At 44.6% G+C, this 64,607-nt stretch overlaps 1 protein-coding gene across 1 annotated transcript; it reads right to left on the bottom strand.

The window, feature by feature from the left end:
• Positions 1–20,814: 20,814 nt before the first annotated feature.
• On the bottom strand, positions 20,815–62,108 carry ISM1 (isthmin 1; the record flags this gene model as incomplete). Its single annotated transcript, XM_082480572.1, has 6 exons — positions 20,815–21,472; positions 23,154–23,243; positions 26,249–26,392; positions 29,448–29,715; positions 39,131–39,367; positions 61,977–62,108. The coding sequence occupies 6 exons, from the start codon at positions 62,106–62,108 to the stop codon at positions 20,955–20,957; spliced, it is 1,389 nt and encodes a 462-aa protein (XP_082336698.1). The 3' UTR covers positions 20,815–20,954.
• Positions 62,109–64,607: the final 2,499 nt, after the last annotated feature.

Genomic DNA, 64,607 nt, shown 5'->3' with positions numbered 1-64,607 from the left:
GAAAGCAATATTTCTTTTGATGGATATATTTAATGCAATAGTGCTTTTACATTTTAAAAAATAAGAAGAAATAGCTTTAATATTATCTCTTCAGTCCATTGTAAGCATAAAAAAAAAAGTCAAAGCATATTTATGGTCTTACTCTTTCTCAGCAGAACTGTCTTAGCCAAGGAGAGGAAACAGGGCTTGTGATCTGGCTTCAGAGCAAATGGAAAATTTTGGATTTGGGGTGAAGGTGGAGTAAGGAGACGGGGAAGATTGTGTGAACGTGAAAATGAAATCTTCAGCAGAATCACTACTACCATAAATATAGCTGTAAGACGGCCCAGAAACCAGTGAGGGACTTACCCTGGCTGAGCTGTCCTATTACCCACACAGAAACCAAGATGGGTGTTTGCCAAGTCTGTGTATGTTGTTGTGTATTTTCCTCAGTTTCTTTTTTTTTTTTTTTTTCTCCTTTATGCATGAGTAAAGCTTTAATTTTAGAATAAATTCTGGTAGGCTTTTGTGGGCAGTTTGGAGGAGGGTAGAAGAAGGATGGTATTTTTGTTTCTGCATACAAATGCAGCAAAGTTTGTCTGAGCTCAGCTGGCAAGGTCACAACAAGACAGGTGCCACAAGCCTGGTTTGCATTTAACTTCCCAGGGCTTTATTGAGAAGAGAATATTTGAAGTCACCGTGCATGGGCAGCCACAGAACTCATACCATTCATACAGGTTTGTCTGTATGTAAATTGTACACACTGGTACAATTCACACAGTTTTGTCTGACCATGTCTCCTCCACACCACACTGGACCTAACCACATGCCTGTTGCTCCAGTGCTTTCAGAAAGCAGCTTTGCAGCCCCAGATCCTTTCCCTTGCCCATGGTTGGACAGAAGGGCTCCCAGATCCAGCTCCTATTGCGATATGGCTCTGTGCAAGCAAAACGTGTTAAAAGTATGCAACTCTGCTTATATATTTTGCAGCTCTGGATGGGCCGACATCCGCCAGGATTGTAGAGGCATCTCACTGACCAGAGTAATTAATCCAGAGGCCAAATTTCCTTCATGGTGTGCTTCTTCAATACTACTGCAAAGGACTCGTCTAAGAGCAGGAGGATCTTTTGATGGGTGGAACCACAGTGAAACAGGTAACTGAACTGATCTCACTAGTCCAGATAGGGACCCAAGGCACCAGTACCAGTGTCTGGTGCAAAAGCAGAGAGAAAATAGCACAGGGTTTCTTTTGACTCCTACTCCACTAGCCAACGCTGGAGTCCAAAAGACACCCCTACCCACTCTGTTTGTTTGTTTGTTCAACACTTGTACACTCCTATTTACTTACTGACACAAGGGACATGGGTTCATTTGGCAGCCTCTAATGACAGCTTAGGACTCACCACCCTGTACTAATTCTGTGGTGTTAAAAATATAAGTTTTTCCAAAGGAGGAGAGGCAGTAAGTGAATACAGGGAATGGCTCTTCTCTAATTCACAGCGTGTTTGCTTTGTCCCACACCTTTGTTTTGGGAGTTGCTGTTTTCGTAGAAAATGAGTACAAAGCTGGGTAAATCTAACTCAGCTCTTTCTAAGTATGTTTTCTGGGGATTATCATGTTGGTTGAAAAACAAGCCTCTTCTCACAGCCAAAGATTTGAACTGAAAATGAGGTCAAGAACCATTGATTACAAGATGAACAGAGGCCTTTCAATTAGAAAGAGAAACTGGCTGCTCATGACCTGGACAGGTATACTCTTCGCTGGGTAAAAAACTGGCTGGATGGCCGTGCCCAGAGAGTGGTGGTAAATGGAGTTAAATCCAGTTGGTGTCCAGTCACGAGTGGTGTCCCCCAGGGATCGGTGCTGGGGCCCGTTCTCTTTAATATCTTTATCAATGATCTGGATGAGGGGATCGAATGCACCCTCAGTAAGTTCACAGACGACACTAAACTGGGGGGGTGTGTTGATCTGCTTGAGGGTAGATTGGCTCTGCAGAGGGATCTGGACAGGCTGGACAGATGGGCTGAGGCCAATGGTATGAGGTTCAACAAGGCCAAGTGTCGGGTCCTGCACTTGGGTCACAACAACCCCATGCAGCGCTACAGACTGGGGGCGGAATGGCTCGAAAGCTGCCCGGCAGAAAAGGACCTGGGGGTGTTGGTGGACAGCTGGCTGAGCATGAGCCAGCAGTGTGCCCAGGCAGCCAAGAAGGCCAACACCATCCTGGCCTGCATCAGGAATAGTGTGGTGAGCCGGACTAGGGAAGTAATCATCCCCCTGTACTCGGCACTGGTGAGGCCTCACCTCGAGTACTGTGTTCAGTTTTGGGCCCCTCACTACAAGAAGGACATTGAGGTGTTGGAGCGTGTCCAGAGAAGGGCTACAAAGCTGGTGAAGGGTCTGGAGGACAAACCTTATGAGGAACGACTGAGGGATCTGGGGTTGTTTAGCCTGGAGAAGAGGAGGCTGAGGGGAGACCTTATCACCCTCTACAACTACCTGAAAGGAGGTTTTAGAGAGATGGGAGCTGACCTCTTCTCCCTGGCGACAAGTGATAGGACAAGAGGAAACGGGTTCAAGTTATGTCAGGGGAGGTTTAGATTGGATATTAGGAAGCATTTTTTCACTGAAGGGGTTATTAAACATTGGAATAAGCTGCCCAGAGAGGTGGTGGATTCACCATCCCTGGAGGTGTTTAAGAAGAGGGTAGATGAGGTGCTTAGGGACATGGTTTAGAAGTGGTGGTGTTTTTATCAGGGTAGGTTAATGGTTGGACTTGATGATCTTAAAGGTCCCTTCCAACCTCACTAATTCTATGATTCTATGATTCTATGAATTAAGGTTGGCCACACTGCTGTAGGATGTTTAGGTCAGACACTTCCTGAAATGCTCAACTCCCATAGAGTGTTGTCAGGAGCTAGAATTACCGACATTTCTGTGAGGTTTTAAAATTAATTCTTATTCTGTTCCATGAACCACTGTAACAGTGGTGGTCAGTATTTTTCCCTACATTGGTACAAGGGGAGATAACCAGAAGAATAGTAAATGAACTATTTATTAGATGTACTGCAGTGCACACTCATCTGCTTCTAAGAGGTTCTGGCCATCAGCAAAACTCTGAGGGATTACAGGAGAAAAAGGCTTTGTGTTTAATTTTGTACTTCAACTGTTAATCTGCAGCATTTGACCTAACACTGTTACGTTGTTTGAGCCTCAGATGCATTTGTGCAGGTTAGACTTTCCTTGGTTACTCTCGCCTGATTGCTGAGGTCAGATGAATGGATGGAGAGGTCCTGTGTAACACATTAAATAATAGATGTACGTGGTGGGCATTCAACTCTTCCACTCACAGGCTTTTTGGTTTAACAGAGGATTTTGTGTGCTACTCCCTTTAACCCCCCTGTAAGTAAATAGTACGCAATATGCATTTGCCGTGGACCTGAGGGCTGCAGAAGGATTAATCACACCCTCATATTTTCAGTTGATGTCTACTCTATTGGTATTGTGGTCTGGTAACACTTCTGAAATACTTGGGAATATTTGGTGACGTTTGTTTTTTTTTTTTTTAATGGATGTAAATACTGACTTTTAGTGGGAATAGACAGCCCTTTGTGTCATCTGAAATTGAAAGTCCTTTGCTATGTTAAACTAATGGTGTATTTGAACTCCTCTCTGTGGTTTATCTAAGACAGTCATTTAGTGTTGCATCACTGTTGGGTAGCCAGATTTATATCCATCCTTAAAAGTAACTTGCTTATCCATTCAGGTATGAATTGGTTAAACCAGGTAGACATTGCTGTTGTGCTGATAAAGAAGCAGTGTCAGGTCCTGGCCATGGCTGGGACCTCTCTAGCTGGGGATTCGGCTAGCGAGGGGCTTGCTGTGCTCTTGTGTTTATTCACACTCAGATTTATCGAAGAACAAATAAAAGTGCCATTTGGCCTCCAGCATATTCTGGTGATTAGTATGTGGTTGCGTTTGAGTTTGTGATGAATAACCACCTAGAGCAACTTGGTCCCTCTCAGTGAAGAATTTTGTCTCCAACCCTAGGTGTATGTCTGCCAAAGTTAACCTGAAATATGCTTACAGTGGCTTTGTGGGCCTCCAGGTTGTAGTATCTTCTCATGATGAGATGGAGAGGTATGGATGGTCACTGAGGTTTGCTATGGGACCTGGCTGTATGCCGTAGAAAGTGTAGTCTTGTGTCTATCGGTCCATAATCAGGGCTGCCTATTAATGCTGCTTTTGGGGAACACAGGATCAACCAAAGCAGTTGTGACCAAAGACCAAAACTGGGTACCTCTGTCTCAATCACTCTTCCTCAGCTTGGACACAGGGCTTTTCATGTCCTAGTGTAGTGAGAGCAGAAACTAATTACTATTCTGTGAGGCAAATAAGCATGTATGCACGCATGTAAATTATGTGGTGAACCAGATGCCCTTCTCCAGACAGCTTTCTGAAAAATTACTTCATATAGGAAAGTTGTATTTTTCACGTCTGGCTTTTGAACATTGTTTTTCAGTTACATGGTACTTTCTGTAATTAGCAACGAAAATTCAGGCACAAGAATATAGTGTGTGTTTGTTCCATGAAGAGCTGGGACCATTTTGATATTTTGCAAAAAAAAATGAAAAGCTCATTTAATACTGGTCCAGCTATTTATACCTCTTGCACAAACTTAAACATAACAAAAAATGCAACATAACTCATGAAGCAAAGGAGTGTCTTTGCCAAGTGTAATATTTGTATTTGGAAACATGGTCTATATTGTATGAAGCAGTAGCCTTCTAACTGCCTCCAAGGTTTCTTTTGGCTGATGTTTATCCAAACAGTCTTGCTCTTCATTCATTTTAATGGCTGAAAGGGAGCTGAGTGTTTTTACACTGTGAGACTGGCACAGCTCAGTCTCTGCTTTTTCGGCTGGCACCAAATGCCCTCCTCCGCTCACCCAGGCAAGCGTGGTGCAGTGAGTCCCACAGCGTACTGATGTGCGCAGCCCCCCCTGCACAAATGCCTGCCTGTTCTGCCACTCCTCAATCACATCCCAAAATTTTGCACATGGATGTCTCTTATTCTGCCTTTGATTTTGCCCTATGTGTCCTGCGGATCCGGCACGATGGCCAGAAAAGAGTCACAGCACCCTTGTTTAAAGGAGTCAATGCCCTTTGCTGTCATAGCCATGGGTGGTTTGAGCAAAAACACTGGATGTGGGAGAAGCACTTGCACCGGTGTCACCATGGAGGGGAAGACTTCAGGAAGTCTGGAAAGCTTGCAGCTAGGAAGTGTCCATGGGCTGCTGCTCTGAAGATGATAGTGGTCAGGTAGAGAGTGGGAAATGTGTTGTCCTTGCTTTTTAACTACCTCATGTGGTAAAATGTGGGTACTTGCTTACCTCATATCTGAGGCTGGTGTCTTTGTTGCTCTTTTCACTTCTAGAAGAGGATAGTAAATACTCCCAGCTCATTTTTTCCCCTCTTTGAGTTCTCTTTTTAAAATGATAGTAATTAATAATAATAATCAAATACAATTGACATATTGTTGTCTGGACTACCAGACTGCATCTAAGCTTTACCGCTTTGGTAAGTTTAATTAATTTAGGGACCTACATATGAAGTTAAGCATATCCCTAAATAACTGCATCACAAGCTTTCCAAATCCTTGCCCTGAAGAGCCCAAGATGTCAGGATTTATTTTAAGGAGTCTCTTAAACACAAAATAACTAAACTTTTGGGAATGGTACAATTAGGAATAAGGTACAATTGCTACACAAAGCAGTGGGAGCAAGGAGCGGGGAAGACATGAGTCACTCAAATGTGAGTCAAAGAGGGATATTAATAATGGAAACTTTGGAAGAAACAAAGACCAAGCCACATTTCTCTCTCTTTTTTCCCATCTGTCAGATATATAGCACGTTACCATACGCCTCATTGGTCCTGACGCTATCGCAGCAGCCATTTCTTCATGTGGATGAGTTGTTCCTGAAAAATGCAGTTGGCACAGACCACTCTTATTTTTCACACAAGGAATGCAGGTCTTCCTGTTCCACATATTTTTCTTCAATGAGTGTAGTTATTGTTGTCACTGGGAGGAAAATCCTCCGTCTGTCTGCTAAAATACTTGAGAGGGGGAGATAAGCACGAAATCTTTTTGTTGTGGCTGAGGATTTCCTCTGCAAGCCTCCACTTCAGTGATTCACTGCTCTTTTCCAAAAGAAACGCAAAGCTGGGATGGGTATTAATTACGATTTGCAGTCCCAAGCTAAATCCTCAGCTGGTGTAACTCAAATGTTCGCCAGCACCTATGTAGGAGATCTAGGCTGGCCTTGGTGGTCAAAGCTCAAGTATGTGCCACCTCCTCATTCTGCTCTGGACTCGGGGATGTGCTCTCATGCCGCCTTGGGTATGTTGCTCGGGGCCGTTGGTGCTGAGGGGCTTTGCCAGGTTTGTGCCATCCCCTTTGGTGTTTGCATGGCAAAGCTGAAGACATTACCTGGCCTTACCTGGGAGAGAAGCTGTGGTTTGTTTCAGTGGCCAGTCCAGCCCAAACCACGACAACCTGCCAGTCCATATCACAGCATGCAGTCTAGTTTTGTATTTTTTTTTTTTCTTTTAGTGCAACAAAACTATGCAGCTGATGGAGTCATAATAAATTTTGGCAGGGTTGAAGCAAAAAAATAGAGGCAAGTGTTCTGATTTTTCTCTAAAGTTAGATCTATTGTTCATCTGGGCAACTTTTTGTGTATGAAATGAAGGCAGAGGTCTGTGTTTTGGGGGAGAGCCACACTGTGGATAAGTGCAAAGGAATTCTGCCACGGCTTTGCCATGAATTATATGTTGTCTGAAGGATTTAACAATATCACAAAGTTCATCAAGAACAGGAACACTCATTTTCCTATCTTTTTCTGCCAGCAAAATGAACAAGCGATTTAGCTTCCTTAAAGAAATTCCATCCGGTAGCTGTGCCAGCTCTGTCTTCCTCATGTTCGTGTACGTTTGCTTTGTTCCTGAGTCCCAGATGGATTTCTGAAAATGGCACAGGGTTGCCAAAATGCATCTGAAGACACATATCATCAATATGCACAAATTGTAAAGAATGCAGCCCCTGGAGCGATGTGTGATTTCATCAAAAGTGACTTTTCAGCTACACTGAAACCTTTCATGTCTCTTGTGCAATCTGCAATGCTAAAGCAAACAATCCGAGTGCCAGATTGTCATAAGTATCTGAATACTTCAACTTATTAAAGGGCCACAATCTTATCAAATCAGAGAAAATATGAATCTCAAAGACGATTAAGCTGCTATAAATACACCTAGGTAGATATAATCAATTTCTCTCCCCTACAAAAAAAAACCCAAACCACCCAAACACTTTTAAACCTACCAAGGATTTTTAATTAAAGCAGCAAGATATACTTGCCAAACCTTTGGGTTTCTGGAGCCCTTGGGCCACATTTTTTTGTGCTATGCTGTGCTTCTGGTGGTGTCAGTGGAGTTTTCTCGGTGTCTCACCTGGGAAATAGCAAGGAGATTTTGGATTTTTGATGGAGTTATATAGTGTTATTGCCGATTTTTTTTTTTTTTATATGGCAGTGTATATAATCTTAGGTTATGAAAACAACAAAAAACAACAGAGGAAAAAGTGGATCCTGGATGAGTTATGGAAAGTTTTCAAATGGGTGGGTTGGCAGTAGGGAGGTGTACTCTGTAGTATACACTGAAACTGAAACAAGCGCAGGAACAAGTTTGGTGGAGCTGGGGCGCACAGGGACAAAACCATGTACACAAAAGCGTACCCTTGCAGAGGAACCCCCATGAGTTTGGGCACCACATTTTGTGCAAAACGAGAAGAAATGAAGTGAGAAGACAGCAAGAGTGAACGTGCAAGGCTAGGAGAGAGAAGAGTAAGGGCTTGGTGCAATAACCACCTCTGGCTGCGTAGAGGATGGCTGCAAGGATAAAGGGAAGGTGTTGCTCTCCATGTCTGTTAGCCATAGAAAAGAGTGCATGGCTTTTGAAGCAGAAAGGAAGGAGGCTTATGCAAAAAGTTGCTGGTGAGGAAGATAGCTTGCTCAGGTATGGAGCAAAACTGCCATCAGCAGAAAATTCTCAAAATACATGGAACAAATCTCTGCTAGAAACACTGTGTTTGACCTGCTTTAAAGCAGGACAATGGACTGTTCTTCCTTGTGAGGGCCGCTGGAGCCCAATTTTCCTCTCATTAGTAGCATTGCTGCAGCCACTGACTACTGTCATGGTGCCTTTTTGTAGTGTCTAAAAGAGGATGACATCTCAACACAGGGATTTGGAAATGGTGCCTGCATTCCACCCCCACCCCCCACCCCCACCCCCTTCTTCATTTCCAGGCTTTGGGAACAAATCTTAAATGCTTGTCAAGTTTCAAGACAACAACTTAAGTAGGTCACGTCATAACTTTGCCAGCTGATTTATTTTAAAAGAGTAAACCAGTGATGAGTTCCATACAGCCTGATGTCTCTTTCAGTAAAGGCACCATCTCCTCTTCATCGCAGTTTATGGTGTTAGGAGGTTGGTATTTTTGTGGGACTTCATCTTAAAAGGAGGTTTTTATGAAGACACTTCAGTCTCTTTCTTTCATTCTTCTATGTTTTTTTTTAAACATATTAGGAAGGTTTTTGTGTTCAAAGGCAGTGCTTATATTCTGGTTGGAAACTTCATTTTTTTCTTGCTGAGCATTTCAGCTGGATCAGCTTCCTGAATTGAATTGCTGAATTAACACCAGGGTGAACGCAAGGGCTGGCAGGAGAGAGGCAGTGAGCACATCTGGCTGGAGGCAGGGGGTAAGGAAAGGAGACAGTCTGGGTGAGGAGAACAAAGAGGATCCGACCCCTGGTCTCTTTTCCGAGGGTCTACCTACACCACCATTTTGTTTTCCTTCTAGACTCTGTGGGGATACAGGCAGGTCCCTCTCTGAGGTCGAGAAATCTCTGCTACAGCAGCAGCACCCGCAGGTGTTTGCTCCCTCTTTCCTCTCCCCTGGTGCTGCTCCACAGGCAGCCTTGTTTTCCCAAGCACAAGCCTGTTCATCAGGCCCAATGCAGAAGAGAGGAATCCAGTCCTGGCGAAAGGCTGCCCGCCCCGCTGCGGCTCCTGTGGTCAGGCAGGTGTTTGGTCCTGGCGAAGTCTTTGCAATCTGCTGGGGGGGGGGGGGGGGGGGGGGGCGGAGATCAGAAAAATGCTGCCCAGCTTGAGGCAAGACGTGCTGCAGCCCTTGCGTCTGTATGTTTTGCATCCCGCAGTCGGTGCTGTTTGCAATCTGCTTGCTGGCAAAGATGTCCTGTGCCGGCAGCTTTTGTTAGTGGAGATTTAGGGGTGCTCATCCCTCTTCCCCTTCCTTCCTCTTTCCCTAATTTATCTTTTAAAGGGGGCTGGGGCACAGGGGCAGCGAGAAGGTGGGTTGGGAGCTTATGTGGCCAGCAAGGCAGAGAGAGACAGTGCCAATTTGGAGGAAGGTAGGCGGGACTTGCAGCTCCCCTCTTTTTGGCCAAATCCCGACTAGCAATAGAGAGAGCTTTATTGCCAGTATTGCGGGGGAGGTTGCGTGCCAGTGTGTCCCCATCACTGTATCCATACCCGTTGTTTGCTTTGTTGCTCTGTAACTGGTTTGTGGCCAATACCTGCCCAGGCCACCTGCCTGAGCCCTCGCTGCCATCAGGTGGGGGGTGATGGTTGGGGGCGCTATGCCCCAGCCGCCTGCCCATGCCCATCAGAAGGGCTTTGCCGGACCCAAGCAATCCTCCATCAAGAAAATGCATGTCGTCTGTGCTTTCATCATATGCACACTTACACAACTGACTTTGTGACTCATCCTTTTGGCTTCTGCAATAGCATTTAATAAACTGAAGGCTGAGGTTTCACCCCACAGAGAACAAAGCCCTCCTGGATGCAGGACAGCATATCATCAAGCTGCCCTGCAAGCGGCACATTCCTGAGAGCCACTGAGAGCAAATGTCTGCACCGCCTGTGTGCACCCTGTTTCGTACTCCTCAAGGCGCAGGGGATTTGTACTTGTGCTGCTTTGTGGTGTGGAGAGTGTTTAATAGGGGCACAGGCTTCTGCATTGCACGACCTCAGTTTCTGTCTAAGCTGATGGTGGAAATAAGACATAATCACTGAGATCTTAGGAAATATCAGCATTAAAACCACTTATGTTCCAGTGGTCTTCCGTAGTAGTGCTTACGCCTTAAGAAGTAAGATGGAGATCTAAGGGAAAAGTGATTTACAGTCAGGTCCCAGTTTTGCCACAGCCCTTCCTCTCTCACTTTGGCCAGGTTAATTCTCTTGACACCATGAGTTTCCCTAAAAATCATAAGGATAATAATTTTCATGCTTTAACGCTGTAGGGAAAGTTAGCTCATTAGTATTGTAGTAGCTGAGACTCCTGAGAGGGACTTAAAGAGGTTTTGTGTTGTGGCATAGAAATGTACTGAGTATGGAGAGCATTGCAAACCATAGCAGGTATGGTTGTGGTCCCGCTGCCTAACCCACCTGAAGGTGTGCAGGGACTGACTATTGCTCAGAAGAAGCATCAGCAGATACTTGGATTTTGTTTTTAACTCAAAGCTGTATTAGTGGAAAGGCCCCAGCTCCGTCCGTCCCCATTTTGTCTGGAAATTCTGCCCGTGGTGGAGGAATGCTCTCAGGAAGGGGTTTTATGAGCTTTGCTATATGGGTATAGTTAAGCTAACAGCTCGTAGTCCCCTGAAGCCCTTTAGTTATGTGCCAATAATCTAATGAAGTTTGCATTACCATTGCTTATGGTTATAGGCAAGTTCCTTTGCATGGAATTACTAAAAAGCCTCACCCATGTGTGTTTGTGTGGGATCACCAAGAAGCAGCACAGCCTTTATGTTTGTTCAGGCTTTGAGCTCTTTGTCTAACAGTGCCAGTTACAACTGGCTTTTGCAGTGGGGCTGCTTGTTGATGAGAATTGAACTGGGACTGTCAAATGGTCCCGGTTAGCTATGGTCCAGTTAGCAATGGTGCCAAGATAGCTGACGCTGTTTCCTTCCTGGGGAGAATCTGAAGTAGTGCAAAATGTGCAATGTCTCATTGGCCGTTTCCTACTTTTTCCTCTCTCGATGAAACCATCTCACCTTTCTTTCCGAATTTCTTTCATTGCCGGGGCACAGTGCAGCATGGGTGTGCAGGTGAGGAGCTCCAGCACCAGGTGAAGGGAACCACCAATGGGCTGTCAGCAGACGTCTGCCCAAGAAAGGAAGGAGCCCATGGGACTGACGTGGGACCAGGGAGGCCAGATATTGGGATGCTGCTTTGGTTTTGTTATAGGCTGCTTTGTGACCACCAACAGCTCTGAAAACTGCCCTCTATTTCCCGTTCTTTGCTTCCTAAACCATTTGCTTTGCAAAACTATTGCAGAGTTTGATTCACAAAAGTGCTCTGAGGCCTTGGGTGTGAAATATTATGACAAAAGAAGGCATTCCAGCTCTTTATTACATCGCACATTTTAAATCATGGAAAATTGGTCTAAAATACAATAAAATTAGCATAAAAAGGAATGCTTTCCAATTGCCTGTCAGGATCCCTTCAGTCTCACAACTGTTTTCGTGTGAAGCAATGAGTGTAATGCTTGTTGATAGTTGTTTGTTCCCTTGTTGTCTCGAAGTCGCTGGAAGCAATTTACAAGTTACTCTTGCTCAATGTCTAGGAAGAGAAGAGAATGGAAAATGTTTACTTGTTTCTTTTTGGTAAAGAGTTCATTCCCAAAACAGCAGACTGGGCTAAAGATGATTTGAGCCCCACCATTGACTTTGGAGAGTGAAGGATCTGGCCTTTTGTATCCCCACTGCCCGCCCTAAGTGACACTGAGCAGAAATGTGGGTGTCAGGCCCGTATGCCCATTGCTGTGCCTGTTTGTTTCAATGTCCATTTGTGCCATTCCTGTTAAGGAGAAGGTCGTTATGGAAAGAGTCATTAGAGGAAGGACAAGATCATTTATTGTTTGATGTTATGTGTTGGCACAGAGTATCTTCCCCTCCAGTGTGCAATACAGTCCCATTTGGCTGACCTGCTCCAGTGTTGGCTGTGCCACTGGCCCTTTACTGCCAAGACCAGCATTTTGCTCACCTGTGCAAACTTGAAGACAGTACTCAGATGCTTTCTGATCAGTTAGGGTTTGTTTTCCCATGTGATCTTCTTGTATGCATGTTTCTTCATTGAATGAGGGATGGCATTTGGAGCTGCAGTGCAATGAGTTTCCGAGGGTGTGTTAAACTGCATGTTCCCTTCACAACCTGCCCAGGGACACCGACCCAGTGCTTTGGAGGAGAGACGTGATTGTCTCCTGGGGATTGCACATCTCCCACAGCACTGAAAGCATCACAGTTTGTTCTTTTTGACTTCCTGCAGACGGTCTAATTATATGAAAGAGCATCACTCTCCATTTGGTCAGAAGATGTATTCTTAGCTAAGTTTACCTAATGCTTTCCTGATTTGTCTGTTTTTTTGCTTCCTCCCCCCCCTTGAGCTGGACAACAATGTAATCTTAGTCCAGCAATCAAACATGAAAGAGAGCCCATATGTATAAAGTACCCTCCTCATGCTGGAACTTGTCCAGATGAGACAAATTGTCTTCATGCAGGAGGTCTGGTTTTGCCTCTTCCCATTAAAAAAAGAAAAATCTGGCATAAAAAGTGTCTTGGGATAAGTCAGGGCAATGCAGTGGCCATTGCGAGTGGTGCTGAGCTGTGCTGTCAGACCTGAGAGCTCAGAGATGCAGTGATGCCTCTGCCATGTGCAACTGCCTTCATGCAAAGGCAGCACAGGGCAAGTTAGCGGTAGGAGGGATGCTGTCACTTGTACCCTACACTGGGTTAAGCAGCAAATGTATTGGCATGGTGTCTTTCAGAGGAGGTTTTCAAATGGTCCTCGCTAGTTGCAATAGCATTGCAATAGCTATTGCAATAGCAATAAAGTCCACATCTGGCTTTACCTGAAAAACGCAGCTGGTGGGTAGAAAAGCTGGGAGTGCTGGTACAAAGAATGGTCTGGCAGCTCTTGGTATTTTTGGGGGTGCAACGATGTGGTGGATGTCATTTAGCTGTGTGTGGGCTGATAGTGCTGCTGTTCCCCTTTGTTTTGCTGCCAGAAAATGAATCTCTCTGGAGGGCTCTGGCTTTGAAGAGGTTGGAGAGCTGCTATATGCCTGCTGAAAGTGGTGGGAAATTTTGCAGAAGGCAATCTGTAGGAGAAACAGGTGGATATTCTCTGGAGGAAAAATCTCAGTTTCTATCAAATTTACTGGTTCTTATTCAAGCTCTGGTTAAAGAGAATTTTGCGCCTCAGTATAATTACCAGCCTGGAGGTGTCAGATCAACCAGATAGTACTGTAGGACTCCCTGGTCCTTGCAAATCTCCTCTTCTACAGCCAGAGTTATTTAGTCTCATCTCCTTTCTAATGCAGGTCAAACACTCCCTGACAGTGACTTAGACATCAAAGCTCGTCTCTCCTTCTGTGTGTCCCTTTGGTGTGGGGGAAGCTGAGCTCCTGCTGTGGCTGCCTGGGTGCTGGTTCCATCCCAGGATTGAGGTTCAGCTTGTCAGTGTTGCATCTTGTATGTAGTTGGATCTTGAAGTACGTAGCTATCAGGGCTTCACACGTTCCTGCTTCACATCAGTGCTGGTGATGGTCAAACAGGGAGCGCGCTGCTGCTTTCCTTTTGGTTCACGGTCTGAAGCCGCGGGGCAGTCCTGCCAGCTGCAAAAACAACGCTGTATTTCTAACCAGGCCACCCAACCTTGCAATGATAGATGCGGTTGTGTTTGAGGTTGAGGTTGGGTCAGCTTCCTCTCCCACCTCCAGCCTGTGCATCTCCAGTGGCTTCGTGCCTCCTGTCTGTGTGCTAGGAAAATGAGGCCGGGTCTTTCTTTCCTTGTGGGGAAAGAGGCTGGTTGCAAAGTGACCCAAGCCAATGCCCCCGCTCTGCTGTGCTGGGTCACTTTGCAACCAGTGGTGCTGGGAGGGGAGCAAACCCACTGTCCTGGGTGGTTGATATGGGAGCAAGAGAAAGGGGGTTGACCCTTCAAGCAAAAGCCGCATTAAATTACAGGAATACTGACGGCTGTGCCACTATGGGCAAGGGCAAAACATAGTTATTTGTCAAGGTTAACCACTGCCATCGACCTCTCACACACAGCTAAAAGCTGTGGTGGAGCTACCACTGTGCCGCAGCCTCTGTAAGCATGAGACCGCGTGGGCTGTTATTCAAGAAAAAAGACTCGGTAACTTTTCCTCCCCTTACACCTGCCAGCTGTACCTTTTAATTTGGCTTTTCTGGTATTGTGTACCTAGTGATGATTAAACATGTAGTGAGATAGTGGGGGAATGGGTCTGTGAGCATATGGCCCAGCAAGGGAAGCCCTCAGCCTGCTGGGGCTGTAAGCACTGCTTCAGCATTTCTTTTGCTAGGCTCCTTTGCAAGAATTGCTTAGTTCTGTCTGACTTCCCCCTCTCTGAGGCTGTCCTCCTTCAGGGTATCATTATCCACACGCTGATTTAAATTTTGGTGACGCTTAACGAGGCCACTTTGTAACTCAGTGCACTGTTGTTTCCTCTCCGCGCTGGCCATAAGTAATTTCTATTCCTGTTACTGCGTCCTCTTTCTCTGGACTCCTCCTGTTCCTACACTCTATTTCTGCGTGTTTCCCAGGCAGGTTGTAAGATGAGGGTGTGTAACAGAACTGGTGCATTGAACTGAGGCCACTGTTGCTTTCAGACCTGGTTACTGCTGCAGAGGCGTGGTGGACCTTGCTGTGTCTCTAAGCCATCGCTCACTGGCATGCCTGGGTGTGATGGAATAGCCAGGGTATTTGCACATGAAATGAAGTGATGCTTTTGCCTCCTGGTGGGGGCTGGCTTTGGACAGAGGGGTCATGCCAGGCTGGAGCCCCTATCCATTTGGGGGGGGGGGTGATGGGGACTGTGGCATTGCTGGTAAGCTGCTTGAGATTTGCCCTTACACTTCTTTGGCAGGCGGGAGGTGTATGAAGCCAGGCAGTGCTGTGGTTTGAAGGTGCTCTCCATTGACAGCCTGATGGTAAACACTGCTGAGGACAGCGGGACATGTGAATCCCTGTGTATGCATGGTCAAGTACATTTGCGCCTTTCCCGTGGTCTTACCTGACTCAGAGAGCCCTACACAGCCAGACAGGATTTTTCCCATGGCTAGCTGTGCCCCGGCTCTGCTTTTCGTGGCTGAGCAATGTCCCCTTAGGACCTGCCCTTGGAAAGTGGGGAAGGGGGATGGCTGCAGCTTGGCTTTGGGGACAAACGACTAGGTTAGGCACAGTAGGTTAGGCACATCTGTGCAGAGGCAGGAGCCAGCCCTGAAGATGGTGCTTGGAGTGGGAGCTGGTTCCCAAGCCTTCTCTGCTCCCCAAACTTTCTGACTCACATCCTATATCTACCACCATGGTGTGCAGATGCTGCCCCTTGCTTCAGGCATGTTTGGGAGTCATACCAGAGCCCTCCTGAAATCCATAGAGCGAAGCACTGCTCTACTGTAAGTGAAGCACTGGTCTACTGTAAGTGAAGCATTGGTCAGGCCTGTACTAAACAGCAAACTCTGACATTTAACAAATGTAATGTTGTTTGCTCAGTTTTGAAAAGGAAATATTATCTAAACACTCCTCTGAAAACTGGAGCCACCCACACTTAGTTTTGTTAGGTTTGGCTGGTTTGACCTGTGTAACATTGCTATCACATTCAGGATATAACATTCTAAATCCCATATAAATGGTGTGTTTTACTGAATGCAAAGCTTCTCTGTGTGTTTAAAAATCCCCCCAGATCCTTCTTGTGATAGAGAACAAATCAGAGAAAAAATTACAACTCCCTAAACTGATAGAAAATCAGCACAGTCATAAAAAGCGTATGGGGCTTTAGCAATGCAGCTGAAAAGCAAAAATGAATAAACCTGCCACTCGGAAAGTAAAAGGCAGAGCCGAAGAATGACTGCTGCCATTTCAGCTTCCCAGCCCTTCTCTCCCCCTGTGCAAGTGCAAAAATAGCCTCATCCCCTGTGCAGGCCCAAAGGAAGTGCTCTTCTGCTGTAGGTCCTTTTCTGCAGACACGACACTGGGCAACGTACTGCTATAAAGTGCATGACTAGAGGATATCCTAAATTAATTTATATAGATATATAAATATATGCATGTGTGTGTATTTTGTATGAAATATGAAACCAGTGATTTCTTAGCCAACCCCTTAATTTGTCTGAAACAGTGCAGGCATAATGGAAACTGCCCACACATTTTTCCATTAAAAGTTACAAAGGGAAGGGAGAGGGGGAACTGGTGATAGAAAAACACATGCTCTCTCAGCTGTCACATAAATGCCATGCAGCCAGGCATGCACTCACACCACTTTGTTGGAAAAATTGTCATCTTTATTCTGGTGCTTACTGCTGGCCGCCTTCCTGCTCATGCCCTCCCTCCTAAGCGCTCTGGGCTCTGTGTGTATGGCAGGGAGGGACATGGCTGTGCTTGTGCCTGTGCAGGTGCATGCAGTGAGCATAAAGAGACCCGAGCTTGTCCATTTCTGTTTTGCAGGCTTCCTCTTCTGCACTAAAAAGAGATGATTTTTGCGGGTGACTGTATGGAGCCTGTGGAATAACTTTAACAGGCTCCCTGCCCTGCCACCTTCTTGACCTTGCTAGGAATGGCACTCGCCAGGTTTCTGTGCAGTCTGTCTAGCCTGAACATGAGTAATTTTCTCCAAGGGCAGATGAATGCTTGCTGAATCCGTAAGCCAAGGCCGTGCCACCCAGCAGGCACCCTGTGCAGCGAGTCACCTGGCTGCTGGGTGGCTCCAGGGGCGCTTTGATGGAGAAAGCAGGAAGGGGAGCAAGGGGAGGCCTGGGGGAGCACCAGTGGTTCCTCAGCCTTGGGCAGCTCCCTGGGCCATCACCACGAGGTGCAGGCACTGCCTTCCTGGTGCCAAGAAGGGAAACCACCACAGGTAAGAGACTGCAGTGTTAGGGTTCTTTGTGGTCTGGCGGTTTGACCTGTGTAACATTGCTATCACATCCCCTTGCTAAAAGTTGTTCGCATATACACTGCAATCCCCTGTCATGAAACAACAGATTCTTCAACTGGGAAAGGTTACTTTTCCCTCTCTCCCACCTTCCACTCGCCTGACCACACTCAATTGAAAGTGTCAGGTGCACCAGTTATTCATTGCAACCAACCCTACAATCTCAATGAAAATGCTATATATGGAAAAGGTAGTCCTATGAACTCACTAGCATTTTTTGACAGAACGCATTGTGTTGACAGTGCTAACCATTTTGCACAGTGGGGGGGGGGGAATGCAGCTGGTAACTAATGCAGGACTGTGGGGATTTGTGAATGTGTGTATGTATGTTTTTGTTTTTCACTATATTGTCCTATAACCCATATGCATCACTGTGGGTTATGTTAGTGGAATTTTGCTGCTCAGCAGCTGTCCAGGCAATGTGAGGCCAGGCCCACTCATCCTTTTAACCATCAAAGGTATGCATTCAATCCATTTATGGCTGCCTTGGGGCACTGCTCCACACATCTTTCTCAGCAGCAGTGCCAGCTTAAGGCGTTCCCACCAACTCAACTCTAAAGCCGTGCAGTAATCTGTATCTGTTGATTGATTGGGGTTAAAAATAACTTGGATGACTTGACTGGTTCCTTTAGCTGCACAAACAGCTGTGCTTGCCCAAGAGAAAGGTAGTGCAGAGGAACGAGAGACCGGGAGGTGAAAACACCCTACAGAACCCTACTTTGGCTTTGCTGATGAGAAATAGATAAACAGAACTGCTCAGATACAGAGAGGTTGCTGTAAAGTATGTATTTTAAGTTTCCTTTTGGCTACCAGTGGGGGACTCTCAGAGGATTTCTCAGTGTTGAGACCATGACCCCTGTTTAGTTCTGCCTGTTTCAATCCGCCTCACATCTTTGGTTGGGTCTTCCAGTATGCCCATTCTGTGCTATCTTAGAACAGCAGCTTCTTCTAAATACTGACCTGTGTCTAGGAACATAAGACCATAAACCCTTCCTTGGGTCTTAGTCTAATATGAAGAGCTCAAATTGTATTTAAGAGACAGAGCCATATTTGGCCATGGTAAACTCCAGCATCTTGCTAATGGGCTACTACACAAAGTCATTCCAGGTACAATTTTAGTCACTGGAAATGAGCTGAAGAAAAATAGAAAAGACAAAAAGCAGCTCAGTCCTGAATGGATCATAATTTATTATAAAGTAGGACTGATTTTGTTTTCAATAAAGACCACTGCTTAAGAATGCAGATGTGCAAATACTCTCTTGATCTGTGCTCCAGGGCTCATCCTACGAAAAACCTGGTAGGTCCTTATCAGGGGTTATTAGGCTCCCTCAGAGTTTCTAGCCTTGGCAAATTGAGTGGTAATGCTTGAAACGTTGTGCGTCATTTCTTTTATTAGAATAATTTTTCCACTTGTTATATTCAGTATTAATGGTGTAGTAGAATTTCTCAATAGCGTGATAATTTACTAATCCATAAACTGCAGGGATGTGTTTTATATTTCAAGAATTGTGACCACCCTCCCAGAGAAACCTGAGACTGTTGTTTCCCCCCACTGCTAAGGGAACTAAAAAGCAGGGCTTTCTCCCCCGTGTTGCAGAAAATACCTGTCTTCCCTGTGAAGTGACTGATCCTGGAGTTGGTTATGCCTTTCATCCATCTGCTGTCAATTTAACCGGCTCCGCTAGCTAGTGGCTCCTTCTTATGACCTTGCAAGAATTTACAAAACCTGGTTTCTATAAAAATTAAGGGGCGATCCCCATGTTTACCCTCTTGCTCAACTAACCGTGTTTTGTTACTACCTAGTGCTAGAATATATCTACATCTCCCTCCGCCTCCGACTGAAGCCTGCATCTGGGACAATCCGATGATCTGGCCAAGATTTCCAGCTGCTGAAGTTACCTCAGTAGATCAGTTGCTGTTGCATTTGTGCAGTAGCTCAGCCTGGATGACTGTGTTCCTGGAAACGTGGAATGTAAGTACAGGCTCTGCAGCCTGTCAGACCAGCTCTGGCAGATCCAGGGAGAGCCTTCGCACCATATGCACTACGCGTTTGGTCAGAGTGGGTGTCCAAGGCCCAGGCTGCTTTTTTAATCTCCCGATTTGCACCACCTGGGCAGACCAACACAAGCCTGACACCTCCCAGACTCAGCGGACTTATGCATCTGTTAGTGCTGGGGGGACTGTGCACACGTCTGTGCGAGAAGTCACCATCAACCAGCCCCTGAAAGGCCAACAGAGCCAGAGAAAAGATTTACAGTATTTATATGTGTACATATATAGCAGAAGGAATTGTCTTTTCATGGTCGTCTTGAATCTTTCAGCTAAGACTGACTGCGATGTGAGATCAGCTTTACTGCTGTGTGAGTTTCCACATGCAGAGCACATATGTGCATCAGACCACATAACCCGAAAATAGGCATTTCTCTAGTGACATTTAGCCTTAGTTTTCCAAATGAAGACATTGACTTGCAGTGAGACAGCCTTTTACAGGATGGAACTGTAAGTATTTATTTACCCATGGTGTCATTTTTATCTTTCATAAGAATGCGGGTATCAGCTGCTTAATTACAGGATTATGTATGTAAACTTGCACTTCATAAAAATTTGGAAGTAAACACTTTGCCTAACAACAGTCTTATTCTTGGCAATCAAGTTCCATCTACAGAAGCCTTTCATGTTAGACACATATCCCACATGTGAGTTATTGTTACAATTCAATAAATACTTTACAAAAATAATGCTAGCTTTTTAAAAAAATTAAGACATTTTAACTCACCAATAGCTCCTCCCAGACAGCTTCCCTAAAGAATAGTTTCTTCTGTAGGACACTCTGCACTCAGCATATGCTAAATGGGGGAAAGGGGCTGGTTCCGTGCTTTACTTTGGGGAACTCAGATGTGTATTCCACTTTTCCTGTTCTTTAAAAAAATAAACTTCTTTCTTTTCTTAAAAGAAAGAAACAAGCAGATCTAAGCACTCTTCGTATTAAAAATTTGAAAGTAAGTGTGAGGTCTTTTTTTTTGCTTTTACATGGTCTCCTTCTCTGGCCGTACTCCCCTAAAAACTTATGGCACGCTTAGTTTACAGGTAGCTGCCCTGAAGAACTGCTCCCCAGCATAAGACACAGGCCCTGACAGCTGTAGCTCTGTACCTGACATGTCTCCAGGAGTGGACTGTTTGTAACTCTTGCAGAACCACTGCATCGGACTTCCTCTGCTCTGCAGGAAAACCACAGGTACGTTTCCCTGCCAGCCTATGCCAGATGGACTGCAAAGACCTGAGCTAGAAGGTAACAAGAAGAATTCCAAGAAAAAAATTGCTAATAACTGTCTATATTCACTTTTGAGTACTACCCTTACGAAAAAAAAAAATTCTTCCTTTCTTAGATATGACTAGTCATGAAATCAATTATAGAGAAAATTGATGCTTTAGGTGCATTAATCTTGTAAACCATTCCCATATGGAAGACTACATTCTTCAATCCTGTTGTTTATAACAACTTTTAAATATGTGCCCTCCTCAGCTGGGGCCTTCGGGCCTCATGGTGATGGCAGCTGCCCCCCTCCCCTGCCCCCCTCACACTTATGTTACAGTTGGGGAATAAAATGAAATGCACATTATTAAATGAACGTTATTGCAGTACAAAATCCTACCAGGACAAGTTTTATGTATGTCTGTATGTAAAAATAGGTGTGTGTGAGACAGAGATATGTGTTTATAAATTACACACACTATGAAAAATACTTATGTATTATATTACAACTATATACATTCATTAGAAAGAAACTGATCAACCCCTGTGAAGGAGACAATGCAGCAGCCGTTATCAGTTCTTTGGCATCCAGGAAACGAATGCTATTTTGTGTCTGAAGAGGAGGTAAATCTTCTCAGTATTCCCTCGCTTCTTGAAATTGCTTGTAGTAGTCTTCATCTGAAGGGTTTTCTGTACACTTCTGCCCATTGTTTGGAGGCCGTGCTTCATTGTATCGGCTCCAGTCACCTTTGCATATAATCCAAGGCAGAATGTCCACTTTGTAATGGAGTTCTGCTGAGAATTCAATGCTGATCAGGTTTGGTGTACCCGCCCCTTTCCCTCTGGTAATCAGCTGCATGTTATCATCATAGCAGCAGTGCTGTGCGGCAAGTGTTGTGCTTTCCAAAGAGAGCATGGAGCGGATGCAGTATCGTGCAGTGGGCTTATAGATCTCCAGTTTTTCCTTTGGACCACTTGCATCTTTCCACCGAAAGTTTTTCCTCTTAATTCGATCATAGATTTCAGCAGTGCTGTATGCAACTTCTCTGGGGTAGGAGCATGGGCAGCTGGGAAGATCGTTGACCACTTTGTGCATATACTTCTTCAAGAACTCACTTTTGCAGCTCATCCATCTTTCGCAGCTATCAGTATCTGTTTAAGGACAGGAAATGGAAACTTAAGATAGGTTATGCAGCATCCCAGTTTGTATGATCAGTGATAACAAATGAGTGAAGTGTAACTGTTCAGCACCAGTGCTTTGCTTAAGAAAGAAAGGGCAGGCACAGCTTTCCTCCCTGCCTGCAACGTGTTAATGATGTGCTGTCTTGTCAGATAAGAACTCACATATGTGACTGACTTTAGGGCCTCAAGCAGTGCTAATCTGAATTATAGTGCAGCACCATGGCAGTAGCAATATCTCTGACATTTCTTCTACCTGGCAAATTCTAATTAACCTAATTAATATCCCCATGAAGCACCAGAGACACACTCATGGGTTTACAAGCAACAGAACTGAAATAGGAAAATCACAAGTGATTTGATGCCATTCTCCAGTTTAAACCCCTAGTCCACACGCTCACCTTGTAGGACAGCAGATTCAGACGTTGAAGGATTACATTGCTCTTGACACTAGCAATACCAAGATGGCAAGCAAGGTCTGGATTACTTTTTCCAAAATTCATTATTAAAGCCCTAATTCAGTCTTTCTTTCAACTAACAAACACTGTTTTCTATTTGGTCTCCATCTTCCCAAAGGGGTATTTCAAGCAGCTGTAGTTCAAACACGGAGACTGACATCTTCACTGCAAATGCAGCCAAAAGTGATTCAAATTCTAAAAGGGCATATGTGACATGATATCAGAGTGTCTGTACATAATAAAGATTTAATGGCAGCAGAGCCATGACTTATACCTGGGATTAAAGAGATTTATAGACTAGTAGCATATTTAATACTGGCACTTTATTATTTTGCAAGTCTTGGGAGAATCCAGTTAAACATTCCCTACCTATAACATTATTTAAGGTGTCTGTATCATGTTATGGGCTTTCAAAAAAACCCTGTGCATCTTGCTTGACACTCACTTAACAGGATTCTGGAGTAAGGCAAAGACCGGGACCTAAAACTCTTACAGCAAACAGTCTTGCAAAATATTTACTTGGTGATCCGCATCCTGTTTTTCTGTCTCCTTAAAAGAGTCCTATACCAGCTGTCATTAACTATTGTGCTCTACCACCATAGGAGGGAGGTGCTGGATCCCTTTATTTATCCAATTAGTCCAGCATACAGTGTCTTAAGAGTGGCCACACTATGGTTTCACTGGAGGGATGAAATCAGAACATTGTCGAGGTTGGGCTGAGTTTTAGATAGATCAGTATCGAGCCATGCCCTATAAAACTGCTTTGGCTAGCCTCACTGCAGCACACACAGTTATAAAAGCTACACACGCTCATAAAAGTCATTGTCATTTCTTTTAATGTGACAGCTGTACCTAAATTGCTTTGACAGTATCTTCCATTTGAGGCTATTTCAGCAAAATGCTAAACAGTGTTTGATTTTTTTCTGTCCATTAGTGTGGAGCTTTACAGCTCTTTTCTGAACTAGGACAGAGATTCACCATTTGATAATGAAAGAAGCACAGAAATTTGCTAAGAATTAAGAGGAGAAAGATTCTATGACAGAAGCAAGCTAAGGTTCAGATCGTAAACTTAAGCAAGATAATAAATGGCCGTTTTTAATGGTAAACTCAAAATCTTGGTCCCGCAGCAAGAGTCAAAACAGGAGAATCTAAGGAAGTCTCTTATCTATTACTGAAAGATTGACTAGGCTGCTTACCAACTTCAAACAGTTTGGTAGCATTGAAGTCTTCACTTCCTGCAAGTAAGCTCACTTCTGTGGCAGCTGTTCGGAAGGTATCTTCGATCCCTAAGACAAACACATGTTAGTGGTGTTTTCCTATCAAAACACAATGCAATCAACTGCTTCCTTGCCATCCCCTCCTTCCCCAGTGCTTTTGTTTGGCAGGGAAGTAATCTGAAGTTGCTGCTGGAGGGAGTGTTCATTTAAAAGCACAATGACCAAGGAATCTGTGGTGTTAGGAAGATAAAGCATTAGCTTAGCCCAAAGGTCAAAAGTTTTCAAGTTTTAGAGCTTAGATTACATCTAAGCAACAAACTGGTCAGTTATGAACCCAATGCAGGGGCAGCAACGAGGGAACCAATTTTGTTCCTCCTCTTCCTGGTGCAAGGCTTGCCAGCATCTCTCAGTAATTCAGGTGGTAGGAGCTTTGCACACACTTCACCAACAGCCACCTGGTCGGCTTTGTTGCCAGCATCTTCTCCAGAGCATGCATCACAAGTGACTGACAAGACAAAAACAAGTGTCCTAATGGAAGCTCTAAAGCCCTGAGTAAAATGTTGTGTCTAAAGGCGACAGCCTTTGTGCCACTTTCTAAAACAGAGCAACATAGAACCACAGAATCCTCATGGCTGGAAAAGACCTTTAAGATCATCAAGTCCAACCATTATCTAACTCTACCAGGCCCCCTTCTAAACTGTGTCCCTGAGCACCATATCTAGATGGCTTTTAAATGCATCCAAGGATGGCGCTTCAACCGCTTCCCTGTGCAGCCTGTTCCAGTCTTTGATAACCCTTTCAGTATAGAAGTTTTTCCTAATACCTAACTTAAGCCTGAAGACATATCCATATGTGGGCAACCATTTTTCAGGAAGTAGAAGGAAGAATCCTAGAATGGTTTGGGTTGGAAGGGGCCTTTAAATGTCATCTAGTCCAACCCCCATGCAATGACAAAGATAAGAAGATGCTATTACACAAAGACTGGTGCTTGTTGGTCTCTCCCAGTGCTAGGGAACTGAAAGGCGTGAGTAGGCGAGAGATAAATAATGTCGCCAATCAATCCCATCCCCCACCACCTATAAAGTATCAGCATCTTCAAATATCAGGATTTTTCAACAACTCCAGTCAGTGTTTGCTATCAGTAGAGCGAAACACAGATTGCCAGAAAGTGTGTTAATTGATCTTGCCAAAGTAAACATCCTTTCATTGCTGCTTTAGTTTGGCCTACCTACCAGCCTCATGTTTCTGTGCCATGTAGCCTTAAAACAAATGTCTCTTCAAAGAAGCATTTGAACAGGTTTGGGGTTTTTTCCCTCTCCATTGAATTAAAGACCTCCAAAGAGAGCAGAAACCTCTTTAATATGTGATAACTATATGATTAATAATGAAGTCTGTTCACCATCCATCTTCTTGCCAATGAACTTTCTCCTGATCTCCTGAACTGGGGCATAATAGTGGCTTGCAAAGTTTCAAAACAGCCTCAGGCTGCTTTTCAATAAAATTATCATAGGGTTTTGCCTTAACTACAGCAGTAGATGCAGAATAATAGATACCCAAGAACCCATTACAAGGCAGTAATTCACTGCTGAAATTATAAACAGCAGAAGCTGAGCTTTGCCCTTGTAATTTTAAAAATGTCAGCACAGCCTCAAAGAGTGAATATATTTTGCTTGCTGATCGTTGGGGGTCTGTTATATGACATAATATATTCTTTCAAGTTTGCCACTGTTTGATGCTAGCTGGTAATAAATACTGGAGAATATAACTGGGGGCTACATGCTTTCTTCTGGAATTAACCCCTTATTATTGAGGTTTTAGGATGTATGACAGCATCCAGAAACATTTTTCCCCTGAAATGCCTAGCAGCCCTTACCTTGCAATGGATGCACACATCTATCTGTGAGTGAGAAAACTTCTCTCCAGCTCTCTCACTGAGGCTCCTAAAGTCTTCTCTCCAGCACTGCTGACATTTCACTTCCCATCAAAAAAACCTGACCTCCAGTTTAAGAATTTCTGTCTTTCTGAGTCATTAAGTAAACTCAGTGAAATGCATACCGCCACGGCATGTGTTAGTACTTCTCTCCGATCTTGGGAAGTAATGAAATTGCACATATCCCATTCATTGTGGCAACTGCTGCATCACTACGTTACAAACTTGCCTATATCCAAATACACAGCAGCATTTAAAGAACACCATGGGAAACTTTTCTGTAGCAGCTTTAAATTTTTATGATGTAGGCTTGAGCGCTTGGCCCTGCTTTCACCAAAGCAACAACTGCATGATGGTAAGGACACCTCCATCACTGGCATTTAATGTCTGTAGATGGGTACGAGCTGTGGTAAGGCTCCTTGGCCGTATCCTCTGAATACATTCAACCCAAAACTATATGTTCCTTCATCCCATTATGCACAGCTGTTGCAGGACCAAACTTGCTGTTTTATAATTCTCCAATTATGAAGCAACATGTAATGAAACAGAGATGACATTTCCAGCTTAACACTGACTTTCTAGGACAGGAAATTTTGTAGCTTAATGCCCAATGAACCCAAAATCTCTGGAGTGAAACGCAAAGCAGGTATTTAAAGTAATACACATGGAGTCTTAAAGCAACTCTGTATACATTAAGCATAAAACTTAAAAGCCATATAACTGGCGGGGAGCTATTCGTTCACAACGCAGTCATGCAGCAAAATATGAGCTCGCTGAGGTAACGGTCAGCACAGCTGTTTTGAAATTCTAAAATTAATACAAATTTGTTTCAAGAGAGTAGATTACACCCTTTGGAATACAAAATGTACTGTGCACAAAAACGACCGCCGTAACCTAAAAAAAGCCTGTATTTGTCTTTTAAGTCCCAGGGGATAGCAGACTGCATCTAGCAGCATATTATTACTAGCAAAGAACCTGCTATTTCATAAATGGCCTTCCGAACCAGCATGACTCTTCCCACCAAAACTCCTACCTAGCCAGGGGACAAACGGGCCCTGGGCTTTGTGCCCAGGAGGGCTCTCCTCCCCGCTCCGACCGCCTCTCCCTGCTCCCCTCTGATGCGTTCACGTGAACGTGGTCACACCTGGGCAGTTGGGCCTGTCGCAGGTCCGTGACTCCGTGGCAGTGCAGGCGTACCCACAGGACCTCGTCCGCTTCTGATTGCCACTCCCACAGGTGACGCTACAAAGGGACCACGGGCTCCAGTCTCCCTCACCATCAATATAATCTGTGTAAGAACAAAGATGAGGAAGGAAATGAAGAAACAAAACTCCTACTACCCAAAACTACTGTGTAGTGTTTTTTATTAAGAAGGCAAAACAAGAATGGAATCCAGATGTCTCTACCTGAAGCTTGGGCTAAATGCCAGGCGTAAGCCTGCTGTTTAAATGGTTTTCACACTTGATGCTCCTCAGGGAAATGCACACAACATTATTTGAAAAAATATTTCCTTTCTCTTTTGACCTTTTGGCAGCTGAGAATCCTCAGCTGCAAAGCCGGGTCATGAACTAACAGTACACATCTATTCACATCATTTCCCTGTATATAGGAATATGTTTTCTGACCACAGACTAATCAGGCACAGGATAAATGAAGTTTTCTTTTTCTTCTTTGCAAAACACACTGCAAGAGCACAACAATACTCAATTTTTAGGACACAACAAATGTTGGACTATGGGAGGCTGAGGGTCATGCGTGAAAATTGCAATTTTGTTTTTCAGTCCCTTGGACAGGAAACAGATATTACAGGAATACTGCCACAACTATATGGAACTGCATATGCATCTTGCACCCAGAACAACATACAGTTTGTAGTGTTTCCTGTGAATTATTAAATAACATCAAATCTGTCTGTTTACTAGCAGGAACTTTCTGAAAACGAAACACAACTTTATTCTCTTCTGGTAGCCAGCCAAGGGCAAACGATACCAAGTCTGCACCACTGTGCCTCAGTGCCACTGTAAGTATCTAAACCCCTTAGAACCAGTCTCCTTTGTTTGCTGAGTTAACTGTTGGACATCCCACCTTGTGAAGGCCACTAAATGGAGTCCACGAACCAATCCCAGTTCTCTTGCCTTCCCACTTGCCTCCCCAGCTGACTACTGTCTCTTGCTAGGGAACATCTGGCTTAATGGATTTCTCTGCAACCTACAGGAGATGTTTAACGGACCCTGTGATGATAACTTGCAGCCTTTGCTCGTTTGGGTTTAACCAGCAGTGGTAGCAAAGCAAAATCGGGTGTAGTGACTCTGAGCCAGCCCTGCTCTACAGCTATAGGCTGAACGTGTATGTACAGGCAAGACACAGGGCCAGATCCCTGCCTGCACTGGCCCCTGTGCTACACGCGATTCCCGCTGCCCCCCCACTGCCATGCTGTCTGTGCGCTTCCTGAGCTGGTTAGTAGAACACGTAACTTGATTTGTACCATATGTAATGACTGATGACAACTCTGTGGGGTGCTATTAAACATTTATTGCCAGGAGTATGGGAAGGTTATATATCTCACTCGTAGCAAGCTGCCTAGATGCGAGCTCCTCGTGGCAGGGACCTTAAGTGCTTTTCCTCCTTTTCTTACACTGCTGCGTTCAGGAAGCCACCACACTTCAATCAGGTGTCCATGGTGTGATGTGGGTGGGCACATGGCGACTGTTTGTGTGCAAAGACCCACGATTCTGGGGCTTGCCAACAGGTGGGCACTACAGCAGCCTAAAGAGGCGTCTTAGGACAATGTGATCTGCCCTCTCTCCCTGGCCCTGCTCTCCTTTCCAGCTCCTTTCCAACTGTGAACATTTTTCTCCATGTGGCTGGTGAGGAAGAGGGAGGGTGTGCGGGTGGAACGCTTGTCAAAGAGCCCAGCCTGGGAGGCCCAGGAAAGGCGGGCAGAGCCGTGCGGTGCTTTTTGGCAGGGGCAGGATGAGGGAGATAGAGCTGTGAAATGCGGGAACAGGGCAATGGCTGGAACTAGCATAAAAGCCCCATATGGGCATGATCTGCTGCTACATCCTCTGGCCGAGGCCAATGGCACACGACATTTTAGGTTAGTTAGAAGGCCAGGAATCTCTTCCAATTAGTAAGATGCTCCGGTGTACAGCAGAGAGCTCTAGGATAATTTTTAGGCCCACCTACCTAGTGTTTATCCTGCATTATGAAGCACACAGTATCTACTATTAAATATATGATGTTAGATTTTCAGCTGGGGCTCAACCTGTTCTTCCTATTTTTATATTTGCAATTCTTATTATTTTTTTCCAACCACAATTATTTGTGAAAGCAATTTTATTTTACCTAAATGAACAACTAACTAATGTATGAATTCTTGGCAATGAAGTGTGCCCACAAACGTACAGGTGCAAAGAAGGGGTAGACTTTAATCTTCTGGCCACAAAATTTAATACATATGTATGTGTTCAAATACACCGTTCCACAAAAAGTCTCTCACATTGTTAAGGCTCTAGGACTTAAAGTTAACCAAAACAGGGGAAAAATAAGACAGAATCAGTGCATGACAGTCCCTCTGCAGAATCTCGGGAACGCAACAAAAGCGCCAGGGTAAAATTACTGTGGCTTTGAAACCCTGCTCTAACTAAACATCTTCTGTATTTACATACAACTAAAATCTGGGAGGCTCTGAGCTACCTGTGAGCTCACCTCCCCTGAGTCATTCCCGCACGAATAGTTACGGCCCCTTGGGACAGTGAATAACTGTAGCTCCTCTCTGTTTCTAGTTTCTGCAACTGTTTCATTCAACAAGCTGAAAACAATTGTTTTCGCCATGACACATCTGGAAGAGAATTACACACGCAAATACACAATGTTCCTGCTGCATATGCCACTCCCCACACATGCACCAACATAATTCATCTTATTTGTGTATCCACCAAATACTACCACGTTTTAGATCTTGCTTATTTATCCAATAATTATATTTGAGTTCCCAAACCACTGCATGATTCTAAATTCGTACGTATCCTTACTCTAAAAATAAATATGAAACCTTGTTTCCTTCACTTTAAAAAAAGTACACTTAGGACTAAAAAAAGGTCCTCTTATGGGATAACTGGTATGATTTTCAAGATTATAGAGTTACTAGTGGAATGCAGCTACCACAGTACAGCTTGTGCATCTGCACAGATTTGTATTTAAAAGCTGATGAACAAAAGCCACATGTTGAAAAACTCTGTTTTGCTTGGCCTACTCTCAGCGATGCCTCACCATTCTCATTTCCCCCAAACTCGTTTTTACAATCCCAAGATGCCCATAAGAGGCCTGGAACGCAAACTTACCATATTCTGGCTGCTCCTTGGACTCAAATGTCCGGTGACTGGGTGCATGACTATCCCACCCACCGAGAGGGTTTAGGAAGTTGCTGTCCTCAGTAGCGCTGTCATACTTGTAGTCCTGGTCACCGCTGCTCATGCGAGTCAAGGTGGAGGACCTCTGCCACCAGTTTCTCCAGTCAGGTGACGGGACTGGCCAACTAGGCTTGCTGCTCTCTTTCTGCAGATCCTTGTCTGTCTCGGTGTCAGGGCCATCCACCACTTCAATGGTAACCTATGGGATTCAAAATAGACCAGGCTCTCTGTCAGCATCTCCTCCTAGTCAGTGGGACACTTTCTATACCACAAAGACAAACGACTGGTGTTGCCTTGCAAAGGGGCTGTGCACTACTGTAAGGTTTGCATGTTGTAAACCACATGTGGATTACTGAGCCCAGAGATATGCAGCGGCTGAGTGATTCCTTCTGCTACCTCTGCTGAATCAGACCTTGGAACAAAGGCTAGGAAAAATCCCCCACAAAATAATAACCCATGCTGTGCCTAAAACCTTTGCAGCAGAATTTTCTGCCTTATGGGGAAAAGATGCTTAAACCCAAACATACATGACCAGGAAAAAGAAAACCAAATCTGTTATGCTAATTACACTGAGGCTGAATTTGAAGCAAGCATGAAGCACACCAGCGTGCCGAGCCTGTTCCAAGGACCTAGACTGAGTCAAGACAAGGCTAAGTCCACGAGTGCGAAGGTGGAAGAAGATGCAGCGCCCAGGGTCTCCAGCGGGTCTGCATCTGCCTTGCCCTCTAGCGGCAGCTCAGCTCGTCCCCTTGCACGGCCTCCCTGCAGCACCAGCGCTTCCATCGCACCACGGCGCGGGCTGTCACTGCCATGTGAAACTGCACCCAGCAGTGATGAGAGCCAGCAGCTCTTTCAGCCATCGCTGAGTAAGTCACTTGCTGCTAAGCTCTCTGAAGTAGGTCCTCCTTCTGTGCTGGAGAGTATAACCCGTTTACGGTTTCTACAGAAGCCCAGAGCCGAGATTCTAAGAATGTTACCCAGTTCCCGCAGACATCATGAATGTAAATATGCTTCTGCATAGGGACAACCCTTGATTACTCCTTTTCTGTGCTGAACAATGTGTAATTACCAAACGCTTGCACAAATACTGTGCGTGCATCTAGGTGGCTATTTAGGTAGAAATAGGAACTAGCCATCAGAAACCTTGGCTCTGTGAGTCATGCAAGCATAGTGTGGCCACAGCTAAATCATCAAATGCTCTGATGCTTTGTGCTAATGTGGTTCAGTGATTACACTGGACTTGCTAAACAACCGTGATACAGAAGTGACTATCAGATAGACCTATAATGTTTAATAGGTACGGAGGTATTCTTCATGTTTTACAGAGTCACAAAGCAGTCTTTCAAGACAGTACTCCATGAAAACTGGGGTTTGTAAAACCAGGAAAAACAGAATAAGGTACTATTATGCTAAAAGTCATTTATGTGGCTCTATGGATTTGCATTTTGGGGAAAAGGTTTAGTTTTATACAATTGTTATTAGTACAATCACAAGACACACACAAGAAAAAGAAAGAAAAGAGTGTCTTGTGTTTGTTTCATACCAAGGCCAATGGTATGAGGTTAAACAAGGCCAAGTGCCGGGTCCTGCACATGGGTCGCAACAACCCCATGCAGCGCTACAGGATTGGGGCGGAGTGGCTTGAAAGCTGCCCGGCAGAAAAGGACCTGGGGGTGTTGGTGGATGGTCGGCTGAATATGAGCCAGCAGTGTGCCCAGGTGGCCAAGAAGGCCAACAGCATCCTAGCCTGCATCAGGAATGGTGTGGTGAGCAGGACTAGGGAAGAGATCATCCCCCTGTACTCGGCACTGGTGAGGCCCCACCTCGAGTACTGTGTTCAGTTTTGGGCCCCTCACTACAAGAAGGACATTGAGGTGTTGGAGCATGTCCAGAGAAGGGCTACAACGCTGGTGAGGGGTCTGGAGGACAAATCTTATGAGGAGCCACTGAGGGAACTGGGGTTGTTTAGCTTGGAGAAGAGGAGGCTGAGGGGAGACCTTATCACCCTCTACAACTACCTGAAACGAGGGCGTGGAGAGGTGGGGGCTGACCTCTTCTCCCTGGTGACAAGTGATAGGACGAGAAGAAATGGGTTCAAGTTATGTCAGGGGAGGTTTAGATCGGATATTAGGAAAAATTTTTTCACTGAAAGGGTTATTAAACATTGGAATGAATAGACTGCCCAGGGAGGTGGTGGATTTGTCATCCCTGGAGGTGTTTAAAGAAAGGGTAGATATAGTACTTAGGGACATGGTTTAGAAGTGGTTTTGTCAGGGTAGGTTAATGGTTGGACTTGATGATCTTAAAGGTCCCTTCCAACCTCAGCAATTCTATGATTCTTCAGCTACCTGTGATCCACAGAGGAGTGAGATGCGGGAAGCAAACCAGAACTGCTGCCATAGCTTTGTAGCTGCAGACACAGCTGCACAGGCAAGAAAGTGCCCACACATCCTTTTTTGGAGAAAGGAGATTTTGCATCTATTTCATGCTTTGCATTTGACCGTAGACCAAGCCACTGAAATGAAACAACTTTGAGGCTACTAAGAAGCTCCACTGGGAGAAAGAACCAGTGAGAGAAAGTGCAGTTGTCAGCCTAATAGCATCTTTACACAAGAGATATTTTACTCCCAGACTAAATATGGAATTGGAATTACTTCATTAAACCTCAGTTTCTACAGACCAAGAATTAAAATGGATTTCATAAGTTTGAAAACATCAGGGTTAGTTCAGGGATTCAAAATTGTTGCATCTATCCAAACAAAACAGAGTTTTCACAATGAGCGAAAGGAAACAGTGTTACTGAGCGGCCAGTCGCAGGGCTTTAGTACTGCCCACGTGAAAAATAGTATGACTCTAGCAGCAAGCATTTTTAAGACCACATCAACTTTGTAAGCAATGACTCAGCAAAATGGGGGGAAAATATCTCTCATAAAAAAAGGGCAGGGAGCACTTGATAATCATTCCCTTTGCTTTGGTAATCTGTAGTTATATGATACTGATTCAGAATGACCTTGCATTATTTCAGCCAGGTACAGTTTGAAGAACCATAGGGATTTGATTTAAAATACTTATTCAGGATGTCAAGTCAGTTTAAGCAAAAGAGGGTTTGCAGGGACAGAGGAACTTCTATTGCGCGAAGTGCTATGCTGGGGAAGAGAGGCAGGTGTCATGTACTAACTTCCAGGCTCATGAGACCTCATCAGAACTCCAACAGCACTGCCACTAACTTACTTTCAAGACGCATCTGTGGAATCAGATATCCCACTTCAGTCTGTGTTTACTACCAAGGAGGCTTATTACAAAGGCCTGTAAAATGAGTTTTCCAACACACAAGAACTTACCCTGCAACAAAAACATCTTATATCTGGCGTAGAACTTGCTAACATGGAACAAACTGGGAAACCAAAACCCATTGGGGTGACCCAAAGCCCAGTGCTTCTTTCAGCAGTATCTGGGCAGGGGGGAAGGAGTTGTTCCACTCTGCCTCTCTCCTCTCCAGCACGACTGGAAGTCACTTTGCAGTACTACAGTGCCTTGTCACCCAGGAACCAGATAAGAGGTTGAGGCCTCAGACTTTATTTCAATTAATAAACCCTTTGTCTTAAAGAGAAGTCTGGGGAGAAGAGGTGTCAAGATAGATCCACCCCAGCGTGAGCAGGTTTTTTAAAATAGCCTATTTAAAAAACGAACATAACAAAAGCAAAATCCAATGTGATAGTCTCATGCATACCTATATTCCTCTCTCCCCCGTTTTAAGCATTGATAACCAAGTTGTTTGTTTAACATGAGGCATAAAAAACCACAGAGTGAAAGAAATTGCTTAAAGAATCCTGGGATTGTGCCCCTTCAGTCAAATCTGGTTCTGTTAGTTTTCAGAGACTCAACTATGCTCTGCCCAGCCCTGTTTAATGCACCTTCCAGAGGCAGGGAGCGAATCAGTGAGTAGTCCTAGTAATCCCTCTATGGTATGGCCCAAAAGTTAGGGCAGAGGTGTGAGAAAAGGCTGCTGCTTCAGGCGAGCAATTGCTCCCCTATCCCAGTCTAAAATTTGGAGAAGTCAGCATTCACTGAATTCTTCTCAGTACTTACAGACAGCCTTAACAACATTAGCCCGTGACTATACAAATACATATATATGATACACAAACATGTACCTTGTTTGATTGGTTTCTATACTGTTGGGGTTTTTTTAATAAAAAGGAAAGAAGGAATGAGATCTAGAATTAGCATCATTAAAAATGGGCAATTAAAGTAGCTCTGGAAAAGCTTTCATGCTGTATAACTACAACAAAACATGTTCTCTCAAAAATTAAATAGACCTAGTTTAGTATTTCTATCTTGGAGACTGTTTTAAAGACTTCATTTTCTCTGATTTCTTCTTCCAGTGATTATCAAAACTGTAAAGATTATTTATTTTTTTCTCAAGCTTCCCAAAATGTCTGTGGTCACATGGTTCTTGTATAAATCTGCAATCATCTCCAAAAGTACTCAAATCTAAAATGAAGCCGCTTCTACGGTTGTGTGAGCTGTAAATAAGGATGTTCCTCTAAAAATTGTTAAAAAACAATTGGCATAGGTACATTAAAACATCAGAGTCGCTCTCAATTTCTAATGAAACAAATGTATCAAGCACAGATGTCTTCAGACACCAACATCCAATTTTCTCCTGGCCAAAAATATACGGAAGATAAATATTTTCCCCGCCTGTTGGAGCGCACAAAAAGTTCTGTGTACTTCATCCTGTTTACTGAGACAATGTTTCTGAATTCACTTTAATGGTGTAAACATTGCCCTAAGCAACTGGAAGATTATGTTTCAGGAAAAACTACATTTGCAATATTGTGCAAGCAGTGGATTCTATGACATTCCTATCCTCTGTTTCCTTCGTGCAACTGATGCAAATTTTCAATGCAGAACTTGCCACTCTGTAAAGGTGGATATGTGCACGTCAGCAATGAGCTAACTACAACAGCAGAACAGAAATGAGTTCATTATAAGATATTGAAATGTTAAATTTGAGTTTACATGACATAACAACTTCAGTTAAAATTCTATCACCAGCGACACCAAATTACTTGCGGTTATGTCACGATAGCTCACTCAAAACAGTTTTCTGGACTTGTTGAAAGGAAAGCGAAGGACCCTCAAAATTTGCTGGCAGCAAAGACAATAATGTGACATCAATCCTGAAATTTGTATTTATGTTGCCAATCCTAGCTGCACTCTCTGGTGGGCCCAACTGAACCCCAGAATTAAAAATCTGGTCCTAAACCCAGCTCTGAATTTTGCACTCCGCAACAAGCTCGTTACACCATGACATTAAGAAACCTGTACAGAGGTAGTAACAGCCCTGATACTTTGAAAGTGGTTTAACCATGGCCCTCTGGCACCCTGCTCTGCCTAGACCAGTCTCTCCAGCTTGCTAAGGGGACTAGCTAGTTCCTGGCACGGCTACACCGGGTCTGCGGTGCTGCAGTTGGCTCAGGGAAGCAGGCACACTAACTGGGGAGATGGTCTTGGGAGCGGGGGGTCCTCCACAGTACAGACCCAGCCCAAGGACCAAGAAAGTGAAAATGTGCTCTCTGCTTTTCTGGGCGTTAATTTAACCACAGGGACAATTGCTTTGCTAATAAGTTAAACTACTAAGAGGCATTACAAGCAATAAGAGGCATCTTAGAGACATTACAAGCAATAAGCACTACTGGAGCCCTCCGATTCTTACTGTGCTGGATTAGGGATGAGATGTAATGGTCAGAGCTTAGTGTCACAGATACTGCTGAGTCTTTTGTGATGACAACAAGAGGGTATCGCTTTCCAATGCAGTGAAACCAGCAGCCTCAAATGACAAATATAAATGCTACCAAAAAAATACATCTGTGTTAAAAGTGACATGATATAGATGGAGGTGAGGTAAATGGCCATGAATGAACCCGGAGAAGACTTGGTTTGAAGTCTGCAGTTCTTTTTTCAAAGCAGATCATACAGCCTTTTTCCTCTGTAGTTGTGTATGTTCCCAGAGTGGGTGGTTCTGTGTAGATGTATTTTTAAGAGAAGGTAGAAACTGAATAGATATCAAAGAGCATAAATAAAGCTAACACAGCAGCACTGGAGTGGTATGACTGGTGGATATGGCCCACAGGCCTCATGTAAAATGATAAAGACAACACATCACCAAGCAGGCAGCATTAACTTCTGGCTTAACATCACTCCTATCAATTACTGCTAATCCCTTGATTCCCATCGAGGATACTAATCAAAACACATTTAATGATATACCATTTCACTTCCGTTTTCCATGGCACATCAACATGTTTTTTAGGCCAGGAACCCTACCAAACCCTGCACAGTTTCTACTTGGAACCCATCTCCTCATCCAAAATGTTTAACACATCCATCACAACTGGAACTCACCCAGCTGTGTTTCAGGTATACTGGTTGTGAAATTTGATCAAGATTCAAGTTCTCCAAAGAGCATCAATATCAATAAAATGCCCTTGCCTGACAAACAGTAAGGAGTTTTCCCTTTTCTGCTCATTTCTCACGGTGTCCAGCACTGCTAGGAAAGTGGCAAAGCAGTGAGACAACAGAGAGCAGTGCACTACCTGTTACAGTACACAACCCTAGGAAACCAGGAGTAAAACGAAAAAGGGGAGAGACAAGAGCAAGAGTTCAGCAAGTTGAAGCATCTGGCTCCAAACAGAGGATCAGCTGCAGAGAAGAGCAGAGAAGAGGTTGGAGAAGGCCGGCGGGAACAGTAAGAAAACCCCATCAGAAATGGAAAATAAGCAGGTTCCCATACCCCCCCCCATGTGACTTCATTCTGTTACCCAGGAGTAAAAACAATTCTGTCTTGCTCCGAATAACCCTGCCCAATTACAAGGTCTGCATAGGCATCCCTCGGCCAGTCAAACAAGCGCAAACCTACACGAAAGGGATTTTCCACATGTGAGAGGAAATCCAGAGAAACCGTGATCAATTTCTGTATCACCTTCTCTTCCAGAAGTTTTCCAGGCATTGACAGAATAGTTACAATGACTAAAAACCAGAAGAAACTCAAAAACCCCCAAACCAAACAGCCAGCCTTTGCTCAACAGCAGCTACTGCTGTTACTCTCTTCCACCAGCACAGAAGCAATGCTAAAGCATAAAATGCCATCTGAAATGACGGGAGATTTTACAAGGCTGGCCCACCACAGAAAGACCAGCAAGCGTCATCCTGGTCTTGCATGCAAAGCGTCAAATTGCCTTTGGATTACTGCAACTCCGACTGTTGTTTCTGAGGTTCTTCTAGAAGGCAGTCTGCTATTTGATTATCACTTGATAAATACAGTAGTAGGCTGGGGACATGCTAATTTTCTTACTTCCTGTGATGGTGTTCTGATATCCACCACTTCATCCCTGAGAGAGCACACAACCAGGGCGTGATACAGTGATTGCTACTCACAGGGAAAAGACATCTCACTGGAGTATCTTTTCAGCCTGCTTTTTCAGGCTGTTTTATGTCTGTTTATTAGGTTTATAAAATTTCCAGGTGTAATTACTCTTAAAAATGTTATTTTTGGTCTATGTAGAGCTATACTAGTAGAAGGGAAAAGAAGCCATGGGTCTTTGAGAGGTAAATGTGGCCATTGCACTAAATCAACACACACAGACTTTTTCTCGTTTCCAACCTCACTGTCCTATGGAGACTTTTAAATTAACAGCCCGGGGATTGTAACTGACAGAGCCCGAAGCCATTGTGCAAAAAGAAAAATAGGCATCAATTCTGCTTTCACCTGCCAAACAGCCAGTGAGAAATTTGCAAGTCAACAAGTGTCATTATTTCCATTCAGGTGAGTATGGTATAGTTTAATGAACAAGAATTCACTATAATCCTGTTTTTCCCCCAAAGAGTAGGCCACCTTTTACAACCTTTAGGCAAAGAAATAAACTTTAATTGACTCTGTAATGAATTAATGAGGGGTTTAGCTCCATGAGGCCTGATGTGCTGCAGAACTGTCAACCAGGAACTTAAAGAAGCTTTGTATATCCCTGTTTATGCACCTAAGTAAGCGGACTAAATATAATGCACAAGTTAGGGAGCCTGTTTCTGGAAGAGATGATCCTTGTGCACAAGAGCAATGAGATTAATGTTGCCCAATGTTTTCCAGTTTACAGGACTAGGCTTCCCAGTTCTCCCGAGTCCAGCAAAACTGCCGACACAGTCGGCTGACACATTTCCAGGATCAGGAGGTGGAAAAAGAGGTCCTAGCAGAAGCAGTTACTATAAAGACAAGCTAGGGAAATGTTTCAGTCTCATTTATCTATTCCCTGGGTCTAAACATTAAATGCTGTTACCAATCAGAGAAAGTTTTTGTTTCCTCCTGCCATCCTCTGCAGTTTACATACTGTTCAAACACTGTCTACCACTATTTACACATACTGTTACACTATTTACCTCATGCCACAACCTGGGGCCCCTATCGCTTCCCCACCTTCCCTTCCTACGGCTTCTGGACGGCTTCTCCTAGCGTGAGGGATGTGTACAGTCACCACATGTTGCAAATGTTTACTACCTTGGCCTGTCACGTATTGGATCCGCACTTGATCCAAGTCTGCTGGGCTTCTTAAGGTTGCAAGCCATCTATGACGCAACTTGGAGACAGCTTGTTCTCGCCCGATCGTGTTGGTCTCTCACCAACAGATCTATTATATTATATATATATATCTTTACGTACGTACTTCTTAGACATATCAAAAAGATGGTAATTTTGTGGGCTGGGGAACTATAAGAAGCCAGGAATTAATTTAACCAGAAAACCAGTTCTATTAGTGTATTGTTTTTATAAGCACATCTTAGGCAGAACAACATTTCAATTTATTGTTTTGGTTAAAAAAGACTGCTTATTAATGCCAATTTTGCTTTAAGGCTCTGAATTAAAAACAAATAACTCATTTTTTCCTCTCCTAATCCTTGAAGTTTCAAGATGCAAGTGGCTTGTAAGAGACCATTCCAAACCCAAGAACAGTTTGAGGAATAAAATATAACAAAGTTTCTTGCAGACAATTTTTTTTACTCCAGGCAGCTGCTGCAGAAATTAACTTCAAGTCTCAGTTCCATACAGAGGACCACATTTTGAGCTGAAACTTAAAGACTCATTTTCTTATAACCTTTGGGTATGGTTGCATTTTATAAAAGTACACCAAAAGAGAATCTGTTCACAAACAAATTTTGCAACAGAGAATTAAAAACAGAATGTAAAATACCCATTTAATATCAACGAAGAGAATATGTTCTAAAATGGCAATAGTAAAGATGGCTTTAGTATCATAAATAGGTCTATACTGACACCCACACTTAGGCAATCAACACTATCCAAAGAGAAACTCCGAAAAAAATTGCAATCTGTACATTAGCTTAAGACAAAAAGTATATTATATATTATAGGTATTATAGATACAAAACATTATATAATATATTCTACATTATATGCATTCTCTCTTGTCTTATTGGTAGAGTGTCCTGACTGCAAGTCATGGAAGCCAGGCTGAAAGTTCTCTTGGTTCAGTAAAATAATTTGTGCAGCTCGTAAAAAAAAAAAAAAAAGAATATCACACATGAACATAAACTTGTACCTGAATGTTGGGATTCTGCCCATTGATATCTGCTTTTGACAGGTCAGGGAAGTTTGGGAGATCCAGGAGGAAAGATCTGGGTCCATCTCTTTGCAAGGACGTATGCCCATTTTCCTGCCTGAATCGCTGCTTAGGGAACGGCCGGTGAGCAGCCTGGAGATCAGGGTATTCTCTTCTGTCCTCGGGGTTCAGGGTGAAGCTGTCTTCAGGAGAAGGGTCATCTGCATTGAGTGTGTTCTGGGGAAAAAAGCAACACACTATAACAACAACTGCGAGGGCGCGCAGTCCTGCCAGTGCCCCCGTCTCCAGCACCCTGCCAACGAGGGCTGCAGAGCACGTACAGAAAGCCTTACAGCACACAGCCCCACTGCTCGTTACTGAAACACACAGGATTTATAACCGGTATTTTCTAGGGTGGTCCTGAGTTGGGCATCTGACTTTCACTGAAATACACTTACAGCAGTACAAATCTGTAACCGTCTGACAAGACAAAACTGAGTCAGCGCTGGGCGCCTAGCTCTTTCGGGTTCCTGTAACATTCCAGCCTTGCGGTGAGCACCTACACATTGACACAAGCATCTAACTGAAAGCACATCTGGAAACCTGAGGCTCTGAAGCCACCCCTGGGAAATCAAATTACATTACATTAAATGTCTCCCTAAAATGGTGAAGGGCATCTTTATTATACATCATTTCAGTTTGCTTTGTTCCAAAGTGGAGCAAAAACTCTGCTGCTGAGTGCATGTTGAAATTTATGGTATTAAAAGATCCTACCGCTGAACTGGCAACCTCCCCCTCTCTCTCCTCAGTCTGCAGCAACTTCCATCTCGTCGTCTGTGTTCCTCACCCAATTTCTCTGGTCTTGAACATCTGAACCTTCCTTCCTCTGGGATCTCATTTTCATGTTTGCCTAATGGCGGGATTGAATTTCACCAAGTTGTGGGTCAGCGGTTAATGCTTTTGTTATTGTTGAGCGTACTTTTGGGTTTTGTAGTGTATTACGGCAGGCTGCCTTCAAACCAGTAGCACTGCTGCCACGGCCTTTGACCTCACCAAGGAGATACATTTAGTATCAAAACACCCACTCCCTGGGTTAGGACTGGCCTGGGGACCCGGGGAAAAAGCCAGCAGAGAAGTCAAATCTTCTTATGGCTAAAAAAAAAATGCATGGGGCAGATTCAGCACAGGTTTTGCTTTTGACTCAGCCGAAAAATTTTAGGCTTGAGGTCTTAGTATGACTGCCTGGGGAGCTTTTATTTTCAGTTCATAAAGAGACAGCGAGCATGGAGAGGGTAGATGTTAAAGACCTATCTTTTAAAACAAGCACAATTAAAGTGGAATGGCCACATGCGGTTCTGGCTCTACTGAAGTATATTTTTGCCAGCATTTCTGGTTAAACGCAATCTTCATCCAGCTCCCCTGGCTCAAATTAAGCTAGCATACCTTTTGTTCAGCTCACAGCTAGATAACCATTCCAATGCCTTTGCTTTTATTTTGTGTTTATTTGCTTAGAAGGCTCTAAATTGACCTTTGAAGACATTTTACAATATAATCTGTGCACATTACAGGAAAATATCCAGTGAGTTAAATAAATCAAGATTTAAAAGTTAATCTGGGACTAAGTGAAATCGTCTCAAGCAAAAACTAAGGTGGTTCTCCTCTCCCCCTCTGGCTGCACTGCATTTGTAAAGAGCAAAATCAGATTTAGCAGAATTAATGTTGTCTTGGTGTTTTCATGAGGAGAATGGTTACACTTCGAAAGTGGCAAAAGGGTACTTTTATACATCCACCTACAGCACAGACGCAAAAAAGTTCATTCTGAATTAGTGTACATGTGCAGTGCTAAAAATGCACACGGTTCCTGACAGCCTGTATTGCCTGACAGCTAAAACCAGAAAGCTTCTCTTTGCTGAAGAGCAGGTAGGACTTCCAGATGCCTTTGATGGGCCACCCATTAACACACCCCTTTACCCCATACAAAGTAGAAAACAGATCACACAGCAGCAAGCTCTGGGAAACAAAACTGAGGGCCGCTCAACTAAGTTAAGGTTCCCTACCCAGGTGCTAGTGCTGTAACTTAACACTTATCAAATTCAACTGCAAACTTCTTGGTGCATGAGGATTAAATGGCTTCTCAGTTATGCCTGACTAACAGCAAGGTATAATTGTGCTGTTATTAAATTACTTCAGACAGGAACCAAATAAAAAAGTGGTACTTAACTTTTTCCTGGGGTATCATGCCCATAATCTTGCCTTTATTAAAATAAAGTGAGATTTTATTAAAAAATAATAAAATTCTCACATACAATTTCATACTTTCCCTATCTGCTTGCCACTTCAGGAGCGTCTTGGTTCTCCACATTAACATGCCATACAGCTAGAGCGGGCCGAGGACTTGAGAGACCCACATTTAATTCTCTGATAAGACTCGCTGTGTGATCTTGGCAGGTCATGGTCTGTCTGTGCCGCAGTGGGGATAACAGCACTTCCCTTCCTCACTGTGATGTTTGCAGGGAGCTCTGCAACTACAATAATAAGGGCTATATAAAAAGTTTTTAATAGTGTCAGACAGATGGAATATCACATGGAGTTAGTTAGAAAATTGTCATGGTGAAGTAATGACATCAGGCTGATCGGGCCCACTACCAAGCTGCTTGGGGCAGGGACTGTCATTAATTACAGAGTGAATGAGTTGGGGTTTAACGTTAAAAAGAAAAATGGAGAGGGGACATGATAACTGCCCTACACTAAAGGCTGCTGCAGCAAGGAGGGGGATGGACCACTCTGCATGTTCAGGGTGGACACGATCAGAAGACCCCGGTTCAACGAGGGGGACACAGTTCTAATGGCAGCGGCAGCCAAGCTCGAGAGCAGACTCTGGGAGGTGGAGTTTGTCTTAAAGAGCAGGGTTGACTAACGCCTGGCAGGAATGTCACAGGTTAAACAGAGTGTCCTCTGCCTAAAAGCAGTGTTGTCTCTGGCAGTCCCTTTCACGGCCCATGCTACGCCTCCTTCGGGTTTCTGTGTCACACTGCAACATAAGCAAACAAATGCTCAACATGCATTACCATTTCAGTTATCTGCTCACAGTACCATGAGCAAAAGACTGTTTGTTTCCAGTTATTAAAATGGTCAGACGCCTATTTTTTTAGGCAGATAATTATTGGTGTAGTGCCTAAGCTGATTTGCAGTATTATCAGAAATGTGTATTTCTGGTAAAAAGATAACAGAGGCTGCCATCAGTAAAAAGTGAGCTTGACCTGCATGTGAAAAGAATATGGGCTGACTCTGCTCCACGGCATTAACTCATGCGAAGGACCTTCCAAGGCCAAACTAGCAGGAAAAAGCACGTCCCTTCTGCAATGCCAGCATCCTTTCTGAGGGAAACAGGCTTTCTGTTCCAAAGCTAACAGATGAAATTTAATTTCTATTCTGGCAAAGGGACATACTCCTCTCTTCTTATGTCTGCATTATTTCACATGTTTATACTTCACACTATTTATTTTCAGGTGTACACAATTTGTATTCCTGATTGCTTTTGGGAAAGCAGGCTTGAACTACCGACTGAACTACTGACTCAGTTTCTCTGAATTTACATTTCTAATTCAGGCACATTGGTTTCTTACTCAAGTGATGCATCTGCTCTAAATATTTTAAGATAAATCTCTTTTTTTTCCTTCATTTAACAGGATTATTCACAACTTTTAAACTTTCCATTAAGATGATTTTTAAGGGGTTACTCATGCCTTCTGTCAGCTACAGTTCTGCTGCCCTGCGGGATTGGGTATTTATGGAAGCTCCTAATACAATGCTCAGAAATCCTAAGCTGTTTTTGTAAGTGTGGACAGTATATAAGGGCAGGAACACACTATTCACAGCTGTGTGACAAGGCAAGGAAATAAACCCAACAGAGAGAGAACCTGCCACCGTGTTTGTATTACACAGGCACACCTTGCACGCCTGCCACTGAAGAAGGGAGGGCAATAGTTCAGTACCCATCAACGTCTTTGCATCCATCTAGAAACCAGGGAAGAAGAGCGATTTAAAAGGCTTTTGAGAGGATAACATTAAACGTTGGTGATCCAGGTGGGACTTACACTGTGGCAGGGTTTAAGACACCAAGACACAACCCTGCAACGCAGGAAACATTTCCTACCTGATACTGCAGTTTAACGTTTCAATAATCAAATGGGTATTGTAACCCCTCCATTGCCTTCCTAGTCTGTTTCTCCCTCTGTCGCGTTAGACACTACCTGCCGGGAAGTGTACCATCTCTCTCTCTCTCCCCCCCAGAGAAGTTAAACAGATACGGGAACTTGTAAAAATACAAAAGTAGGGAAAAAGGGAATTCCTCTGCATTTTTAGCAGGTGAGGAATCCATCTCCCTCCTTTCTGCCTTACTTCAATCCCATTTCCAGTTCCGGAAAAAGAACCAAGACAGAATAACTGAGGAATGACTGAAGCTACAGAAAATATTCTGGAGCAGCTGCTCTTTCTGTGGCCTTCATACTTCTTACCTTCCTTTGTTCCCTCCCCACTTGCCAAACTAAGGGCACATTTGCAAGCACTGCTAATTACAGTTTGAAAGAATTTGGGAAAACTGATGCAACTTATATCCCTAACAGCTCCCAGAGTGCAAGGGAATCCGTTACTAAATCCCTGCTGCAGCTACACTGCGTTTTTATTTCTTGTGTACTCCTTTGAAATATCTTGTAAAATGATCTTGACAAGAGGTCTTGAATTGAAAACCGACGGTCTGTCAATGCACTTTCATGATGCACCTGTACAGCATCTTCAACCACCAGGAACAAGGAACGCTTATTTATTAGGAAACTTCACAGACGCTATAAAAGATTATATTGCTATCAGAGACAAAACGAGGCCTGGGGCCTTCACAGCAAACCATTATAGCCATTAGACTGGTTTCATTTCCCACCTGCCTGAACAGATTGTTTTGATTTTGAAGGCTGTCGCGTGTTTCCAGGTTAGTGCTAAATGATCACTTTAAAATTAACCGGTCTGCGGAGGCTGAGTAACACACCGGGATACTACATGAGACTTTCACCTCTGCTGATCCAAGATCCATAACGAGCTTGGGCAATCCGATTCCTGGGTTTTATTTATTTTTTTGTTTATCAAGACTATAAGCAGCACAGGACCTAGCAGGAAGAGGTGCAAGGACAGCATTAGGTAAGCAGGCAGCGAAGCTGGCAGCTCAAAAGCATTATCAAAGATACACAGAGAAAAATTTCTTTTATGATTAAGGCCACGTACAGTCCAGGCAGTCAGAAGACCCTTCTTCTGTCCTTAGCTCTGTCTTGGCTTTCTCCATTCAACAGGCAAAGCACTGGGGTTCATATTTAAGTCCTGTGTGACTAGCTGAAAGCATGTGGTGGTACTGAGCTCCACAGCTCTGGCACATTACAAGGAGCCACTGATGTATCCCCAGAAGTCAGACCATAGCGGTGTTACATCAACCACTCGGCTACCAAGACAATCTCTTTTTCTTCAGACGTGCTTGTCTCTCACATGCACACGTATCTATGAAGTGAAAGGCCTTACTTATCTTTAGAAAGCCACACACATTAATTGTTGCAATAACTAATAGCACATTTTAGATAATCGCTGTTCAGAAATCATTTAAAGCAGAGTACATTGGCTTGCACGTAAACAATTGTTTTCACTAAGGGGCTCCAAAATATAGCATCTGATTTAAACACTGTGTAAACAGAAGATGAATCACTAATTAATAATAAGAGTTCTGTTTATCAGGGTCTACTTTTTAATACTTCCCTATTTAGTCCAGCAAAACTAACAAAACGACATTGTACCCAGTTCTAACTTGCAGTACATCTGCCTGTGTGACTAAGCGCCTACGCACAGACCAAACCCAGTCACCCCACAGGGTACTGCTATGGGACACATTAGCTTCAGGGGCTGTACGGCTCTTGAAGTCATTTTGTTTCTGTGGTGAATAGGATGGAGTCGCAAATACTGTTGCAATTAGGACAGCAGAAATTCAGAGCAGACATGTCAATTCACAGTCACTGTTGGAGCAGAGGTCTTCTGTAGACGGCTTAAATGTTGAATCACCTCCCTCGCCCTGCTGGCCACACTTCTTTAGATGCAGCCCAGGCTGCGGATGGCTTTCTGGGCTGTGAGCGCACATTGCCAGCTCACGTTGAGTTTCTCATCAACCAACACCCCCAAAGTCCTTCTCCTCAGGGCTGCTCTCAATCCATTCTCCACCCAGCCTGTATTTGTGCTTGGGATTGCCCTGGCCCACAAGCAGGACCTTGCACTTAGCCTTGCTGAACTTCATGAGGTTTGCACAGGCCCACCTCTCAAGCCTGTCCAGGTCCCTCTGGATGGCATCCCTCCCCTCCAGCGTGTCAACCACTCCACACAGCTTGGTGTCATCAGCAAACTTGCTGAGGGTGCACTCCATCCCAACATCCATGTCACCACCAAAGATGGTCAACAGCACTGGTCCCAGTACTGACCCCTGAGGAACACCACTTGTCACTGGTCGCCACTTGGACGCGGAGCTGTTGACCGCAACTCTTTGAGTGTGATCGGCCAGACAGTTCCTTATCCACTGAGTGGTCCATTGGTCAAACCCACGTCTCTCCAATTATAGCTTTGGAATTTTAGGGTTTTTACACTAAAAACTTCTAGCCCTCGTAGTTACACAGAAAAATCTTGAGAACTGAACACACACCCAGGACTTACGCTACAACTGCAGAGATGCTAGGGCAGTAGTTTAACAGACGTTCCGTGACAAGTTTTCTTTGCCATTAACAGGTATTTTCAGTTGTCTAAGCTGGTGGTAAACAGTTAGTTGGTCTTCACAACTCTGAAGATCTTCCCTGTAATCACTGCCTGGCTGGAGCTCTCTATATGGACAAAGCTGGACATTCATAAGTCCATGGGCCCTGATGGGATGCACCCGCGAGTGCCGAGAGAGCTGGCAGATGTTATTGCTAGACCACTCTCCATCGTCTTTGACAAGTCGTGGAGAACAGGAGAGGTGCCTGAGGACTGGAGGAAGGCTGACATCACTCTGAACTTCAAAAAAGGCAAAAAGGAGGACCCAGGGAACTACAGACTGGTTAGTCTCACCTCTGTCCCTGGGAAGGTAATGGAGCGACTCATTCTCCAAACACATTGAGGAACAGGAAGTTATTGGAAGTGGTCAACATGGATTTACCAAGGGCAAATCATGCTTTCTATGATGTTATAACTGGTTGGCTGGATGAGGGGACAGTCGTAGATGTCATCTACCTTGACTTTAGCAAGGCTTTTGACACTGTCTCCCATAACATCCTCATTAGGAAGCTGAGGAAGTATGGGCTAGATGAGGTGGATTGAGAGTTGGCTGCGGGACAGAACTCAGAGGGTTGTGATCAACGGCACAGAGTCTAGTTGGAGGCCTGTAACCAGTGGTGTCCCCCAAGGGTAAATACTTGGTCCCATTTTGTTTAATATATTCATTAATGACCTGGATGAGGGGACAGAGTGTATCCTCAGCAAGTTTGCTGATGATACCAAACTGGGTGGGGTGGCTGACACCCCAGAGGGCCGTGCTGCCATCCAGCGTGACCTGGACTGGCTGGAGAGCTGGGCAGAGAAGAACCTAATGAGGTTCAACAAAAGCAAGTGCAAGGTCCTGCACCTGGGGAGGAAGAATGTAAAACACCAGTATAGGTTAGGGGCGGACCTGCTGGGAAGTAGCTCTGAGGAAAAGGATCTGGGGGTCCTAGTAGATACTAAATTATCCATGAGCCAGCAATGTGCCCTTGTTGCCAAAAAGGCCAATGGAATCCTGGGCTGCATAGGGAAGAGTGTGGCCAGTAGGTCAAAGGAGGTCATTCTCCCCCTCTACTCTGCACTGGTGAGGCCACAACTGGAATACTGTGTCCAGTTTTGGGCTCCCCAGTTCAAGAGGGACAGGGAACTGCTGGTCGAGTCCAGCGAAAGGCAACTAAGATGATTAAGGGCTTGGAGCATCTGCCTTATGAGGAAAGGCTGAGAGAGCTGGGACTCTTTAGCCTGGAGAAGAGAAGGCTGAGGGGAGACCTTATGGCGTACAAGTATCTAAAGGGTGGGTTGAAGGAGGATGGAGCCAGGCTCTTTTCAATGGTTCCCAGTGACAGGACGAGGGGCAATGGGCACAAGTTAGAACACAGGAAGTTCCTGTTCAAATACACGGAAAAACCTCTTTACAGTGAGGGTGACAGAGCACTGGCACAGGCTGCCCAGGGAGGTTGTGGAGTCCCCTTCTCTGGAGCTTTTCAAGACCCGCCTGGATGCAGTCCTGAGTAATGTGCTCCGGGCAATCCTGCTTGAGCAGGGGAGTTGGGCTAGATGATCTCTAGAGGTCCCTTCCAACTCTGAAAACTCCGTGATTCCGTGATATGGGATGCATTGATTTAGGGGTTGGACAGGCAAACGTACAACTGAAGAGCAGCCCAACTATTCCACTCCAATCACCTGTGGTGCCAAACTGCAAATTTTTTGGAAGTTCCGATTCTTTTTAGGCTTTAATTAAGTGGTATAATGTGGTATAATAAAGCTGTAAATATAATCCATTTATACCATGGCTAAATTTAATTGAACGAGTCTAATCTCACCCATCATTTGAAATCTGCATCGTAATTTACACAGCGAGTTCCAGCAGAATGGGAAAATCTGCCTTAAGCTGCAATCAAAACCGCAAAAGCAAAGGAAATCCAGAATATTAATACTTTTTGTACACAACTTTTTGGTCAGGCTTTGCAGGCCAGCTCACACAAAGTCAGTGTCAATGAAAGAGAACAAACATACATCTGAATTTATTTTCATGGGTTTTAAACTAGGTCCTTTTGCAAGTTTATTCCACTAAATCACTACAGCTAGGATTTCACTAGGTGAACCAGCTTTAATAAATGAAGTTTTCATCTCTCCCTAGCCGAAAGAGTAACCTTAGTTGAAACCTTTTCAATTTCCGAAGTTGCCTTCAGCTGTTAGTTTCCAAGAAACCACTATTCCCAGCCTCTGTGTCTCCCTCTCATATGCCACTGAATATCCACCCTATGCTTTCAGAAGTGTCTATGACTCTGGCTGTGTTAGCTGGCAGATGTTTTTAGAGACTAGAAAGTGTTTAGTCCCTGTGGACTAAAAGTTACATGATGACTTCATCACACAAGCAAAAGCTAATAACGGGAAAGCCAGAAAGCAGACAAGTGTTATATTCCAAAAACATGATGTTTCCTGTGCTTCTGGCAATACTACTTCTGTGCCTAAAAAAAAAGGCAAATCACTTGAGTCTTGATGCTCAAAACATGCACACCACTGAATCACTGTGAGATAATTTACTTGACCCTCCCTTAGCTGCCTTCCCCACCAATACTCACTTTCCTTTTGATGCAAGTTAGAGGGTGAAGGCAGAGGAAAGGCAGTGTTTGTTTACATTCAATATCTACGCACCAACTACATGCCTCACAACCCTCTCTGGAAGGGGCTGTTACTACACCCAGGAGTTCACAGTAAAACAGCAGCAGAAATGTGAGTGGCCGCCTCAGGACCACGCGCCTCTGCTCCTGCAGCAAAGTATTCTTTCAAGCCCGAGTGTACAGTTTTACCCTCTCCATTTAGAAAACTTTGCAGACTGATACATAAGCAACTGGAAGTCGTTAGAAGAAATGACATCTGTACCTGCAGTGCAATAACTGTCTTATTTTTGTACAAAGACATCAGCAGCAGACGTTATTCCCTCTCTCTACATCTCCGTGAGCTGCCCTAATGACAGAACAAGCAAAAGAAACAAGAGGAATCAGATACACAAGACCTCCCTCCAGTGACATTATGGGGAAGAAGAGCAAGCGAGTAGATACATAGTAGAATGTGAAGACCCTTCTCTGTTTAAGAGGGGAGAGAGAAAGGATTTGGCCTGCAGAGAAGCGTGGGCTTTTTGTATTACCCATTCCATGCATGTATATATAAATTTTGTTAGAACAGTAAGGGAGGGGGGCTATTTCCTAGAGCTGATTAAAGAAGCATGACTCGATTTTCAATTTCAAACGACTCGGGGGGCATTCCAATCGACTGCAGACAGGAAATGAATACCATACATGCACTGAACAAGGCAGATGCTATTGAATCTGACACTTACGTGAAAAGAAAATATCTTCATTTCTGTCTCCCCTCCGCCCCATGATCACTAGTTAGTTCTGAGCTATTTTTAGGATAAATGGTTTTATTTTTCAAACTTGTTATAATCTTAGCATGTGCCTGAAGCCACCCAGACGCCACTGACAATAAACTGTACGGAGCAGGCCAAATGCATCTTTAGATTAGTCCCAGCAGCCACACGCAGCAGCAAGGTAGAAGAGGAAAGGTAAGAAATTCAGGTTTGACATATCCTAACCTCCTCCTCTGCTGAGGAACAGAGACGGGACCCAAGCTGACATGCCAGATCTGTACAAAGAGAGACTCCAAAGCAGACGCACTGCAGAGCAGGTTGGAAGAGCATTTCCTGGTAGACTGTGGCACAGCACTCACTTCCAGCTACTTAGCTGTGCTAAAGAGATAAATACACATCTTTTCTCCTCATATGGCTCTTACAAGTAAACTGCAATAATTGTCATGGGAGTATTATATATACCGCAATGTAATTGTGGCTCCTCTTATCAATGGCAGCAGTGCATACAGGGGAATTGGCATATACAGCTCTTTTCGCCCACTTAGTCCATACGTGTGCAAATACACGATTTCAGCTGCAAAGCCCTTTTGTATTTTATTGTGGGAAGACTTCAATAGGATAAAGAAAAAAAAAAAATCAGAGGTGGTATTAATCTGGCCCTTACTCGAATGTTATGCAAATAATTAGTCCATTTTTTTTGATGTTATGACTGCCATAGCTATATTCCTAAGAACATGAAAAAATTATCTTCTTAGGAGAGAGACAGGAAAAGAAGAAAGAGGGATGGGTAGGTGAGAAAAGCAGCTCTTATTAACATTATTCAAAAAGCCATGAATGCTAGATCAAAGAGTAGCAAGAATCAAACTCTCTGTCACTGAAGGATTTCAGCAGCTGAAGGATTTCAGCAGCTTCTTCAGAGCTATTCATCTCTCAAGGGCAAACTCTTTTAAACGCTAGGTGATGCCTCTAACTAGCCAGAACTCCCACCTCACACTGGCTAAGCATCACACAGTTTGCTTTCAGCAGCTGGCATACCGGGGAAAGCAGAGCCAGCTAAGACACTTCTGTATCTAGGCCTGACGAAGGAGACATACAGCAGAGCGCAGAAATAGCATGTGTGCATTTTCTGCACCACATGTTGCCTTTTTAATGGCCATCATGGTAGATGTAAAATAAAAAAAAAAAACAGATTCCTCACTGAAGAGCTGTGTTTGCTGACCACCAATATCATGAAGTGCTTTGCCCAAAGGACAGAATGTAGTCACCCTGGTGAGAGCCCTGGGCAGGGTTTGTTTGCTCAGTGCTGACTTGCTGATAAACATAAAATCACCTCATATTTTGTTGTGGGTTAAGACATCTAAGGAGCTACCACAGCTTAGTCAGCAAGCAGTGACTTGTTCGTGAGTTTGGACTCACAGGTCTAATCTGAACACCCAGAAGGCACAGGATTCAACCCTAAATCAGGTCCTGAACTGTCAAACACACTAAAGATTGGCATCTCCCCCCCCAAACACCTTCCCTTTCCTGGGTCAGGTGTCTTTGGAGTCTGGCAGAGAAACTTCCAGGTGTTCTGCCTTGTCGGGACACTTCAGGATCATGCCTTAAGCAAGAGCCACTGGAATTGGGTGCAGTAAAGCAATTTCACCTTGTGCACCCCCAGATGGTCTCCTAAGAGCTGCCTTTCGGCTTCTGATACAGATCCACTTGCACTGGGCTCATTGCTGCTGCCATCGTCGCATCCTGGGGAACACTCCATTCATCCTGCCTTCCACATCTGCTGTGTCATACACAAGGCTACGACAGAACATTACAGATTAGTCAGCTCTTTCCAAGCTTTGCTCACAGTTCAAAATGCACCTACTCCCACCAGCACTTTGTACAACTTGGCGCCTTATGCATTTTCATAAAATAGACTTCTGCATGTTTTGATCAAGAGCTAGTGCTGCTACCATTTAAGCGCATATCAAAAGCTCCAGGACTCCATCAGGCTAAATAGTTCATTTGAAACCTTTGGTGCTATTGTTCCAGCACGCTGGAAGACACAGACATAGTGTGGCTGCCCTAGGCTCCCTTTTGATATATATTTTCACAAATGTTAGACATATACATATCAACCTCTCTATTCTTTCCTAATAAAAGCTTGGACTCTAAAGCACAAGATGAGGAATAGATACTCTATTGGCCAGCTGCAGCAAGCCTTTCATAAATAACACAACAATCAAACGCTGTAAAGGAAAATGATACTGCAGAAGCTCTATCCTGACATACATCTGTTTTCCTATTGTAAGAAGATAGAAAACGTTAAATGCTGAAAGCCTAAACAAATTCTGAATTAAGAAGAGATGGTAGTAGTAATGATGAACTGTAAAACACCTGCAAATGTTAAGATTGCTGCACTCTTCTGCAGATTGTTGAGTCTATACTGCAAACCTCCAATAGACATGGACTGTGCTCTATAAAAATCATGATGAATGCAGACTTGTTTTTATATTATGGAGGTCCTAATCCTCCTCCTCCTCTGCCTTTGCTCTATTGTTACAACATCAAAGACCAACTGCTGGCCGAGATACAGTCAATATGAAAAGGGCGACCAGCAAATTTACTGCTTGACTTCATTCCCTTTAAATGGAGTAGGCACCATGGCCCTTTTTCAAAGTCCAATCGCAGACATATATCTTTTTTATTGGACATCATGTACAATAAAGTGAAGCTGTAACTTGAAAAAAAAAATAGAACACCTTAAAAAATCCCATGAGGTGAACATTCCTTTATAAAAATATCACTGTGGTTACGTGTGTTGAAAAACTCTGGGCATTCTGCAGTGCAAGAGGCATGGGCTGGCTAGGTTATAGTTTAGCTAAGATGCATACCCATGCCTAATATCTAGTTGGTTTCAAAAAAAAAAAAAAACAAAAACACACAAACCCTAATAAAAAGTGATATATTTAAGACAGAATGCCAGTGTCATTCAAATAAACTGAAATGGCAGCATTCATGTCACAAGAATCATTAACTGCTTTGTTATAGCCTGCTCTGTGCAGTGAACCTTTACAGACTTCTTCAGTCCAGAGAATCTTAAAATCAGCCACACAAAATGCCAATATATACACTGCATCTTGAACAACTCTTGTCTGATTACTGAGAGAATTTCAAGAGGCGCTTTCATATGAGAGTTGTATCTGTAGACATTAAAGACAGACAGTTTTATTGCTCTTGTGTTGCTAAATAACTTCTTGCTATGAAATTTAAAAAGTGTATAAACAACTCATGTGATGTAGGAGGTAAGTACATTGGGGTGTAAAGAATCCATGCTAGTTAGCTACGGTCTATTTTTTAATAAAGTCAATGTAGTGAGAAGGTTTTGTTTTAAACTATTTTTTGTTTCTTTGGTAACTTGTGCAAGCAGACATTAGTAAATATCTGATTACTAAGTTTGTATCTAGATCAAAGTTCATACTGATTTTGAAGTCCTGCACCGATACACGTGGCAGATAAAACTGAGCAAATTTACGTTTTGTTACACCTACAGTAATCTTAGGCAGCTAGTTCCAGTGCAGTAATTTTGGCTTCCTCATGGCAAAATCTGCTGCTATTGGGTTACTTCTAAGGCGAGAAAGACACCAAAGCTATCTGACTAATTTCTGAAGCACTAGCTTCAAAAAACAGCTGACTTATGGCTGGGTCCTCTTCACTGCTCTTTCCCTTCAGTCACCTCTTTTCATCGCAGCCTACAGCGCAGACTTTCTGGCGCAAGGACCTCACCTCCTACTCAGCCATCCCGGGCACGTACAAGAAAAAGTGTTTCAATGACAGTGTTCAATTGTTCAGTACCCGAACGCCCAACTCAACTGGAATGCAAAGGTAAGACGCCTGAAGGAAGCTTTCTGGAGGTTAAAGCTGGCTCGTGGACAACACTGACTCAGTAACTGTTCCTTACAAAGGGAGGAATCCACTTTCTTTAGAGCAGTACTGTGAACAGTGGCAGAAAAAGACAGAGCATGTGGTTTTTTTGAGATACTTACACTGGGCATACGGTACAGACATAATGGTACTGCCACAAGTACTGATGTCAATGGCCATGCAGGCAAAGAGGAAACTTCAATCTTTGTGAGGAAAAAGAGCTACTGCAGAACAAAGTAGTCCAGGATTTTTCAATGCTTACAAAACTAACTGTGAAACATAATGGATGGAAATGAATTCGTGCAATCTGAAGAAAGCCATGCACCAAAGCCTAGCTTGGCTTCATGGATGGAGGTCCAGATTATACGTGTTATGTGCACATCAGTTCTGTAGAACTGAGTTGTGAAAGATTCAAATCCAAGAGGAACTTTGGCTGGGTCTGCAGCCAACACAAGTCATTGACTCGTCTTGCTTTGTGAAATCAGTGGAGCAAGGTCAATTTAAACACACTCAGAATGTAGGTCTAGCATAGAGGCGTAAAAGCCAAGGACGTTTGAACTTCTGCCTTTCAACATGGACTGATTCCACCAAGAGTGGCGAGAGAAAGATTTCAGCTCTGATTTTCCTTTCTCATCTTTATGAGCGCTTCTGTAAGAGCACCCTCTGTAAAAGCACCCAAATAGCCATTACTTTACAAGAGTTTAGAGGTGAACAACTCCAGGCCTTCTTTCATCCTGCTGACTGCTAGAAGGGAGGAATAAAAAAATATATGACCCACTGCTAAAAGTTCTCCAAGCACTGAAAAACAAGGGCAAAAGGATAAAGGAACTGCTTACCAGTACCGCCCACACCAGCTCCTCTGACCACTGCCGCACAACTGACCGCTGTGGCAAGCCATCACTTATTACAATAATAAGCTACATTTTACTTTGTTTTCTTTCTTTTTCTGGTATTTCAAATCGAAAGTACTCGGAAATACCAACACTGGAAACATTCTGCTCTTATTGATGTATCAATGAGCTCACTACTCTATTTCTTGGAAATGTTATTCATCTCTATGCTTCGGACTATGAATTTAGCCTGGCATTTTCTGTCTTCAAAACTTGTAAAATCAGTATCCTGGAGGCACAATAGTATTAAAGTGCAACAGTAATCACTGCATCATTTAATGCTTCCTTTTGCAACTTACTAAATCAGTTTGTATTTTTCTGCTCTAAGTTATCACTTCATTATTCATTTGTGACAGTGCTTACAGCCTCCATTCAGGCCTGGAGACCTATTACACATTGCACACAAGCAACACCACAGCAACGGAATCTCAACCTCAAAGAGATTGGGTTGAGATTTAAAAAATAAAATTAAAAAATAAAATTAAAAAAAAAAAAAGCATCAGTGACCCAGCTTTGCTACCACTGAAAAATAATGCTTTAAAAAAGTCATCTTTTATGGAGACCATCATTCAGTCAATTCAAATAGTTTTTAAGTGGTCTAGTCTTAAAGCAGGCAGCAAGATAAGAATCGTAACAAAAAGGCCAAACAAGCCTAAACAACACTGTGAACAGAACAAACCAGGCACAACTGGGTACTACCACATTTGTTTGCAAGGAAGACTGGCAAAACAGAGCGGAAAGCAACAATTAAACCTGCCAAAGCTGCAAATCTTGTCTATCGCTATACTTTCAGTACATAAGTACAAAGAAAAACTACATTGCTTCAATGTTTTAATTTATGTTTGTGTAAGGAAACATCTAAATTGTCTGCATATATATGTGAAGTATGTGTGCATTTCAAAATTTTTAAATGATGACTCAGAAGAATGTAAGCATAAAAAAAGTATGGCAAAATAATTTCCTACCATTATGTGCATTCTGTGCATTTTTGCATAGTGAAGGAAAAAATAAAAGAGAAATTGTTAAGCATGCATATCTACATATTTGTGCATCTTAAAAAGTGAAGCGCCTTTCAAACCGCTCTTTCCTCCCCACTGGAATACATACTAATGACTGGGTTTTCAGAAGCCATGTCTATCTCTGTCACATATTCTTTCAGAAAGTTTTTCAAACATGACTAGTGCATTTACACATTAAGTTGTCAGCCAAATATAGCATATTCTGCATCATTATCAGTACTACCTTCATCATACTACTGTCTTCAGCACTTGACTTTCTGCAAAGTTTTCAGATGTTGTGATAAAACATAGTTTTCACCTATGCAGTAATTCTTTCATTGTTCCTTGTTTTCTTTGAAGATGCTTTCCACCATTTCGGAACACTAAGGCATCGATTATGAATATACAGATGTAGTACATGTAAGTAGAGGCAAAAGAACAACTGCTGAATTCAAAATATGGTCCTCAATTTACATTTAACGTAACCTGGATTGGTTAAACACATGTCTTCCCAGCAGAAGAATTCCACAGCACAGCAAGGTGTCGAAAAACTTAGTATGCTGAGGCTTTAGGTACTAGGGCTGGGCTACCTATTAGCAGGTCATAACACATATGTTAAAAATCACGAGGGAGTACACAGTGACCAGCTCCTGACAGTAAAATGATGATGAAATTGTTGGGGTCATAAAGACCAACAGCAGAGTTTCAACTCTAGGTCTCCTGTTTTTATGGACAGCTGGTGTTAAGAAAGGACAGGGCAGGGAAATGTGACTGAACCTGCGAGCTGACAACCAAAACAGGAGGAGCGACAGAGAGATTTTTGTGCCGATCAGTGAGTGGTCAGCAGCAGTGTGGTTGTACCACTGTTACACTGCCATTATAGCTGTGATGGACTAGCTGTGTTCTTCCTGCGTAGAACAAACTTCTCCTTACGTGATCAACAAAGGCTACAAAATAAAAGCTACTCCAGAACTAGTGCTGATTGTCCAAGTTAGATGAACCACATGAAAAGTACCAAGCCAGCTCCTTCCAGGATCCCTTATGTACCCATACCTTGTTTCTCTACTCTCACTGTCACCACAGGTGATCGTTACAGCTTTCAATCTTCTCAGGAACCAGACTCAAGCCTACCACTCCTTTCACTACCGTTGAGTCAGCTGCCCAACCGCTGTGGGGCTCAAAAGCACGTGTTAGCAGGCTCCCTGCAGAGCTCCAGAGCGAAGGTAAGGATGGACTGAGAGAAGAAAAAGGCAAAAGTAGGAATGTCTCTGGGGCCTTTGCCCTGTAGTAGTTACTGCGAATTGTGTCTGGATCCAGGCCCATAGGAACAGACAAAGCCACCATGATGGCCCTGAATGAACATAGGACTACATACAAACTGTTTTTTTTTTTCATGCAAATAACCCAATAATGCAAAGAGATGAAAAATGATCCTAAATCTTGCTCAAAACAGAAAGGAAGACTCTTCTGTATAAGGCACTAGGAAAAAACTGCTCCAAGCTATAGTTGCAGAGACAAAATTGAGAAGTACCCTGTGATTTAACGACTGATATTTATCACCAATGATCCATGATGAGCAGTACAGTCACTGTTAGGTGTTGAGCTGAAGAGAAATTCAGCAAAATATGCCTCATCCAAACACCTTGGTCAAATCTAATGCAGGAAGTTACATTCGTACCTGCCTAACATTGCTCCTTGCAGCCATAACTAAATACAATATTCCTGGATCCCTGTTTGAAATTATTGCAGTAGGCTTAGATACTAAAAAGCTTGCCACATCCGCGGTGTGGTAGCTCTTTTCCACCAGGGATGCTTCAGTTTGCTAGGAAATTAATTTAAGTGACAGGTATGAAGCGAAGCTTAGTTAATACTTTCTGGAGTTTTCCTGGAACCAGGTCTGGAAGGTGGAAGAATCTCTCCTGGGAGCCACAGACAACAGCAAACACTCTACCCAGAGCAGCGGTCTCAGTCCTTCACCTTGTTTCCTGTTTTATCCTTTCCTCCACGCACACAGCAGCAGCACGTGTAAAGCTAATCACCCTTCCTTCCCCCTAGATCCTGGAACAAGCCACAGCTCACTAGCAAAACCACTAAAGAACACACATAATTCTCTCCCTTGGGAGACGAGAGAATGAACTACACATGGTGTAAGTCGTTCATACGTCTTAGGGTATAACTGGAAGAACATATGCTAATGGTAAGGCTAAGCTTTAGCTAAGAGCCTATACAGCAAAGCCTGCTGAGAACAGGCAGGTTTTACTATCACCGCAAAAAGCACGAAACAGAGCATCCTCTGTGATGAGTAACAACCTCACCAAAAGAGATCTTGGTTTTCAGAGAATCAGCCCGTTTCATTCACAAGCCACCTGCTCTGAACATTATTTGTGTATTGTACAAACTACTCTTAAGGCAGAGAAGGATTTACTGCTTGTATTAAATACATGATGTACATCCACTTACAGGCATCTTATATAGGCTAAGGAGAGCCTGGAAAACATGAATGCAAAACACTGAATCGACAGTTTTTCAAGGACGATTTAGACGATCAGATCCTATTAGAACTAACCAAACGTAAAGCTCCAGAGCTCAAATAAGCTTTAAAAAACTCACTCTAAAACTCTCCCAAAGTAAGCAGCTGGAGGCCTACTTAAATTGAGAAAGCCAGAAAGTTGAAATACGCCACTGGAAACATCTGACTGGAGATCAGTTTGCAGTTCGCCCGAATCCAGTACAAGGAGCAGCAGAAACGCACAAACCTTAAAAAGACTGAGTGAAATATACCCCAGCAAAGGCAACAGACAGCACACCGTTCCTGAACTTCTCACCATGTTGAGCTGTAGATCTTGGGAGAAAATTAAGAGCTCAGCCCTGTAAAGGACTCCTCGTGCGGCCTGGAGAGCAATTCTTGTGCAACCACTTGTAAGCGGCAGAACGTGTTTCTTCTGTTAGGGCTCAGAGAACATTTCTGACACGCTGTAATTGCTTGCATGCTTATTGAGCAGCGGGGCAAGGACAGGAGCAAGGAGATTAAAAGTAAAAAGCTGTTTACAGCTTTGTGCTTCTTTTCAAATTACATTCTCTTACATGGCTCCAGCTTTATGCACAACTACCAAGTTTCACACTAATGTAATACTGCTGCAAGCACCGCAGTGGAGAATCTGACTTCATGTGCTATGCATATATTGTTGGTGGCTCTGTTACTACATTTTACAAGGTCATTTTTCTTGGTGCGGGAACACTGTTTTTCTTGGTGTGCAAGGCCTGCTGTGGAAAAATTAGAAGCGATGGGAATAAACTTTGTGAAATATTTTCTCTCAGAATGAAAGCACAGATTTTAGAGCATCATACAGTATTATGAACGTCCTTCAAAATTTATGTTCAAGCCTTCCCTTCATTTTAGAACTATGTAAAAAGATAAAAATATACCCAAGCAGTATTTTTCTATCTCTTATTATAGCTTCACTTGCTTTTATTCAGAAGCAGAAGTTTGTACTTGTTTATTTCATGAGTATACTCCACAAGAGTTTCTAGATGTTAATTAAATTATACCTAATAGAGTTCTCACCAGTAAACCCAAAATCTGCCATGCCCCCTCATTCTCCCTTTTTGCCTTTGGTAGAGATGGAAGGAGGGAGTAAAATCTGATTGAGAAACAAAAGGCTGATTCCCTTTCATAACTCAAAATATTTTACAACTCCTATCTGGATTTCCCATTTTGCGTTAGTTTACACTACCACAAACCAATTCTAACATCAGTAAGAAACTGCAGCAAAGCAGAGGTCCAGTACCTCTTTCTGCAGCAGTGAACCAAGGAAGCCTCTGCCTGTATCTCACCCATTCTGATGAGGACCAGCAGAGAACATGAGAATTTTCTCCTCACTGCTGCTCACGAACAGCCAGTCACAGCAGCACAACGCAATCCCAGACATCTGGGAACTCTAGAGACACGCTCAGTATGGGGAAGGCCACCAAAAGTAAAAATAATAGGAAGAAATTATTTGTGTAAGTTTTTTCTGTATTTCTTCCATCTATCAGTCTAATTAATTGCAGGGGTTAACATGACTGAAAGACCAAAAGAAATCAAAACCTATCTTCCCAAATCCTTCCTTCATTTGAAGGACCAAGGGACAGGAGAAAGAGAAGCTTTTCCTCCCTTAATGAATCAGACTTCAAATGCATACGAGTCTGTATTTTAGACTATTTAAATCGCCAACAATATTTTAAGATTACCAAGGATTCTTCCTGAATCCGTTTTATGTAAAAAGGACGTGCTAAGTTTTTGGGTTTTGAGTTTTGTTAGGTTTTGTTGGAATTCAGACTAACACTTCAGATTTCCTTTCAGACACACAGGACCAAGTTCCGACCACTTCATTTGTGCAAACAGACCGCCTAATCCTAAAATACCATACCCTGCACTTGATAATAGCCAGTTTGTTTTTATACAAATTTGCCTTGTCAAAATACATCTATAAACAGTTGCTGCAAAGACTACTCTTTCCGGCATTTGCCACTATGTGTGCAACAGACTTCGACAAATAAAATTTCATCAAATGAAACACTGACCTAATCACTTCTCACAATATTTTCTCTCTATAGACCTACCAAGACAGAAAAAACAATAGGTTTTTATTTTCAGTATAAGCGATAGCAACCTGAGAGATTTCTATTTGCTTATGCCAACAAATTGGGGGTTGCGCAGTTTTGCTTTCCACATTGATTTTTTTACCTGGGAACGCAATGCATAAGGATTTTGCACTTCACTTCAGTATATGCCACGGTAACAGCCCAAGAAATCCCCAAATCTGAAGATCCCAGCGCAAACTTGCCATCGAGATCTATATTGTGATGCTCTGAATTGAAGCATCTGCCTGTCAGAGTACAATCTTCTAAAGCAGGTCACAGTATTTTCCAGCTAACAATATAATCCATAGAAGTTATAAAACAAAAAAATTGATAGACTTCCATCTGTTTAACTGATTAATCAATATATTTCCCTCCCATAATGTCTTGTACAGACACACTCTCTCAAAAACATAACTGCAGAATCAATTCAGTTGGGAAGTATATAAAAATTTCAATTGTACAAGTGGCAAAACACAATGAAAATATGAACTGCTAAAGCTATCATGATGCTTAAAGGCATAGACTTTTATTAAGTATCTGTAAAAAAAAAAAAAATAAATCACCAGACAGAAAAAATTCTTGAAGTCAACAATCAACAGATTTTCAGGGGACAGCCAACTACAATGACAATACTCTATGATAATTATCTGAAGATGATTTTCCTCTTGTTTCACCCTAACCTTACAATAGTGCTCTAAAAAGAGCTCCTCGGGGAAATGGCATCACCCAGAGTTCCCACTTGCCCAGATGTTTCCCTCATTATGTTACAAGTTTGTCAAGAAAAGGCAAATTCAGGGTTATTCTAATGATAGCAAACACCTCATAAAAAAACTCTCCAAATTTACTTTTCCAAGGAACATAATTTTAAAAGGCATTTCAAGTGCCCATGAGGAAAGAAAACATCATTTATAAAACATTATTACCAGAAATCTTGAAGATATTAAAAAAAACCAACATCCTGGAATCTCAAGCCAGTGACAAAACTGCATCTCAAAGACAGACAGCATCGTGGGGCCTTACCCAAAGCAAACGGCCAAGCATCCCCAAATAGGACTCCCACCACGTTCTACAGTAGGTGTTCTGAGTTAAGAGGACCCAACTCCAGTTTGTGACTGGGATGATGAGTCTGCAGATCTGGGTTCCCTCTTGTGGCTAGTGGTTTCACTTTGTGGACCACCAGATGGGGATCCCATACAAACAAAGCAATCGTTACAGCCTACACTCTCCGTATTTTTACTCATGCTTTATAGAAATGCTGGTACTATGACTCCTTCTGAGATGATAAAGGTGTTTACATAAATTTATGGTGATTATAATTATACATTTTCTATCATTGCATGATTTGGTGGCTGATGTTTCTTTTACACTTGAATACAGGGGAAAAAAGTTGGTCAGGGCACATGCAAAGCTTTGCCTGGGGATTTTGATGACTCTGCAGCTTTTATCACTGTCTCCAACCATTTTCAATAAATGGCAACACATGGCACTGAATTAAAAAAAGAACCACCTGCAAATACAAGGAAACAGAACAAAAAAGTCCTTTACCTCTATCGGACACAATTCACCGATGGTTTCATGGGTTCAGAAGGCTGGAACAGAGTAGCTGGGTCACAAGCCCTGTCCTTCGCGGTCACAAGCACCTACCACCCTGTTTCTCGGCAATTTCAGGACGGAATACCTCTACCCGTTTCTTGACGCTTTCCAAAGAAAGCCACACGTTTCGTTCCCACGTTTCCCAACACCATACACCTACTTGGTGGGGAACGCTGCGTCCTCACAGGGGAGGCCCTGCGGCCCGGCCTGCCTCCGTCCCCCGCCCGGCCCAGCCGAGATGGCCGTCGTCCGCTGCGACCTGTCCGCCATGTCAGGCGCACGGGAGCCGCCCCGACGCCTCCAACACGCTGCCCGAACGTGGCGCGGGGAGCGGCCCTGCCTTCTCCCACCCCTGTCCCCTGAAGGAGTGTGACACCAAGGTGCGCGGGAGGTGAAGACAACCCAGACCCCACGCCAGGGAAGCCCTCGAGCGGCCGAGTACCCGCCGGCAGCGCCTGCCGGTGTGGCGGGCTCGGGCCGGGCGGGGCCGAGACAGGTGCACGGCGGCGGCCCTCCTCAGCCCGGGTCCGGCCCCGTCCTCCCCGGCCCGGGGGCGAGCCGCCCGCGATGGCCCCGCCGCCAGAGCCGCCCTGGGGAGGCGGGCGGAGAGCGCTGGCCGCGGGTGAGGGAGGGATGGGGGAAGGCGGGGCGGCACTCACCTGCCGCTGGCTGTGGTTGCCGGCGCCCGTGGGGGCGTGGGGCTCGCCGCCGCCGCCGCGCAGCACGGTGATGTGCAAGGTGAGCAGGAGGAGCCCCAGCAGCAGCAGCAGCTCGGCCGCCAGCCGCACCATCCTCTTGAGCCGGGCGGCTTTAGGGCCCCGCGGCGGCGGCCGCGGAGGAGGCGGAGGAGGAGGAGGAGCCGCGGCGGCGGCGGCCGCCGCCGGGGCCGCCGCCGCCGCCGGAGCGGTCCCGGCCCCAGGGCCGGCCGCGGCAGCCGCAGGACGGGCGGCGGGGACCGCGCCGCTCTCGGCGTCGGCGGGGCAGGCGGCGGGCCCGGGGCAGCGGCGGCAGCAGCAGCAACAGCAGCGGGGGCCGCCACACCACGGCGGAGCCACGTCGGGGCGAGACGCCGCGGCGGCGGCGGCGAAAATCCCGGCGCTGCCCGACTGCGGCGGGGGGCGGCAGGTAGCCGCGACGGGGCCGCGGATCGGCGGCGTCTCTGCGGGCAGCCCTGCAACCCAGAGTCACCGTGGGCTGTCGGAGGGAGGGAGCGGGCGGGCCGAGCCCCCGCCGCCTCGGGAAGCCGTGGGCCGTCGGAGAGCAGCGCGGCTCGGCTGCCGACGGGGAGAGGCTGCGAGGATGGGGGGGAGCCGGGAGCGTGTGTGCGAGTGAGAGGGAGGAGGGAGGGAGAGGCGCGGGGGGGGGGGGGGGGGGGGCGTTGGGGACGACTCTCACATGGCGGGGAAGCCGGGACGCTCCGAGGGGAGGAGAGTGCTTGGGGCTATCGCCTCCCTCCTCGCGAGGGGATGGGGGTGGCCCCTGGACCGGCTTCTCCCCCCCCCGCCGCCGTGTCCTCGCCCGCCCCGCGGCTCCCCCCTCCCCTCACGACGCCCGTCGAGGCGTCGCCCTGGCCTGGCCGCCCCGCCGGGTCCCGTCCCGTCGCGGCGGGGCTGTGAGGGAGCGAGGCCGCACCGCCGCCCCCGCCCTCGACGGGGCGGCTGCGAGTTCCCCGGAGGGGGAAAAAACAGGGGCAGATCGCTGCTTCCCCCCTCCCGACCCAGATTTCTCCTCCTCCTCTGTTCCCTCCCCCCCCACCCCGGCTTAGCCGTGGGGAATTAGGAGGGGGTGCGGGGGGCTGCTAAAAGCTTCAGCTGCCTGCCCTCCCTCGGAGCTGAATACCTGGCTCCATCTCTCCTCTCTTCCCTCCAGCGGCCCTGGGGCTGGCAGCGGCAGCTCCGCACTCTCTCCTGCCACCCTGCGTGCGTGTTTGCAAAGCGGCCGGCTCTCCTCCCGCCTCCTGCTCCTGCTGCTGCTCCTTCCACACCAACTTTCTCGCCCCCTCGCTCTATGTCGGGAGAGGTGCGTGCCGGATGCTTTTATACTGCCCTGCCTCCTTCCCCTGCTGTCCTCCCCCCCCTCCTCTCCCCCCACCCCCTTTCCCTTCTCCCTCTCCGCAGCTCCTGCTGCAGCCCAGCATCGCTCCCCCCCTCTGCCCCGCTCCCCTCTCCTCCTTGTGCCGACCAGACCCTCTGCGAGCCCTGGGCTCGTACCACCCTGCCCTGGTACCCGCACCCCGTCCCGCTCACGGCTGCACCTTGCGTGATGTTTTCCACCGCTGCTCGGCGGGGATGGAGCTGTGCGCAAGTGTCACGTCCCTTTCAGCTGGTCGGTGCATCCCCAGAGGACTCGGGGCCACTGGTGTTTTAGGCTCCTCGCTGTCATTTCCCTTCCTCTTGGTTGCTGACTGCGTTAAGTACAGTGGAAAAAAAAACTTTCTTGGATGGGAGGCTCCCCAAATTTAAAATTAATGTAAATTTGAAAATATGTGAAAATGAGGGTTGGATGATCACTTGCTGGAAGTCCATATCTTTGTATGCAGTCTGGAGCCAAACCTCTTTTTCAGTGCTGAAGATGTGGCTCAGTGTAACAAGAACAAACACAGCTCAAATAAACTTGAAACATAAAGTCATCTAAGAAAAAACACGGAGTTTTGGAATCTTTGTCATCGTTCTTCTACAATTGGGAATGTTATGTGTAAAAATGAGGATGCAAGCAATCAGGGCCTGTGTGAGTGTGCGAGAGCTGGGAGTCTGAACTGGTATCAAAATGTCTAAATAGGCAAATTAGTGATCCCCATCCAAAACATTTTCAGTGTGAGACCAATGTGCTCAGCAGGTTCCCACAAAGTGAAGGTGAGATGTGCATCCAGCATGCGGTGCCAGCAGGGGCTGACGCATGTTGTCAGAGCCTCTGCCTGCAGTGTGCCCGACCTGAGAAGCTGGCAGATTTAGGATGCGAAGAGAGTCGGAGCTTGTGGGAGGTTTCTTGCAGGTCTTGGTGCATCTGAAGGCTGTGGTCAAGAATGAGTCGGAATGATGTCTCTTACCCTTCCAGACAGATAGGTTTTCCTTCCAGTGATAACCACTGTCAATGATTAATCATCAGGCAGGAATACGGTTAAAATAATTGCATTGGAGTATTATTAAAGATGTGACCAAAAGCCATAAAACCTTCAGATTTAAGGATTTTTAATCCACAAACATGTTCCGTGTTAGCACTGCAGTAGGAACGATTGATGCAGATGATCGTGCAGGGTAGGGACGCCCACGGGGCTGCCCTAAGTGAGGTAC

The sequence above is a fragment of the Vanellus vanellus genome (assembly GCF_965231255.1).
Source record: "Vanellus vanellus genome assembly, chromosome: 3".
NCBI classification, from domain to species: domain Eukaryota; kingdom Metazoa; phylum Chordata; class Aves; order Charadriiformes; family Charadriidae; genus Vanellus; species Vanellus vanellus.
This window is presented reverse-complemented; position numbering and strand designations above follow the sequence as displayed.